We start from the raw sequence: 72,089 nt of genomic DNA on the forward strand, positions 1-72,089 counted from the left end.
AGAACATATTTCTCCTCTGCTCAAACTCCTTTAATAGCTCTCCATTCTGCCCAGAGGAAAAGATAAAGTCTTTACTGTGACCCATATTATCTGCATCCTCTCTGCCTCTCTGATCTCATTTCCTCCTAGTCCCCACTCCATCTTTCCATTCTTGTCATTCTGACCTCCTTTCTGTGCCTCAAAGATTCCATGTCTGCCCCTCACTCAGGCCTTTACTCTGTTTCCTCTGCTCAAAGTATTCTTTTTTTTTTTTTTTTTTTTGAGGAAGATTAACCCTGAGCTAACATCCACCACCAACTCTGCTCTTTTTTCTGAGGAAGACTGGCCCTGAGCCAACATCTGTGCCCATCTTCCCCTAATTTATATGTGGGACCCCTGCTACAGGATGGCTAGACAAGCAGTGCATAGGTCCACACCTGGGATCTGAACCGGCGAACCCTGGGCCACCAAAGCATAATGTGTGAACTTAACTGCTGCACCACCGGGCCAGCCCTCAAAGTATTCTTTTTTGTTTTGTTTTGGTGAGGAAGATTGGCCCTGAGTTAACATCTGTGCCAATCCTCCTCTATTTTGTATGTGGGATGTCCCCACAGAATAGCTTGATGAGCAGTGTGTAGGTCCATACCCAGGATCCAAACCAGTGAACCCTGGGCCACTGAAGAAGAGTGCAACTTAACCACTATGCCAACAGGCTGGCCTCTGCTCAAAGTATTCTAGCCCCTGCTATCCATATGATTGGTTCCCTTACTTCTTTCAGATCTTTACTCAAAAGTCACTTCTCAGGGAGACTTTCCTGGCCACCTCATCTAAAATATGGATCCCTCTCCCAATATTTCATCTCTCTCACACCTACTTCATTCTTTCTCTTTACTACTTATCATATGTAACTTACTCTATATTTTAATTATTTGTCTTATTTAGTTTCCATCCCCCCAACCAGAATGTGAACTCCATGAGCATGAAATCTTGTCTGTTCATTCACTGATATGTCCAAGCAACTGGAAAAGCACTTGGCACATAGTAGGTGCCCAATAAATATTTGTTGACTGAATCCCTTTGCCACATCGTCCCTCCCTAGAATGTTCTTCCTCCTCTTCTCTACCTGGAAAACATACTTACCCATTCAGACAGAAAGCAGATATTACCTTCTCTCTGTACCTGCCCCGATTTTGCTGACTTCTCTTCCCTGTCAGAGTCAGTTACTCCCTCTTCTGTGCTCGAGAGCGTATCATATTTAACCTCTGCCATTGTACTTAAAATATTGTTTTGTGACTTTCAGTATCTAATTTTCCCACAAGATAATGAGTTCCTGCAACACAGAATCATCACCTTATTATTTTTTTTCATCAGCCCGGGTGCCTGGTCTATAGTAAAATTCAGTAAAAGTGTTGAATAAAGCACCAAACATGCTCTCTCTTCTTTCCATTTGCTCCCTCCTCCTTTGATCCCTTACCACTGTTCAAAATGCCAGATAACTCCTCTGTGTCAGAATTACCCATGAGCCCCACTCCGTTGAGACCTTACAGGCAGTGCCTGTTCCCTGTTCCCAGATTCTCCCCTATGCCCTCCTACCCCTGGTCAGACGGCTATTCCTTCAGGGCCTTATTAAGTAAGGTAACATGACAAACTAGTGCCAAGATTCCAGTAACATTTAATGAATCAACTATTGAATATTATGTTTTAAAGTTAACGCATATTTTTTAATCCAGGAGATGAAGCAACGTTGTACTGTAGGAAGGAAATTTGGGGTAGGAGACCAAAGATGGTTATTTGGTGGCCGCCTGACTGCTGTGATTTGGAAGGTTTTGAAGGAAGATGTATTTTGAGTACTGTTAGTCATTCATCTGTGAGTGAATTAACAGATCAGATTATTTCCTGAGAACAGAAAGGTTATTCTAGAGAGGAGAACAGAGGAGACAAGGAGGGACATACTGGGCATCTGAGAAGAAGAAAAAGTGGTTCCCCCAAAGGGATGAAATGGAGATCTGGGGGATGCCATCACCAAAGATAGACTTGGGGAGATCTTTGGCTCCCTTGTACTCTACTTTGCCCTTTGGTAGGATCAATCCCAGGAGAAATCATGGTCCAAAAAGTCCAATACAGATATGGCCCAGTGAAAAGAAGAGGCCACACAATATGAATCATGCGAAAATGGTTTGGAAACCAGAAAGAATATTAATTCTTGAACACACAGTCGCTGAGCCCAGAAAGGTAAAAGCGTCTCCAAATATATATTAAGTATTGAGTTTTAGCTCTGTGCAAGAAGTAGGCACCAGGGCTACAAAGATGAGTAAAACAAATCCTTGGTCTGAAAGGAACTTAAAATCTAAGAGGGGAAAAAAATCATTGCAAAGTGGTAGGATAATTACTGGACAATAGATGTATAAACACATTATAGTAGAGAGGCAGCATTCAGCTCCAGTTGGGCAGCTTTGGTTATGAAAAACTGCCGCATAGTAGCTAACACTTGAGGTAAGTCTTCAAGGACAAGTAGGAACTTTCTGGGCAAATAGGGAAAGTGGTAGAAGGAACAGCACATAAAAGGCATAGAGTTATGAAACAGCCTGGCTTGGGGGAAAATATTAGAAATATGATATGGCTGGATCATAGGCTTTGAGAAGTTGTGTAGCAGTAGATGAAATTCAGAGATAGTAAGAGATCAGGCTATGAAGGATCTGGAATGCCATACTAAAAATTTTGGACTTTATCTTTTTAAATAATGATAAGAATATTTATCAAGGGACTAACATGTTCAGAATTTCATTTTTGGAAGATGACTCAGATTGCAGTGTGAAGAATCGATTGGAAAGTAAAGAAGATGGACTCAGAAAGACCAATCTGTTGACTACTGCATTTATCCCAATGGAGGTGGAGGAAAGTCTCAGTTAGGCGATAATAGCAGAGGTGGACACAATGGACAGATATATACATAGGAGACAGTCAAAAAGCATGACCACTTGGCTGTGATGGAGAAGAGTCACAAATGGCATGGTCGCTTGTTTTGACAGATTTCATGGATTTGCTGATATGGATAATACAGAATGCAGAGAAGGTTTTCCAAGGGAAAGTTATACATACATACATATATATATATATATATATATATATATATATGTGCTGGGGCATATTGAGTTTGATGTTGCTGTGAGACATCAAGGTGGAGGTTTAGAAGGCAAATGGGATATGGACAGTCAATCAGGAGATAGATCTAATTGAAGATATAAACTTCAGAATCACATCAACATACAGTGTTAGGTGGAATCTGTGGATATAGGTAAATTGTCCTAAGGGAGTTTGTTAAGAGAGAACCTAATACAGTATGCCAAAATGTGAAGACTGGTTAAAAACGGGAGCCATGTAAGAGACTAAGATTATCTGGAGACAGAAGAGGACAATATAGAGTATCCAGAAAAAAAAGGGAAGAGAGTTTCAATGAAGGAGTGTCAAACACATAGAGAGGCCAAGAAAGAGATCTTAAAAGCCTGGAAATGTTCATGGGATTTAACAATACAAAGGTCGTCTGTGACCTTGGTGGGAATACATTTGGCGAAGGGATGGGGACTAGATGACGCAAATGAGACACCTAGGAAACAAAATTTAAGGTGGCACACACTTTCAAAGTTGTGCAAGAGCAGGATCAGCATCTAAGAGCGAACACCACCTTAAATTTTGCCCCCTAGTGCCTCCCTTGTCTCATTTGTGTCACTCTAGTCCTGTCCATGCTGAAGAGTAAATAAGAGGGAAGGAAGCAAAGTCAGCAAATGTAATTTTGCTGCACTGACTCAGGCTCTCCACCTCCTTCTCCCAGAAATCACTCTGAAAGGGGAGGCTTAAATTGCCGTGTTTTGTCTCTATGAACCCCAACACAGGCCACATTTAACTGGCCCAGGCTTGGACATCTGATCCAAGGGCAGCTGATCCTAAACTCTCAGCAGAGAGTTTCCTCTCTCTCTCATATTTCCTTGCCTGAGACTTTGAGCAAGGAAATACCATGAGAATTTATTAGTTGGCAATAGAAGAAAAGCTGAAGAAAGTTTATCTTTTGGAGGCCAGAATAGCCATAACGGGCCACATATAGGTGAAAGTTAGGGGAAAACTGAGTTCTAAGTAAGCTAAGGAATCCATTGGTGAAGAGAAAAATGGAATCCAGGAGTAGAGAGAAGTGGGGCCACCGCAAGAGGCGGAAGGAATCACCGGTCTCTACAACCCCTTCAGTTCCAGAGAGCTTTTTGTTTCCTGTACAAACACTTTTACATTAAGCTCCTTTTCTCTTCTGGTTATTTTGAGTTGAGTGTCTCTCTTCTTTGCAACCAGTAAAGCCTAACTAAAATTTTTAAAGGAGTCTTGTCTGTGAAAGAAAGCAAAAAGCAAAGGCAGTAACAGAAGAAGGGTTGTGTAAAACAAGGGCATTTTGAGCTCTATATAATGGAACAGACTGAAAAGATGTTAATAAGCTACTTTGACTAACTTGACCAGCTTGTCTGTCTTACTGATTTGTTCCTAAAGCAGCGCTCTGAATTGGGAGACAAAGGGTCTAAAGCTTGGCCAACTCATTCAATTATTCAATAAGTCACTTCACTTGGGTGTTAGTTTCCTTACCTATAAACTGGAGATGTAAATATCTACCTACTTATCTCATAGGATGGATGATTATATTGAAAGATTAGATACCTTATTGAAAAGTAAAACTGTGAAGTGTTAATAATAATTGTGAGTTGTATCAATTATAGGAGCAAATGTTTACCTTATCTGTTTAGTAAGATCAGCCTAAGATTGACTGAACAGCGCTATATCCACCCCATCACTCCTACCAGTCACTTGCTTCTCTCTCATAAAGCATGTGAAGCTCTTTACTTGCTCTGCCATTGCTGTCTTTTATTTCTGGTTGAGCTTTACTAAAATCCAGTAACTGGATCAACAAACCTCACCTGGAAAAGTTCAAACATGTTTGTTAACCTGAAAAAAGTTCTTCCAGCTACAACAGGCAAGAAAGTCCTTTAAAAATGATAACTGTTAGGCAGCAGTGACCATAGTAGCTATAGTAGTAAGTACTGGTGATACCAGTGGTAGTCGATGTCATCATGTGTACACTATAGAAAATTATATTTGGTAATCCGAAATTGAGCTGAACTCTTACATGTTTACTCTGTACAAAGAACTCTATGCTGACCTTTTTACCTTACTTTTTAAACCAGAATTTTTTCATGACATAGTACCGATTTTCAATATAATTTGGGAGCATCATAAACCTACTTTATTAGCATATAGATGAGAATAAGCTTGGTATAACACAGTCTCATGTACTGCACAGCTCCCTACTCCCTGCCCATGGAGGCCAAAAACTGAGTCAGAAGGATGCTCAGGGTACTGTGAAACCTCTGCAGCAGTAGCAGCATTTTTGGATTCTATTAGAATGATGGATACATTTTGCCACTTAGTATGGAGATGCACTGCATTATTCAAAGATTGAGGGCATTTTTTGAACCCTTCTGTTGGTCAACACTGAAAGTCAATCCGCTGGTTCATACAACTTGATGATACAGTCTGTGAAGCTGGTCCCATGAAACCACGGAACAGTCACATGGGTAATAGAGGAATGGCTGAGAGGCCAGCCACCTTTGGCCTCTGATTGGCTGGCTATGTGGGTGCTCTGTGCATTCCCAGGTCTTCTGACTGGCTGACGGAAGGGAGAGGAAAGCACCAACATTCAGCACCTAATACAACGCTGTAAAAGTGCCTGGGCAGTGCCCAACACTGGATCTTCTGTGTCGCTCTTAAAGAAATCCTTACCCTGGCTTGTTGAGCAACCCTCTGTGGCTGAGGTAGAGGTGGAGGATAGAGGGCAACAAGGGACCCTTCCTGTCCATGTTTATCTGTTGAGCAAGATGCACGTCTCTGAAGAAGACAACTGGGGTGATGGGTACATGGGGGCTCATTTACTATTATCCCTACTTTCGTCAATGTTTGAAATCTTCCACAATAAAAAGTGAAACCAGAAAGAAAAGGCAGCTTCTTTCCCTATGTAACTTTTAGAGTTTGAGGAAAAGGGATTTTTCTTCCGCATATATTTTCCACCACCTCCTGGTCAATGCTTTTCATTTCACAGTTGGAAATAAGATTGGAAATAGAAACACAAATAGAAGTGGATAGTGACTAGAATTCACATTCAGATGGAAACTACTGAAAGCAGATCCATTCCCAAGAGGGAGCAGCAGGGTACCAGGCATCTGAAGGGAGAGTGAGCCACAGAGAGAAAGGGACATGGGAGATGAGAAACTGGGCATCTCAGAGACATTTTATGGACTTCACAGTTTGGCCATCTCACTGCCTCAAAGGGTTCTTTGAGAGGGGGGCAATCTGGTACTTACTGAGATGCCCTCTTCTCACATGAGCTTGCAATCCTGCCCCATCCCTGACACAGTTATCCTGGGCTTCAGAGACAAAGTCCCTCACTGGCTTTTGACCCCTGCCCCCTTAATAATATTAGACCATAAAGTTGCTTAGCACAGAAGAGTTGCCATGACGACGACATCCATATCTCTGTAGTAGTGCCAGCACTGAGACCCGGGGGCTCGGGCACATGGCAAAAGGACAGCTTGTGAGGAACAATGGAGGGAGCCGACTGCAGATTCTTTTCATGCCTAATTACCCATGAGCACATGGCACAATGGCTTATTTAACTCTGCCTTGGCTCGGAAGGGAGACAGGTTCTTGTTCCAGTTGGGAAGGATTCCAGCCCTGGCCCTCGCCTCCATTTCAGGGAGGGGTAGGAGGAGAAGGAAAGGGAATTATTGAAATGCATAGACCTTGTCTTCTTAATTGTTTTGCATTTGCCCATCTTTCCTTGTCCCAGAAGCTAATTATTCCAAGTCATGAAAATTGTTTCACCAAAAGTTTAGCTGCAAGCTAAACGCTGACAAGCAGTGCTGGGAGCAACTGTTTCCCATGCCCTGCTGGACAGTAGGATATCATTCTTTCTCAGAACTGACCCAGACAGCCAGAGGGTAGAATGACTTATTAAATCCTAAGGATGTGTAAGGTAACCCTCCTGACTTCTTTCTCACTGTTCCAGGAACCCTAGAATAGCTTCAAGCTCCACTCCATGGAATTTTGCAGACTGTAGAGGAGCAGTCTTGCCAGGACCAGGCTGTAAGATGAGCCCAGGCAGAAGAGACAGAAGGGAGATGGAGGCAAAGGAGATTGTCCACTTCGTGCAGCTAGCAGGCTCAGGACTGTGCCACTTCCTCCACACAGTGAGTTCACCACTTACCAAAAGTGGCTTCTTAGTCATGAAAGATGGTGGGAGAATAAACGAGGCTATTGCCTTATAGGAATTGGGAGGGTGAGTGGTTTTTGGAGATTTATACCACTGATTATCTGCTGAGTTCTCTACCATGGCAGCCAGTACATGGAGTAATTGGTTACCAAGACTGTACCCAAGTCAACCCAGATAACATTGCTTTAACCATCTGTTTGGATCCCTGCTCCAGCTCCCACCCTTATCACTTTTCTTCGAATCTGATTTGTTATTTATTATCTGATTCAAATAATAACAGGGAGAGGGTCAGTTCTTTCCAACTCTCTTTCCTGGCTTAGCAAAACCCAGTGGGTCCAGCTGTACTCCCTCTGTATATTTCCACTCAGCACTGAATGCACTAGAATAAAGATTTTGGAACCCATCATTCTGGGAGGACCCAGAGCACACTCTCCTCATTAAGCTAATAAGAAATACACTGGTGAGGGCTCACTGGCATCTTTGAGAGACTCAGTGGTGGGTGTCCTCTGTAGAACAGGATTGATAAGCCGTGTAGCCACGAAATTAAACTTCTTGATATTACATAGAGTTTCAAAAGGTCCAGAGAAAGAGGGCTCTGCTGCAGGTCCAGCCTCTGGTTCAAACTGTCTTGACACTCAGACCTCGATCCAATGGAACTAGAGGTATTGGAGATGGATAAAGATGCTGTATAGAATTGCAAGCCCCACAGGAACACTTAGAACACAGAGCTATATGAATCTGGAGGAAAACCATGTCTTCTGCAGCAGGAAATTACTGCCTTTGAAGAATTTGAAAAGAAGCTCATGGGTAAATAAATGACAACAGGATACCAAGTGACTATGTGATAAGGGCTGTTCATCATAAGCTGGGTATTATTCACTCAACTGAATCAAAAGATAAAGTGGGCAAGGAGCAATTCCTGTGAAATAGAAATCGTGCGTAAGGCCTGTAGAGATCCAGAAGGCACAAGTAAATAATATGAGCAAGTGGCCAGCCGTCCATGCCCATGCCCCTGTTCCTCTTCCAACTTACACCTATGAGGAAGGAAAAATGGCTCAAACCTAGTTTAAACATGGGGCTACACCACATTTAGTGCTAGCAAAAATAGACTACTGGCACATTACAGACTCACTTGGGAGTGACACTAAGGACATTGGTGAAGAAAAATTCTCCCAGAGGTCAGAACTTTAGGCAGAAAACTAGGCCACTCACTTGACATGGAGGAAACTCTGAGGTCCAGAAACACACAGGAACTCCCGAGAAGTGGCGAATTACTTGGCTGAAAGGAACAAGACTGGAATACAGTATTTGCGTATTAGCTTCCCGCAGCTGCTGTAACAAATTACCACCAATACAGTACCTTAAAACAGCAGGTATTTATTCTTTCACAGTTCTGGAGGCCAGAAGTCTGAAATCAGTATCTCTGGATTGAAAACAAGGTGTTGGAGGCTTGAGGGGAGAATCCATTCCTTGCCTCTTCCAGCTTCTGATGGCTGCTGGCATTCCTTGGCTTGTGGCCACATCACTCCAATCTCTGTCTCCATCTTCACATTGTCTTCTCCTCAGTTTTTGTCAAATCTCCCTCTGCCTCTCAATTATAAAGATACCATGGTTTTACTTAGAACCCACGCAGATAATTCTGTATAATCTCCCAATCTCAAGATCCTTAATTTAATCACATCTGCAAAGGCCACTTTTCTAAATAAGGTAATATTTATAGATTCCAGAAGTAAGACCTAATATCTTTGGGGACCACTATCAGTCTATCACAATTTGGGACTAGCAGATGTCAGAAAGAGATTTGTGGGTAGAACTATGGAAATTGGCACAAAAAATGTGAGAATTTTTGTGTCTCATGTTACTATCCACTAAAGTATATTCATTCACCTTAGAAAAGATTCTGAGTCCCCAGGGAGACAGCATGACCACCTGTAGATGTCAGCTAGCTTCTTATTTTGGCTTAGTACTGACTCACATCTGCCGCCAATCCTCCTCTTTTTGCAGAGGAAGATTGACCCTGAGCTAATATCCATGCCCATCTTCCTGTACTTTATATGTGGGACACTTGTCACAGCATGGCTTGATAAGCAGTGCATAAGTCCGCACCCGGGATCCAAACCAGCGAACCCTGGACCGCCAAAGCAGAGCATGCAAACTTAACCACAGGGCTGGCCCCTGGTCCACATTTTTAGTAGTGTTGCCCTATAAAATTATCCAGCACTTGTTGGCAATTACATCATAAATTACATCAGATCAATTACATCAGGTCCTTTTCATCCTGAGAGGAGTAGTGGTTCTTCTCTATTCAAGGTTATACCTATTCAGAAAATGGGTTTTCTTTCCCTGCTCCTGAGCATGTTGCTTTCACCAGCACCACAATCCAAATGCCTAATCTGTTGACACGGTATGACACTCAACATTGCCTCAGACCAAGGGAAATATTTTACAGCCAAGGATGTATGACCATAGGATCCACTATGTTACCATGTACCCCATCACATAGAAAGCCAGACACATAGCATGATGGAATGGCCTGTGTCTCGAAAAGCTGGAATACATAAATCTGGGGACCGAAGGATAGCAGTAAGATTGAGCTCTCTCAAAATCACTCCCAGTGATCCTACTTGCAGAATTTATGCTTCCCCTTCCTGTGTTATTAGTCTCTGCCACGTTAAAAGTCTTAGCTCTTTGGAGGGAAACACTTCCACCAGGCATTTCACTGAATTCAAAGTAGGAATAGCCAGCTAGCCACTTTTCACTCTTCAGCCTAGTGGACCAGAAGTCAAAGAAAAGAATGACTGTACTGCTGGTGATAACTGGACTGGATTACTATGAAAAGTTAAAGTTGCAGCTGTACAATGAGGGGTTTCCTAGGAGCCAGGGATGCACTGAGGCTTCTCTCTGTGCTCCTATGCCTAATGATCAGAGAAAATGAGCAATTATAGCAACCATAACTCAAAAGGTCAAGATAACTTAGAGTGCAAACCCCTCAGGAGTAGAAATCTAGATTACTCCACCAGGTGGGGAACTCAGACCATCCACAGTGCTGGCTGATGGGAAGGAAAATCTGAAATGAATGGAGGAGAGGCGAGATGATGATCATCAAAGGTGGCCTTGGGGACAGCTGCTGCTTGTTTCCATAATCTTCTTGATATAAGTCTTATCCAAGATCACTACTGGCTACTATTCTGAAGGGGTCTTTGCGATTAGTTGGACATGTACCTCCCTTATCAGAAAATAAGCAACAAAATTTTGTTCTCGCAAATACAGACGCATCATATTGAAATAGTGAGCCAGATACAACAGAAGGGCCCAAATGGACTTTAATAATGCAAGTGTTACACTATTAAATACTTATTTTGTGCCACCTCAAATCCTCTCAGCCTCATCAGTTTGGGGGACCCTTGTTCCACCCCAGTTGCCAATACAACAACAAACTCTCTGTGGATATAAGTTCACTTCATTGCAAGCAGCGGACACATTGGTAACATACCCTCATATAGGCACATCCTCTTTATTTGCCTCACTCCTCTTTTCCCTTGCTCCTGCTTCCCTGAGATGAGATTGTTTCCTTGATAAAGGGAGAGCTCATAACATTTTGTCTCAGCCTTTGTTTTCTGGAAAGACCTGGGCCAAGATATTAGCCAAAGGTACTTTGCCAGTGACTTGCAGTTCGTGCTATCACTGCTGTTCTGCCTAGGGTGGGTCATCAATTATTTAGACTATAAATAATAGTGCATATTCTTCCTGTTAACGCTGAACATCTTTCTTTAGCTTATTAAACAGTTAAAGAATTTCTAGACAAGTTGAAATGTGAAGGTCAGATAGAAAGAGTTTAAGGAGACAGAGAGCAGTTATAAATGTCAAGAGTTTGACATAGGAGAAAGTGAAGGGGAAAAGCTCTCTATTGTTGGAGGAATGCAAGGAATATGAAGGTTTTTGCACTGACACTGAATTGAGATCTTCTGAAGATGATGGAACATTGCATCAAAAATGCAACATTCCATCTTCCACAGAAATGTAAAGAGGATTTAGGGGAATTAGTGATGCTGAGGAAGTTTGTCACCATCTTTAGCTAGAATAGATCTGTTAGAATCCTTTCCAAGATGTATAAAGAAACCTCATTTAAATCTTCTATGATAAAGGTTAAATAAACTATTTTCCCAGAGTGCATGTTTCATATATATATATATATATATATATATATATATATATATATATATATATATATTAGGGGTAGATCTAAATTTTAGTTTACTATAAGGCATGCATAATCACACACATTTGGAAATGGATGCCCTAGACAATGAGAAGCAACAGAAGATTTTTTGAGCAGGAAAGTAATATATGATTAGAGGAAAGTTTTGAGAAGATTAGACAAATTCTTAAAATGTAGAAAACCATTTGGAGGTATTGTAATAATTAAAGTGGCTAATCTCTTTTCTCATAGTTTTATTTCTTATTTCTATTTTCATATCTTATTGCATTGGCTAGAACCATTTGAAAAAAATGTGAATTTTCAATAGCGTAGGCAGACATCCTTGTTTTATTCCTGACTTTAATGAGAATGCTGCTGGTGTGTCACCTAGAAGTATAAAATTATTAGTAAATTTAGAATAAGTGTACTTTATTAGATTGTGAAAGTACACTCTCTTACTGTTTTTCAAGAGAAAAAATAAAGAAAAATGAAAATCAAAGAAATAATCCAAGAAAGTCTTGAGGGATTTTTTAAAATGTATTGTGTACTAATTGAAAGGACAGGCTGCATGCCAGATGAACGTTACTTTAAAAAAATTTTAACTTACGATTTCCTAGCAATTCTTTAAATTACAAAGAAAAAGGAACTATTTCTATAGTCTCCATGTGGGAGAAATAAAATAGAAAGGATTAAAACGTCAGTGAAGTCTCTGACATCTCAGTAATTCTAAACAATAATACAACATCTATAAGAATTGGAGAGAGAAAGGGGCTGGCCCCGTGGCCGAGTGGTTAAGTTCGCGCGCTCCGCTGCAGGCGGCCCAGTGTTTCGTTAGTTCGAATCCTGGGCGCGGGCATGGCACTGCTCATCAAACCACGCTGAGGCAGCGTCCCACATGCCACAACTAGAAGGACCCACAACGAAGAATACACAACTATGTACCGGAGGGCTTTGGGGAGAAAAAAGGAAAAAATAAAATCTTTAAAAAAAAAAAAAAAAAAAGAATTGGAGAGAAAAAATATTTTGACATAAAAATGTTATTTCATCCAAAACACCTTTCATGTGTAAAGCAGGGCAGACAGAAGCTAAGATCTCAGTCCAACTCACATATTCCCACCCTTGACTAAAAGCCAAGTCCCTAACCCAAGCAGGCTAAGCAAAACATAATACCCCATACCTCTGACTATAGCAATTGGATATATGATCTAAAAACTCTGTCAGTCAGAATCCTCCCCTGGAATGTTATTCACCAAAATCAGAAGAAAGAAAAAAGCTCTTACCCCTCCGGTCATGGAATAGAGTAGTACAAACTTGGAGTTGCTGGCTCCAGTGTTCCAACCAAAGGGAAAAAAGTCCACATATATACACATATATATTGGGAGAAGGATGGAGGGAGGCAGAGAGGGAAGAAGGGAGACAGAGACAGACAATAAAACCAAGTAGAGAGAAACGGAGGTGAGAAAAAAGAAAAAGACAACATCTTGACAATGGCTGAACCTCTGGTTTTAATCCCTGTTTTACTAGGAGCTGCCTGCCCTGAAATCTCTTCCTCCTATTCTAGAGTTCTGCCAATGATTTTTCAACAAACTTCTTATTTTCACTTTTCCTTATGTTTGTTTTTTTCTAAGTTGAACTGAGTTGAGTTCTTTCAATGGCAAGCTTTCTCACAGAGAATTACTACCAGGATAGGGGTATTACAAGTGACAGACCCTGAAATATGAAATTGCTTGAGTCAAAATCAGGTGGTGGGCAGCTTTTAATATAAGATGAATGATTTATTTTATTTCTATTTTCCCACTTCTCAAGTCTGCTTCCAAATAATATGAAGATAATCTAGGTTGAAAAGCCACAACTTGCTATAAAATTGTTCTTGTTATATGTTCCATTTCCAATTTTTAACATTTATTTAATATTTTTATGTTAAATATGTTTTTATATTTATAAAATTTTCATATTATTTTATGTTTATATTTCGTTTTATAATAGCAATTCTGTTATGCAGAGAAGTTGTAGACTTCATGCGTCCCCTATGGTGTCTTGAGGATTAAATGATGCTGCCTCCAAGGCTGCTGTTTTAGGAGGCCTGACTCTGTTCACTGTGGAGCTAGATTAGACAGGCAAGCCTGAGTCCAAGCTGGATTTGAAGTCAGAAAGGAGCAGCAAGGCAGAGATACAGCTTTATTAAGAGAATCTCTTTCTGCCTGTGGTCGCTGACCCGACATCACGGTAGGCAGAGCATCATGCACCCTGAAGACCTGCAAAAGACGTCTCCTCCACACTTAAGTTAGTGCAAAGAAGGGAGGGATATATGAAGCCCCTGAGAGGTAAACTGGAGCCAGAGAAATGGGGGAAACTTGATTTCTCAGATATCTTTCAAGAACTTCCTGCCTTAGGCTCTTAGGCTCTGTAAATAAAGTAATAATCCTCACCCCACCCGCTTTGTAAAATGCAGCCAGCTAGGGAGCAGTGTGAGAGCAGGGGTCAGAGTTACGCTGTCCATCACAGAAGTTTATTATTTCACACTGCAGTGAAGCAGAGGCTGGGCGGGCGGTGGGAGACCTTGGACAATGGGCACACCCCTTAGGTCTATAGCTAAGAAAGAGAAACCACAGAGGAGGTGTCCAGATTCAAAGGACATGATTTAAAAAAAAATTATAGTGTTTGTTACTAGCCAATATAGAACTTAAGAATAAAGAAGCTGTTTTTAAGTGTTGTGGGGGGTTTTTTCTTTTCTTTTCTTTTCTTTTTTTTTGAGGAAGATTATCCCTGAGCTAACTACTGCCAATCCTCTTTTTGCTGAGGAAGACTGGCTCTGCGCTAACATCCTTGCCCACCTGTCTCTACATTATATGTGGGACACCTGCCACAGCGTAGCTTGACAAGCCGTGTATAGGTCCGCACCCGGGATCCCAACCCTGGATCCGAACCTCAGGCCGCTGAAGCAGAACATGCAAACTTCACCTCTGCACCACCAAGCTGGCCCCAAGTTTTCTGTGTTTGAACAGAGAAAACCAAAGTCAAGCAGCTAGAAGTTTCTTAGTTTTTTCTAACTTTCTGTTCCCCATATTTTCTATACTTAAAATCAGTTTAAAAAATCAATAGTACTTTTTTCTCTTTTTATATAAGATGATTGATTTATTTTGCTTTTAGTTACCCACCTCTCACCTCTACTTCCAAATAATGTCAATATAATGTAGGTTAAAAAGTCATTTTCTTGCAATAACATTGTTCTTACAATATACTTCATCTCTAATTTTTTTATGTTTGATTTTGTTTTATAACGGTATTTATCACAATTATTTAGTAAATCTATGTTTAACTGGTTTTGGTGCTCACTATATGTTGATTTTTCTTTTATCTTTTATTCTTTTTTATTGAGATATAACTTACACAAAGTATACTGTGTTCAGCGCCCAACTTTTGTACTTATGTAAATATCTGTGTTACCACCACCTAGATAAAGATTCAAAATAGTTTCAGCAAACCACTGGGCTCCCTCATGTCCCCTCCCCGGTAATTCTCCCCACCTTCTTTGTGGCAACTACTACTCTGACCTCTACTGGGAGAGATTAGTTTGTGTACTCTTGAAATTCACAAAAATGTAATCATATAGTACCATCAATACTCTTTTTTCCTCTGGATTCTTTCACTTATTATTATGTCTAAAAGATTCATCCATGTTGTGTGCTGTTTTAATTTGTTCTTTTCATTGCTGTGCAACATTTTGTTGCATGAGTATACTACACTGTATTCATCCATTCAACTATTGAGAGAGATTTGAGTTGTTTCCAGGTTTTGGCTATTGCGAACATTCTTGTAAATGTCTATAGATAGAAAAGCTCATTTCTTTTGGGTATGTATTCACTAGCGAGTCATAGAATATGTGTGTTTAGCCTTACTAGTTACAATTTTTTCAAAGCAGTTGTATCAATTTACTTACCAGCAATGAATTGCAGTTCCATGTGCTTCACATTCTCACCAGCACTTATGATTGTTAGTTTTGTTAGTTTTAGCTATTTTATATGGGTGTAATGGTATCCCCTTGGGTTTTAATTTGCATTTCGGTAAATAATGATGCAGAATACCTTTTCATATGCTTACCAGCCTTTTGGAGATCTTTTCTGGCGAAGTGCCTGCTGGAGGCTTTTGCCTTAAAGGGAAAAGATCGTCCAAGCTCAAGGGACAGAAATGTGTCAAATCACTGAGGTGAAAAATGTGGTTTTCTCTTTCCTTATTTTGTTTGGGGTTCATTGACCTTCCTGTCACTTTAGTTTACATGTTTTAAGTTAAATTTGGATATTTTTTGGTCATTATTACTTCAAATATTTTTTCCACCCCAATCTCTCTCTACTTTCAGGTTCAATTACAGGTGTACGTTAAAGATATACACATGAGAAAAATTCAAGAAATGGCAAATTGTCCGTTGTAGCTAAAGGATCAGCTATATGATAGTCTGGGGTGAGAAATAAAAGTGGACATACAACTTTGAGGCATGTCACTAAAGACCCAATGCCTAGGGGCTAGTCCCATGGCAGAGTGGTTAAGATCGCACACTCTACTGCAGGCGGCCCAGTGTTTCGTTGGTTTGAATCCTGGGCGTGGACATGGCACTGCTCATCAGACCACGCTGAGGCGGCGTCCCATATGCCACAACTAGACGGACCCACAATGAAGAATATACATCTATGTACCAGGGGGCTTTGGGGAGAAAAAGGAAAAAAATAAAATCTTTAAAAAAAAAAAGACCCAATGTCTACACTTCTCACCCCCGTTTCCCTGTTCTATTCAGTTGATTTTTTTCAATACTATTAAATATTTTCCATATGTAAGGAAATACGCTAGGATATTTAGAGAATGCAAAGAATAAGGCCAGGACCTGGCTCTCTAGAAAGTTATAACACAGATGGGCTGGTTTAGGATATGACAGAGAGCAAATCAATGAACCCACAGACAAAGCTCTACTATGGGACTAGTCTTCTGCAAAAAGAACCCAATTCCTCATCAGTCCCATGAGGACAAATCAGGGACAAAGGAGGTAAACATATACAAGAATGAGAAAATGAGAAGTGATATTAGGATTCTAAAAACCAAAGTCTCTATATATCTCACACTCTGCTCATTTCTTCATTTCCTCTGAATAAAACAAAACTGCTAGCAGAAACTAGTAGAATTCTTAATCTGGCACAACATCCTGACCTAGCAAACGATGGTGGTGCTTTTACCTCAATCTCCAATCTGATGGAGAAAATTGTTTACTTAAATCGTAGAAACACATCGTCTGCTAAAACACAGTGAAAATGAAATAGTAACAAAAAAATCTAAACTCCAGGCTCCATGCTCTGAAAAGTTTACACAGATCTTTCCCTCATGACGTTTTTGAGTTTAAGGCTGCGTAATTAGAGAGTCCCAAGGCATAAGCCATTCAAATGTGACATCTGTATTTTAGTGGAGAGGAGCAGGAGAAAGACTTCCAGCAAAATTTACCAATTACTGCTTCAGAAAAGTAAACTTGGCAAACCCAGCCCTTCTTGGCATTAAACAGATGTCGCCTTTACAATGGTAAATGGCCTCCATGACTCACCCTCCAGTTCCAAGGCAGATAAGAACTCACTAAAGCTGTTAGAGAGCTCATGATGTCATGTGCGTCAACTCCCTGCCTTAGTCAGCACTCTACCTATTCACACGATGGATGGCTGGTCCATTCCACTTTACTATCTCCCCCTGTAGACTTCTCCAATCCTTTCTTTTTCCAGGACTATACTTTCTGAAACAGGACGATATTCTTATTTGTTCTGTTCCCTACACATGGCAAATACTTACTTAATATCTACTTTATACTAATAGAGGCCACAGTATCTAACAGTCTAATCCTGCGCTAAGAAAGTGTTTACATTCTCTCAGTATCTAAGAAAGTCTCAAAGTAGCTTCTCATATCCATTCATCTTTTATTCAGTCAAGCAAGAAGATCTGCCCCCACATCTTCTACAGAACTCTTGTTCCTATTCTCCTCTTTTCACCCTTGTTCTCCCAGTCTGGGATGATTTTATACTTGATATCTAGGTGGATGCTCCTGGCCAGGCTTCCTGTTTCCAACTTCTCCCCACAGTCCATCCTGCATGTACACGCCACCTTGATCTTCTTAAAATCCTATTTTTTTTCCTCAATATGCTTTTAGAAGAGAAGGAAAGAAATATAAGAAGAAACCATAAGAGAATACCTTCGTGACTTCGGTATAGGCAAAGATTTTAAAAACAGGAACCAAAAAGGAAATGATAAATTTAAACTACCTTAAAATCGAGAAGTTCTGTTCATGAAAAGAAGCATGAAGAGAATGAAAAGGCAAGCCACAGAGTGGCTTATATACATAACACACATATCCGACAGAGAAATCATACTCAGAATATATAAAAAATTCCTCAACATTATGCTAAGTGAAACAAGCCAGACACAAGAAGAAAAAAGCTGCATGATCTCACTTACACGTAGAATTAAAGAAAGTCAGCTACATAGAAGCAAAGAGAACAGTGGTTACCAGGGGCAGGGAGGTGGGAGAAATGGGGAGATGTTGGTCAAGAGATACAAAGTTGCGATTATGTAGGATGAATAAGTCTAGAGATCTATCATACAGTATGATGACTATAGTTAATAACACTGTGTTGGATGCTGGAAATTTGCTGAGAGTAGATTTCAAATGTTGTCATCACACACACCAAAAATAGTAACTATGTGAGAAAATACGTTAATTAGATTGACTATAGTAATCATTTCACTATATATTGTATATCAAATCATGTTGTATACTTTAAATATGTATAATTTTTAGTAAATAAATAAAGTTCCCCAGATGATTACAATGTGTAGCCAAAGTCGAGAATCATTGCATTAATGGGTCACAACGTGAAGTCTGAAAATCACTACTCTAACTGCTGAAATTCTAATAAAGTCTGAAATTTTAATAAAGTCTGTTATTAGTACTGCTTTCATGTTAATTTTTGGTTTTGATTATGGTACTATGGTTACGTGATATTAATATTAGAGGAAGCTATGTGAACATTATATGAGAACTCTATACAATTTTTGAAACCCTTCTGTAAGTGCAAAATTATTTCAATATAAAAATGTCAGAAAGAAAACATATTCCTCAAATCAATAAAGAAAGAATTTAGGTCTTCAATAGAAAATGGACAAAAAATTTAAAGTGGCATTTCATGAAGGAGGATATCCAAATGGCCAGTAAACCTACGACAAAATACTGCATTAGTTATCAGGAAAATAAACATTAAAACCACAGTAAATTACTATTGTACACTACATCAGAAAGACTAAATAAAAAAGACAGATAAGACAGATTGGGGGCCGGCCCATGGCGAAGTGGTTAAAGTTCCATGCACTCTGCTTCGGCAGCCTGTGTTCGCAGGTTCAGATCCTGGCTGCAGACCTGCTCCACTTGTGGGCCATGCTGTGGCAGCATCCCACATACAAAATAGAGGAAGACTGGCACAGCTGTTAGCTCAGGGCTAATCTTCCTCAAGCAAAAAGAGGAAGATTGGCAACAGGTGTTAGCTCAAGGAAAATCTCCCTCATCAAATTTTAACTAATTAACTAATTAATTAAAATAAAAAAGAGAGATAATATCAAGCAATGGTGCAGATGTGGATCAAATGGAATTCTAAAACCTACTGATGGAGATGCAAATTCGTGCAACCTTTTGGGGAAAACTGTTTGCCAGTATCGGCTAAAGTTGCACATACACATACCGTATGGCCCAGTAGTTCTACCTCTAGCTATATACCTAACAGAAATGTCCACATATTCAATAAAAGACATATTCAAGAATGCTCATTAATTTGGCACTGTTTATAATACAGTAGTCCCCCATTATCTGCAGTTTCACTTTCCATAATTTCAGTTACAATGGTCAACCACATTTGAAAAATATTAATGGAAAATTTCAGAAAAAACAATTCATAAGTTAAATTGTGCACCATTCTGAGTAGTATGATGAAATCTCACGCTGTCCCACTCCATTCCACCCTGGACGTGAATCATCCCTTTGTTCAGCGTATCCATACTGTATATGTTACCCACCCACTAGCCCGTAGGTTAGGCAAAACCATAGTAGATATAGGGTTCGGTATTAACCGGGGTTTCAGGCATCTACTGGGGGTCTTGGAGCATATCCCCTCAGGATAAGGGGGGATACTGTAGTCAAGGCCTGAAAATGACTCAAATATCTACCAAGAATACAATGAATGAATACATTGTACTGTAATTATACTATGAAATACTCACCAGCAACACATACGAATGAAGTACAACTACTTGCAAGAATGTGGATGAATCCCAGAAAAATGATCTTGAGTGAAAGTAGCCAGGCACAAAAAGAATCCATTATGCAAGATTCCATTTATAGGAAGGACAAAAAATGGACAGAATTAATCTATAATGTTTGGATTCAGGATACCTGGCTTCCCTTACAGGGGATACTGACCGTTCAGGGTCAGGAGAGGAACTTCTGGGGTACTGATAATGCTCTGTTTCTTACTCGAAGTGTTGGTTGCATGGATATTTTCACTTGGTGAAAATTCATCAGGCTCTGCACTTATGATTTCTGCCTTTATCTGTATAGCTTATACTGCAGTAAAAAGTTTAAACAAAACAAAGTATATGTTTTTCTCCTATTATCCAATAATTTGCATTGACTTTCCATGACCCACCAAACCAAGGTTCATTTTCTCACATGCACACGCACACACACACACACACAGCATATGCCCTCCTTTGCATCCTTACTCATGCAGTTTCCGCTTATTGAAATATCCTTCATTCTGCATATGCCGGGTCTGGTAAATCATGTATCTCTTTTACATAGAGTGACACTATACCCCAATTTGCACAGGACTGTCCTGGCTTAAGGCTTTTTCCCTGGAGTAATTATTAAAAGTACCTAGAATCATTCTAGGTATTTAGGATATTTCTCCTACCTTTTACAGTTGACTTTACCATACTTAATTCAAGAGCAAGTTTGCAGTGACTCTATTTTCCCAAGCCTTTTCAAAGCATTCAATTTAGTTTTCATAGAAACAACATTTCATGTAATATATAATTAAATTATATTTATATAATAACAAATAAAACTGGCTGAAACAGGCTTGGCAACAAACACTGCTGGCTCCTGGGTACTCAACTGATGGAGAAGTGAGCTGGCTGCCCTGTGTTAGGTTTGTGTCGATGTTACCCAGTATGTTTTACAGAGAGAATGGGGAGCCTTAGTTAATCTGTCTAGTCAATTAATTGGAGGTTGGAAAAGAGAGTTTGCACTAATTATCCATTTGTTAAGAAAACCACCAAACATATCACGTATAAAAGTAAAGATATCAAATCAACAATGAGGGGGAAAGGCAATTTTTGCTGGTTTGGCCTATAGGGAGACACTTGGCCTCCTTCAAACTGAGTACTGATTTAGTCAAGGGATTGGAAAGGCTTTAGGTTAAACTACATTACTCTCTATGGAACCTCAAAGCCAGCATTTATCGTCAGAGGCATTTTTCTTCCTTATACAGCCAAATTCTTGGTCTAAAACCCACAGGGAAAGTGCATCACTAGGACACAGCTCATCCTGGTGGCATCCAGAGTTTCCCTCTTGCCTGCCACCCTCAGTGAGTTCACTGTTGGCACAACCACAGAAATCTGCTACCTGATCATTAGCCAGTCCTTTGATGGAGTGTAGGGGAAAAGGAAGGAAACCTAATGGAATTAGAAAAGCGATAAAGTAGACTGGAGCCAAAGATGACATCAGGCTTCTGGGAGGCCAGGAGGTAGCGGGGATGCACTGCAAAAACTGGACATTCTTAATTCATGTCAGCTGGAGGAGATCCACGCAGCTTGATGCTGAATTCCTTGGCAAGGGCTAAACGTGAAATTTAGAGAATCCCTTTACATTAAATTGACTCTTCACATTACACATTTAGAGGGAAAAAGAAATCCCAGAGATGGAACTTTTACCATCTAACTATCCAATTATCCAGCAGAAGAGACAGAGATGCCCCATTTTTTTGAATTTGGCAATACCCATTGTGTCCTAGTCAAGCCCATTAGGAACAACCTGACTGAGAATGTCTGGAAGAGGGGAATTAGATCAAAGAGCTCTTCCATCCTGGATGCCTTTATCTAATGTTATGGAATTAAAAGTCTTACAAAGAATGGAATTCAACTAACTGGTCCCTCTTACTGTTTTACTGAAGTGACACTGACTGAATGGATTCCTAAGCCCTAGGACAGAGGCACCTCACTTAAGCTGGCTGGAAGGAGAATTCTTTTATATGATTACTTGACTCAGGTAAAATCCTTCATAATTTATTTTTTTTTTCCTTTTTCTCCCAAAGCCCCCGGTACATAGTTGTGTATTTTTAGTTGTGGGTCCTTCCAGTTGTGGCATGCGGGACGCCACCTCAGCATGGCTTGATGAGCAGTGCCATGTCCATGCCCAGGATTCGAACCAGTGAAACCCAGGACTGCCGAAGCAAAGCGTGCAAACTTAACCACTCGGCCACGGGGCCAGCCCCCATAATCTCATTTATATCTGTTCCAGAAAGTCTCCGAACCTGGTCAACACACTTGCCCATTGTGAATAGAGGGGATGTAGAAACCACGGAGGCAGACGTGTGGTTGGAAGAAGATGGAAGGGGCGAAAGTAATGTGATAGGGAGGAAATCCCTTGCCTCATAACATGTTTCTATCAGAGTGTGCAAAACTCTACCAGCCCCACCCCAACCCCCAGCACACAGAACCTGGGTGAGCATTAGCTCAGCTGCCCCTCTGCAGAGACCTGCCCAATCTGAGGATTCTTGTGATATCCTTGGTAAATGCTCACCATTGTCCCTTCACTTTGACTGATGAGACATTCCTGTTCTGCGTTTCATGGCCTTGGGGGTAGGGACTGCAAATTCCAAACATTTCATATTCCAATAGTTTTCAAACTTTAAAAAAAAAAAACAGCCGGGGCTGGCCCCACGGCCAAGTGTTTAAGTTCACGTCCTTCACTTCGGCGGCCTGGGGTTCACCTGTTTGGATCCTGGGTGAGGAGCTACACACCACTCATCAGGCCATGCTGTGGCAGCATCCCACGTAGAAGAACTAGAATGACTTACTAGTGTATACAACTGTGTACTGAGGCTTTGGGGAGGGGAAAACAAAATAGAGAAAGATCGGCAACAGATGTTAGATCAGGGCCAATCTTCCTCGCCAAAATAAAAGCACACCTGAAAAAAAAAAAAAAAAGCCAGATGAACTCCTTTCTCCTTTTCTCCAAATAAATACATAAAAAAATAAGGGACTCCTTCTCTGATTGAAGCAGAAGAGAGGCACAAAGTTCCTACCACTTCTCAGTTCCCTGTGCCTCCCTTGCCAGTAGCTTTTGGAGGCACGGTACAAGGAAATCTGGCTTCTCAGAACACAATAAGAAAACAACTGACAACAAACTGCCTTGCAGGTGGGCTAATGGGAGAGCATTACAGGTCCTCCCTCCTGGCTCCCAGAGCACAAGCATTGCCTTAAATGGCCTTCTGGAGACAATTAGGGTCAACAGCTCAACAACTATTTGAAAATGTACAAAAATCCTATATGTCTTCCCTCCAGGAGCAATACTTACTTTCAAGGCACTGCTCTGGGTGTCAGAGGAGGGGAGAATCAAATTCTAGAACCCTCTGGATTACAGAAGAACACGACACAGGGAAAAGATGTGCTGTCCTCAGAGCCAAAACAAATACACCTACAATAATCTGGATGGAGCTTCCTTTTGGATATTCTGGGTTTGCTGAAAAGCAGAGACCATAGCTCTCAGAGTGCAGAGTAGAATCTCTCTAGCCTTTTTCAAAGGTAGGTGAAAAATCACACAGCTTCAGTGGGTGAAGGCAGGTGAAATCCTCAGCAAAACTCAACGGTCTAGAGGCCAGTTCCTGCTCTAACCCTTCCTCCTAACTCATTCTCACCAAAGGGTTGGGAATTAACGTGTCAGCCTTGTCAGGAGGATTTGAAGTTTAAAGGGGGAGCAGGAAGAACAGCCAAGGGTTTGCACAAAGAAATTAAGGAGACTACCCTCTGCCCAGCCAAACTCAAACGTGCTGGAAAAGGAGGTGTGTGAAAGTTGTGAATGAAACTGTGCAAACCCAAATTGTGCCTAATTCCTCTCCTCCAGATTCATCGGAATATATCCTTTTTAGAAACATAAGGTTGAAAATAATAAAAATGTGTTTTCTATAATCATTCTAATTTTCAGTGAGAACTGTTATCTGATTGCATAGCACGCTTCTTTGATACTTTTCCAGGTGGGAGTGTTGGCAGAATGTATGCCTCTGTGTATGGAGGGGCACGGTAGGTTATAGGGGAAAGCAGAAAAAGAGCTTTCCTTAGAAAAAGGCTGGAGAACCTCTGACGCTCAACCTGTGGGGTCAGTTTTGCTGAGAACGGTGCTTGCCTCCAGCCATGCGGTTCTCTGCTACCTGGGACGGCCCATAGCTAGGACAGTGGATTCCCACAAAGTCTGCAGTCTTCCTGAGATTTTAGTGTGCCCTAACCTTGTAGCAGAGGAGAGCCTTAGGTTGGAGCTAAAGGGAAACATTAACTCGGTTTTCAAAAGGAAAAACTTTCAAATACCAATTCTCTAGAGACTTTGAAGTCTTACAAGTTCTAATGGTTATATAGATTTTCCTAAAGGGTAAGAAAATTCAGTTTGGCTACCAGAAGACATAAGAACCAAGGTGAATGTTTTCTCCATACAATAATTTTACTTTTTCCTCCTTTACCATTTTCTTCCTGCTCCCTTGCCCTCTCTGCCCTTGGCATAGGTCCCTCCTAAAGCAGGTAATTGATCTTAGACTATGCTCTAGGAGTTGCATAAATATGGGGTTGGACCTGTGAAAAGCATGATGACAATCTTCTCTTTATGGGCTTGCCTATTTTTTATGTCCTTAGCCTGCAGTTAGAGTAAGCAACTACAGGTCTCCAACAATGTGTTAACTTTGGTTTTATTGTTCAGATTTCATGGTTTTCCATTATGATTAAAGGCAAGCAGGTTATTTTCCTCCTCATTTATCTTTTTTAAAAATGAGTATTTTGTTGAAAAAGTGGGGCAAAAAACTAACCAGTATCATTAATTATTACAAAAAACTAGATTAACAACACAGGTAGATAGGAAGAAATATACATGCTGAAACACACACATACACAGACCCATACACCCATGTGCCACAAACCCTTTGATACATTTAGGCATCTTACACACTAATTCTTAATTATTGCAAACACTGATTAATCTATTAAAAATTTATGTAGTAACTACAAATGGATATCTTGAGATTGGTCCGTATTTCTGGAGTTTTCAACAGCTTCAGCAGGTATAAAAAGCCTGGCAATGTCTCTTCTGTTATAAATTTTTTTCCTAAAAGGAAGTCATTTGATAGCCAGAGTCTGGTTCTCTCTTGCTCTCTCTTTTCCCTCTTTCTCTCTCTGCCTGCAGTGTCCATACATACTATCTAGGCTTCTACCTTCTTTCTTTGAAAGCAGAAATTGCTTACCTTAGCCATTAAATTGCAAAAAGACAGGGACTACAGACCCACAGTGTGTATCCATATCAACAGTACGACACAAGTCCATCTTTCACAATCAAAAAAGCTTAATTCTGCAGCCGGCCTGGTGGCATGGTGCTTAAGTTCAGTGCACTCTGCTTCGGCGGTCCGAGGTCCGCAGGTTTGGATCCTGGGTGTGGACCTACACATTGCTTGTCAAGCCATGCTGGGGTGGCATCCTACATACAAAAAATAGAGGAAGATTGGCACAGAAGATTGGCACAGCAACAATCTTCCTCAAGCAAAAAAAAAAGAGGAAGACTGGCAACTGATGTTAGCTCAGGGCCAGTCTTCCTTGCCAAAAAAAAAAAAAAAAGCTTCATTCACTTTTACAGCAAGCACAGACTCCTTCCCTATGCCCCCCCCCCCCATGGTTAATGCTGATGAATCTAAACAAAATGGCATCCCTAGCAACTTTCTATGAGGCAAGACAGGAGAAAACTTCCTCTTTTAAAGACATATTATCCATTTTGAGTTTCAAATCCTAGTTAACACAATCATTTAAAATACATTTAAACAGAACCTAACAGAATTTTAGACTGCAGTGTGAAATAATTTCACCCCAAGTACTTCAACTTGAGGTCAAAGTCTTTTGGGTGTCTGTTCCTAGCATTCCTATAGTTTCCTGGAATTGGCAGTATTGGAGAGCACAATGACACCGGGGTCTCTTGACCATCTACAGCATTACCTCATCTAAAAACACCAACCTGATGTTGCCCAGCCTTGAAAGATCTGCCTCGTTAATTCTTTCAAAGACCCTCCCTCTCTCGGAGCTCTGCCTAAGTGGCCTAGAGTCATGGAGTTTGTTTAATTTGCGGGGCATAGGTTATCCTAATCCTGCTCATAAAATGTGCCATACAAAACAGGCTTTCCTTTCCTTTCTTTGGGCTCAGTTGTTTTTTGTTTGTTTTTCCTATTTGTAAATTAAAGAAATTGAACAAAAGACCTAGAAGGTCTCTTTTAGCAAGACCAGAATCCAAAGTTTGAATCCTGACTCTGCAATTTACCACCTGAGTGTCTTGGGCAAGTTACTTGAGCCATCATAGCTCAGTTTTCTCATCTGTAACATTCTTATCCCAGGGTGGTTGTTAACCTTGAGGGAAATATACATAGCATGCTGGATGCTGTGCCAATTCTTTGTTACTCCCATTGAGAGCTGAAGACTAATTTCCCTTCCCTTGAACATGGTCTGGCCTTAGCGACTTGCTTGAACAATAGACCTCTGAGGCCTCATGAAGCTTTTTAACTTCAACGCAGGCTTCATGGAACAGTAGCTCTCGGAGTCCTGAGCTACACATAGGAAGTTCAACTACCTTGAGACCACCACGCTAGAGAGGCCACGTAGAAAGACCCTGAGATGAAGAGAAGGAGATTCCTATCCAGCCTGAGCTATTTCAACCCCTAGCTACTCATGTCGTCCCAGTGGAGGCCCCCAAACATGGTGTGGAGCAGAGAAAAGGGTCAGGTGATCCCACTAAACTGCCCAAATTGCAAACATAAATGATGCCCACTGTTTTAAGTCACCAAGTTTTGGGGTGGTTTGTGATGCAGCAAGAGATAACAAGAGCACCCATATAAGATCCTTGAAGGAGAGACAGTGCCTAACTCATCTTTTTCACCACGATTGTTGAATACAGAGTTTCAAAGATGCCTTTTTGCTCTTTGTTGCCAAACAAATATTGTGCCTGTCAGGAGACAGTTGCTGAAAACTGAGGCCAGCACTTACCTAAGATAGCACGAAGCCAAATGAAGCCTTCCTAATGCTCCATTGACTTGCATCCCATTTGGAATAGTAAGTACCCTTATGGTCTTTAGCTAGAATTGTGAAAACTCCCTCTAGAGCTGTGGGGATACAAACAAACCCACTAGAGAAAACCTCAAGGAGAATCTGGTGAAGTTAAGACATCGGGAGAATGCATAAGGAGAGCGCTCACCTTAATGGGATTTGTCTACATAAGGATGAAGCATTTGGGCAGAAAAGTACATCACTATTTTAATTTCCATGAAATATAGTCAGTGACTTTTGCACCATACATGATATTTCTTGCCAAATCACTAGTAGCCTGACGCACACAAATTCCATTTAGTTGCCTTAATAAAACACAAAATATGCTAACAGCACCATTGATCTTGGGGCTGTGGGCGGAAAAGAGCTGCCTCGAGTCACTGGGGCTGGCTATGAGTGTTTATACCTCCCAAAGGCTCAGATGGGACATTAGGTACTTTGAATGGATGTACTCTTTGTGATTTTCTTTCACTTTCTTCTTTTATTTTTTCCAAGGAGCTCAAGAAATTCACTCTGAGGAATGAAGGAGGGAAAACTTTCAGAGGAAATGACGCTGTCTTTCTTTAAAATGATATTTACCAAAGGAATTCATAAGTGTGAGGCTATTTTCTTTGTGTGAACAGAATGTCTTCCACACATTTACATTTCCCAGGCTAAGCTCAGGATTCGCAAACGCGAATTCACATGCAATTCCAGCCTTCCAAATATGCGCAATGGCATGTCAACAAATCAGTCTTAAAAGGCTAAAAGAAAAAAAAACGAAACCCAAACTCTTCTCCCCTCCCATTCAGAATCCTGGTAAATGATGTTTTCATTTTTGATAATTGATAAAACAAGTAATAATTAGGTTAACTAGATTTTACAGAATGTTTGAGCTGGAAGGAATCTTAAAGATCTCTTTTTTATTTTTAAGAACTAGAACCTTTCTTTAAAGAAACTCTAAAGAAGAAGCTCTCTATGTCAAAATAGGTGATATACAGAAATGCTTCTGTTGGATGAGATTTTGGGGGGAGAGAGGGGAATGGCTAGGGCATGTGATCACTCTTGAAATAACTCAGCAGAACTATAGCAAAATATGAAGTGGTTTTCACAGATCTAGGTCCACTTGTCTTTATATATATTAGGAAACTAAGGCCTAAAGAAGTTTCACATTGGCCCAAGGTCACACAGCTAAGCCAATGGCATTGCCAAGACTAGAACCCAGGATTTCTTAATCCCAGATTAGGCTCCACAGGCTCACTCTTGATAAATTCTGAACTGTCCACTTAACCTGCTGACACTGAGCAGGTAGTATAACGTGACAGCAGTATATCCCATATACAGCAGAGGCAGCTGGCCACCATAATCTTGAGGCAGGCACCCCCATACATGCAGCAAAGCACCTTCATCCAGACTAGACTGACCTAAGGGACGAGCCCAGGCATCATCAACCGATCAGCATCACCCAAAGACATTGCTCTCCAAATATGAGACAAAGACAATTGAAAACTTTGTGTTTAAAACACCTACCTCATCCTCCTTTCCAAAATCTCATCTCCTGGGATCTAGACTGTATTAGGTTGGGTCCTCTGTTTGATAATAACACTTTTCCTGCTATGCGCTCAATCCTTTGCCTTTTAGTATTTTATTTCTCTTTAATACTACCCTATACAATGCCACCCACAGTCATATGGACAGAAACCCACAGGCTGGCTGAACTGAAGCAAACAGTGATAAGACACTCAGTGGATTCCACCAGAGTAAACGATTATGCTCAAAATACATACCTTTCCATATCCTCACCAGCATTTCATCTTTCTTAAAGAAAAAACACTAAATTATCTAGAAAATTGCCTCTAATGTCACTTCAAATTTTCCATACAGATATGCAACTAATATATTCTTAGTCATAATAGGTGTTCAGAAATGAAGACTCAGAATTCTTGAGTTAGAATCTAAGGAGATTAAAGCAAAAATTAAACAGATAGATCCACACTATCTGAACCTCATCTTCCTCATTCTCTGTGAGTTTGATTAATGTTTTTCTGCTGCCAGTTGGCCAGAACATTAAGCCTCACCAGTCCAAACATTTGACTAATTCTGGAGTTTTCAGCTAAATTTCTCAGAGCAAGCCAAACATCCACCCACCATACCCCAGACATGACTTCAGAAAATATTTCTCCATTCCCAATCTTTGAAAGAGCACTAATGCTGATTCTAGTAACTTCTACCCACTATTTGAATGACTGGGTAGTATTATAGAAGACTTAGCAAATCAACACCTTATTTAGCAATTTAAGACTTGCTTGGGTCTATACAGTAGAAAGAAATGAAAGGTTCATGTATTTGAGTGCAAATAATTTTTATGAATAGGAAATAAAAAAGAAGCTGGTAGCCACAAAACAGCTTGAACTCAGGTTTAACTGAACAGAATGGGCCCATGGTCTTGACTTTACAACATTAGTATTCAGTATAACAATGTGATTAAGCAGGTAGGCTCTGAAATTGGAACATCTGAGTTCAAGTTCTGGCTCCACCCCCTACTATTATGTGACCTTGGACAAATTAAACCTTTCTATACCTCATAGGATGGAGATGAAGATTAAAATGAGTTAATAACAGTGTCTGGCTCAGAGTAGATCAAAATAACCATTAGCTGTTAGCTATTTTCCTCATAGGTTTGTTGTATCATAGGGTGGTTATAAGCATTAAATGGCATTATTGTGTAAATCACAGTACATGACACAAAGAGTACTCAACAAATGCTACTTATTATTATTATTAAATCATGGAAATTTAGAACTGAAAGGAATTTTAAAGATTAACCAGACCAAAACTCTCATTTTAAATATGAGGAAACTAAACAGGGAAGGGAAATAAATTGTCCATACTCACTCAGCCAGTGCATCATGGAACTAGGATTTCATTCTCTCATTCATTTCTCTGTCCAACAATTTTTTTTTGAGGGAAGACTAGCCCTGAGCTATCATCCATGCCCATCTTCCTCCACTTTATATGTGGAACGTCTGCCACAGCATGGCTTGATAAGCGGTGCATATGTCCGTGTCCGGGATCCACGCAGGCGAACTCCAGGCTGCCGTAGCGGAGCGTGGGAACTTAACTCCTCTGCCACTGGGCTGGCCCCTCAACAACTATTCTTGACATCTACTTTGAGGTATAGGTTTCCAGTTTCAGATATAGGATACAGAGGAGAACAAAATGGACAAATTTTGTGGGATTTGAATCTTGGTCTTAGTCCAGTGCACTTTCCACTACAGTGTTTCTAGTGTGGAATTGAACTAGATCAAGAATAGACTCAATATCAATCTGAAAACATTCCTTCAACTGGCTTTATCTTCTTGGATAAACAACTTCAGGTCTCTGTGCCTCGATTTCTTCAAAGGTAAAGTGGGAGGGTTGTTGTAAAGGCCATCCTTGATATTTTATATAATTGTTCTTTCTATGCCTTGATGTCTTAATCACTTATCTAGCTCTTGATCCATCAGAATAAACATTGTACTGGGCAAAGATCTCCATCTCCAAGAAATAATGAACTAACACCTGATGATAATCCACTGGATATGGTCAAACCAAGTTTCTGTTTCTATAGTTAGACAAGTTCAGATGGTAAGAAAATACAATAATCCCTCCTGTTTCTGAAGCAAATGCCACAATTTCCCATGTTCTGAGATGCTTCACTAATTGTAAAACACTTGACTCAGTGAAGCTGCTCCAGAGAGGTCTGCAAACACAGTTAATTAATTGGAATGAGGCTGATGACAACACAAGCCTTGAGGTTTCAAGGAAAACAGCAAATACTTACAAAGTACCCTAACTTGTCAGACATTTTCTGTTTCAAAACTATCTGACACTTAGTCTGAGAAAAAGGTAATAATACTTTCAAACAGGTCTGGAATCTTAAAGACCAATGTGTGTATTAAATATTTAGCCTCTTATAGAACTTCCAAATAAAACTTGTGCGTGCTCCTTTACTTGTGATATTTCAGATTTAACTTAAAACCAAAGCAAAACAACTTTCCTCTAATTTTCAAGCTTCTGCGACTAAAGGGATGCAATGTTTAATTTATGTATTATTATCAACTACGGTAGGCAGTTTTCAAAGATGTCACTGAAATGATGCCCACGAGCATTCATATTCTTATGTAATCCCCTTCCTTTGAGTGTAGGGTAGACCTAGTGACTTTATTCTAATGAATAGAGTACAGCAAATGTGATAAAATGTTGCTTTCATGATCAGGTTACAAAAAAACTATGATTTCCATCTTGTTAGATTCTATTGACTTCTCAGTCGGCATCCTTTGATGAAGCAAGCTGCCGTATTGGAGAGATTCATGTGGCAAAAAACTGAGGGTGGCCTCTAGACAACATCCAGTGCGTAATGATGCCCTCAGTTCAACAGCCCGTGAGGAACTGAATCCTGTCATGAGCCACATGAGCTTGAAAGTGGAACTTCCCAAGTTGAGACTTGAGAAGACTGCAGCCCAGCCAACACCTTCATGGCAGCCTGAGAGATCCTGAAGTGGAGGACCAGCTAAGATGTGCCTGGACTTGCAACCCACAAAAACTGTAAGATAACAAAGGTGTGTTGTTTTAAGCCACTAGGTTTTGAGGTAATGTTTTACAGCAATAGATACCTAATACATCATTGCAGACAACACACACACACACACACAATTTTTTAAGAATCAATTCTAGTCATCTACCGATACTGAGACTCTTCATATAAAGGTTTGGCATTGACTATTTCTTGAGCCAAACCAAATCAAGGCAATAAGTACATTGATAGTTTTAGATCCTTTTCCAGCAGAGTTAGTCTAAAATTGATTTCTCTAAAGCCTGGACTCTCATCCAGAGTGAGCCTCAGACATTAGCTTTTCTGGACTTTTCCTTATCCCCTGACATGTTTGTGTAATTCCTGACAATGAAGAATTCTTTATTCCTTATCTGGCCACCAAAATAGCTAGAGACTTGTATTAAACACTGGTGACATCACTATGCCTAATCTTCACCTGTCCCCTCTCTCAGGGAGCTGGAACTGACCTCTCTACCTCTGGCCACTATGAAGAGACCTGCTCCAATCATGTATCTACCTGTAATCAGAAAGATTCTACCTATCTAATATTGAGGATAGAAAAAGAGAATCAAAAAATTGTGATTTTTTTTTAATCCCTGGAAGAGATTTTACTGATCATGTTGACCTTCCAAGTAATTATTGGAACTACTGCAGCAAGAGAGACAAAAGGTGTCTCAAATGGAGCAATTAGAGAGAAATATTTATAAAGTTTAAGGGCTTGGATTGTATTATTCTAAGGCAGGTCTTAGAAGGCATGAAACTGGTTGAGACTGGGCGAAGTTTATGACGTAGCAGCTTTGGAGTGGTAGGCACACCAAGTTAAGGGTCTTAAAGTGAACCTTGATGAGCAAAGTGTTAGTTTTGTTTTTTGTGTTTTTTTAGGTGAAATTCACATAACATAAAATTAACCATTTTAAATTAAACAATTCAGTGGCAACTAGTACAGTCATAATGTTGTGCAATCACCACTACCTCTATCTCACTCCAAAATGAAGAGGAAAACCCACACTCACAGCAATTGCTTCCCTTCCCATACCCTTCAGGGGTTTCTCACTCTATAGATTTACCTATTCTAGATATTTCATCTAAATAGAATCATACAATATGTGACCTTTTGTGTCTGGTGCAATCTGTTAGTTTTGATAAATAAACTATTTTAGTTGGTCAACAGTCTTATCTTCTAGGGGCAAGTATTACCTGGAGTAAGTTATTTTTCTCCTGATCCCACTATTATTTAGCACAAGAATGTGAAAGTATGCTTGATCACAGAATTATTTAGAACAAGGACAGGAAAGTAGGTTAGTTTTATTTTAAGTCCCCCATTTTAGTCGTTGTTCATGCAGACATGATCAATCTAGAGCTGCATAAGTGTTTGATGGTGTTTCCAATGGTAGTTATTCTACCCTCTCAGGTTTTCTTTTTCCTTTTGTTCTAGAATATCACTTTTTGGATCATTTGATGGTGCACAGTAGCACTTAAAACTCTAGAGACCATACATTTGAGCACTGCAAATAGGACAAATGCTAAGAGAAGGAATATGATTAGAGTTTACGATCCACTTTCAAGCTAGAATCCAAGAGTGCCCAAATTAAATCAAGAAGAAAGACCAAAGACCCAGATAGGGAGGTATTAACCAATTTACCTAATTTCATGATTTCTTTGATCCCTAGAACTTTTTAATAACATTAAGGATACTAGAGAGGTCCATAGAGACATAAGTACAAAAATCTTCTCATAGAACACACTTCACCTTGAGGGGGCCAGTATTATATTTCATCTGTCAAACTTCTCGAGCAAGAAGCTTTATGGTGTTACTGATTTTTGTCTAACTATCTTGTTCTTCTAAACCACAATGTGTTAGATTCTCCTACTTTGAAGGATTCTTATAAAACATTAAATGAAGGGGCTTAAAGACAGAAGAAGGCAGTCCAGAGTCCACCCTCAGTTGTTAAAGTCTTTGAACCCTAAATGAGACCTAGTTTTTCTCCTTCTTGAATTAAATTATTTAAAGATCTCTTTTACTGAGAAGAAAAATTCATTACCCACGATAAATCCTGGATGATATCAGAGACTATCCTGAATGCAAGCATCAGGTTAGCAAGATAACAGATTTATGCCCAATTTCTGGGTCTTCATCAGTAGACTTTTACACTGTAAATTCAATAGCAGATATTAGGGGCCATCCGATGATCTGTTTTCAGGAAAAAATACTCCAGTGGGGTTATCAAATAGTACCAGAGAGTGTTGGACCACTCATCAAGGGTGGTACAGCACCAGAAGATAAAATTTGCAATGCAGAGATCATCAGCTATGGCTAAATCAAAAGAATGGGGGTCTAGCTTAAGTAATGAGCTTTTTTCATAAGATCTGAAAAAAATGGAAGTCTCCAAAAACACACTATTGTTCCCTAAATTATTCCCAAGCTCTATTTCTAAAAATGTTTGATTACAAAGGCAAGCTCATATGAAAAATCCTAATTTTTTCTATTACTCTTCCTTTTATAGGGTGAAAGAGTAGACCTTTATGCTACCCAGTGGCCAGACCAGGAAACTCAAAGGCAGATTTTGCTTAAATGGTATCCTAACAGTTTGATCTTTCTGATTTGGGGTTTTACTTTGGAAAGCTAAAATCAAGAGGGATGTCAAAATAAACAAGAATGAGAATATAAATCATCATATCCAAAGGCAAAAAATAGTTATAAGCAGTATTTTTAAACTCACAAGAAAAACTAACGATTATTAGAAATTTAAATTTTGCCAACAAAAGGGGAAATTTTTTGCAAAGTGATTCAATAAATTTAGGAATTTAACAGAATATTTTGGCAATGAAAAGAAATCTCTGTTGTCTGGACACACAATAATTTGGTCATTTTTACAAAAGAAAGCCCAAATCCTAATTTTACTTTTTGTGTACATATCATCCATATAAAAATTTGCAATAAAGGATTCACAAACCTTTTCTTTTTTTTTTGAATAAATCCATTAACATTGAGCCAACTTTGTAAATAATATTTTTTTTTTACACAAGTCAGTGTTTTCTTCAAACTCGTGCCAGCATTACAAACCCAGGCAAAGAAACTTTACCTTCCAGAGACCTTTAACACCTACAGTTTTCATCAACATTAGTCTTTCATTACATTTTTTATCTTTAAACTTTTTGAATTAATTTTAATGTGCTTTTACATGTATATGTATTTAGACATATACAAATATATAGCTGTGAAAATAGATTATTTTAATTAAATCTTTTAACTTTATCAGCATATAAAGTAAAAGAGTGTGTGTATATACGTATATGTGTGTATATAACTGAATTTACTATCCTAATAAGCTGTAACAATTTCCCTAAAAGGCAAACAAACCATATTTATTATTTGGTATACATATTTATATTTCTCCAAAATTATTGTACCTAGTACTATCTCAACAATTTATATTAATTACTCCCTTACTAAAGTAAGCATCTTTTGTTTTTCCAGACATAAGAGAAAACTAGAAGACAGGAACCAAAAACGGTCTAGCTAATTTTTTCCACACACATCTTATATCACTTTGACAAATTTTAAGGAAGAAAAATAAGCATATCTGCTACATCACTTAAAGATATTCCCATATTCTGTTAAGGTACAGTCATTTATATACAAAATAAGGAGGAAGGGCAATTAAAACTATATTTAATAACTGATATTTGCATCTTTTTCTTACTTAAAAATTGCCTACATATCCAAAGTTTATGTATTAATTGATTTAATATCAGTCTAAGGTTGACTAAGGACCTGGAAATTACAATTTAAGCTAACACATTATGTCCATATGATTTATAGCATTAGAAGAAAACACACCATCAGTCCTTCTTAAAAGATATGTATTACCACAGGTTCATATAATTAAGTATGATTCTATACTCTTATAATTTTAAAGAAGTTGTAGAAAAAATGATGACACTGAGCTTATAGAACTTATGTAGGAATTTTTAAATCTTTAGAAAATCTTAAGTCAAGAGAAACTAAACCCAAATCTTGTCTCGAATAAAATATTGTGTTAAAATTACATATACGTGTGTTTAAAATCAGGAAAAAAGTTACGTTGTTAAGCTAAAGTTAAATCTCTCTAATTCGACTAAAAGGCATCTGTTAATATCAGGATTATTCATAAATTATCTTTATATCAAATTAATCTCTGTTTATATATCAAAAAGTACACCTGTAAGCTCCCTCCGGACGGAGAGGTCTGTTTGCCTCAGCTCAGAACCCTGTGCCTAGTGGGTGTGCAATCCATAAAGCGGAATGTCTGCACTGTGTTTCTGACTCCTAGGCCACTTCGCTCCTGTTTTTCTCCATCAGCAAGACTTACCCCAAGTGAGCGTAAAAGTACACTTCGTTCTTTCTCTCTCTCTCATTTTCTCTCCTGCACACATGCACATATACATACATTTCTAATCAGTGATTTAGATTCTGACTGTGCAAACAGATCCTTTCATACAGCCCTGATTCTCCTTCAAAGACCCTCTTTTCATGTGGGAACCAAGCAATGATGGTTTACTCTGTCTGAAGATGTCATTCCAGAAATGACCCTGACACCTTGATTGTTCTCTCAGAAACTAATGTTGTCTTGAGCTGAATCCTAACCTGACGACAGAGCCACTGCTTCTGCCAGCTTGGATTTTAATTATGTCAAATAATCTTTTTTTTCTTTGCCAAAAATGTCCTAACTCTGTCTTCTCATCAGCCACACATCTACTCCTGAAAAGATCAGAAGACTTCTTTTTAAATACCAGAAGTACCATCATGTCCAACCTTCCTACTCTTACATTTCACAACAGCCGAGATTGACCCCTACTGCCCTCACTGATGAATGATTGAAGGAAACATGGGCTGAGCGCCAACTAACACTCTTCAAGCATTTATGGAATATCTAGTACGTTCCAGTCATCATCCTCTTAATATATATTGTCACAAAGAGCATCTACATAACTTAGTCTCATACTAACTCTTCAGAGTAGGCAATATTATTTCCACTTCTATGGTTAGGAAAATTGAAGCTCAAAGACTTTAAGTGACTTGCCCAAATCAGAACACCACTAAGGGCTTAGAGACCAAATTTGGTTGAAGCCAAGTCTGATATGACGGCAGATGTTCTTTTTATTGCCTCTTCCTAGATGTTTTGTTTTCCTGTAAATGAATACCTTGAACTGGCCAACCTGGGTCCCTCTGTGCCAGCCATCCTTCCCAAAGAGAACCAAGGGAGTAATCTGTCATTATGTGTGTACCCCATGCATGGCACTGTCCCTTAAAGTCGTATTTTCTGTACATTCTTCTAGAACTTGAAAAAATTAAAAACAAAATATTCCTGAGAGTATCACAGCAATTGAAATTCACGTTAAAATGTAAACTGGGAGTCAGCAAACTAAGGACCCGCTGCCTGTTTTTATATAGCCCGGGAGCTAAGGGTGTTTTACATTTCTAAATGGCTGAAAAAAACTAAAAGAAGGAGAATATTTTGGGACATGTGCACATTATGTGAAAGCCGAATCTCAACGTTCATAAATAAAGTTTTATCGGAACACTCATTCGTTCAGGTATTGTCTATGGGTGCTTTTGCACTAAAGAGCAGAGTTGAACAGTTATAATAGAGATTACTCAGCCTGCAGAGTCTAAAATACTATCTGGTTCTTTACAGGAAAAAAACCTTGCTGATCTCTGGTGTAAATGATTTATAACAGAGCCATTTTTGGAGCAAGAGTTTTTGTTTTGTTTCAGAGGGCCACAGAAGGAAGAAGGGAGGAGTGCAAGGATAAATGGATGTTTATAATCAAGAGAAGTGGTGTCATGGTGAGGGGAAAACAAAGAGTTCAGAAAGAAAAAGATTTATCAGCCTCAAAATGTGGCGTTAAATCCACTGTAGGCATGGGAAATAAAATGCTAACTATCCACTTTAATCAATCAATTCTAATACAAATAAAAGTGATCATAATAATTAACATAATAATAGCTAGTATAATAAATGGCACTTTGTATGGGCTTGGGACTCTGCTGAGTGCTGTGCATGCTTAATCTCAGGGTAACCCTTACCATGATCCTATGTGATAAATACTACTATTGCTCCACTTTTCAGACGAAATTAAGGAACAGAGAGGTTGACTAATTTGCCGAAGGTTGCAGGACCTGAACTTAGAACCTACTGTACAAAGGAGGAAGTTCATAGAAAAACTCTTACAAATTATTATCACCCCTTTAAAAGCACTCACTTTTGCCAAACATGCCAGAGTTGATCACAAGAGTTATCTGGTTCTTCTCTTGGAAGCTAGAGCTAGAGGCTCAGTCTTTGATTTCCATGACAAAAGACTCTGGCCTTTCAGGGCATATTTGATTTTACAAGTCATGTGAGGTCAAGTATGGTGAGAGATCAGGCTGCGTAGTAACGATGTGAGTTAAAAACAAGATGTTCCTGTCACTTTGAGTGGTGTCTTTCTTGGCAAGACTCTTTGCCTAACTCCAAAGATACTTCCAAGAGAGATACTATTAGAGAAAAGAATGACTCAATTCTTGTCTTTGTAGGGCTTCCAATCAAAGTAACTCTGTAAGTTAGTTGTGACCTTAAATAAGTCACCGAAAATTTTAACGCTAACATTCCACTCTTTTTTCTTTTTAATAGTCAAGTTTAGAATTGTAGCTAATTTTTAATAGTGCAAAAGTTTGTGAATTTTGGAGTCATAAAGGAAAGGTTCTCATCCCTAGTTCCATCACTGTTGGCCATGTGATCTTGAACAACTTCCTTGACCCTCAGTTTTAGGATACCCTACAACTTCCTCAGGAGTGGATCTGGGAGAGAATGAAGCCTAATGCCTTAACGCATCCATTGCCTATAATGAATCAATTTCTCTCCTATGCACCTAGAACAATACTAGTTAGTTGCCACTCTTGGGATAATTGAGAAAATAGTCAACTCAAATCATTTTCTATATTCTATGATTCAGATAAAACCAGGTCCAGGTGGAAAGACTGCATAAGGACTCAATACAATAGAGATGTAATAAATAAATAATCAACATAATGTATGGCACATGGAAGATCCTCAGTAATATTAGTTCCTTTTCCTCTCTAAGAAACTTGGCTGAGTTCTTATCAAAGATGACAGCAGTGCCCTTCCACACTGTGATTCTCAAGGCAAGCTTCCTGGCACTCATCTGTTCCAGAACAGCAACGCTTTTCCTATAAGAAGGCACTTTTGAAGAAGGACAGGAGAGAGATATTGACTGGTGGAGAGCACAGGGGAATGCATTCTATCAGGCATTTCACAGGAGTTACCTCCTTTAATTAAGGAACTAAAAAGGATCACTTGTCAGTGGTGGTGATGGAACTGGCAGGACCAGTTACTCGTCTCCCCTCAGTTTAATTATCTGTTTACTTGTGTCTTTCCACTTGCTGACTGTAAGCTTCTGGAGGGCAGGGGCTAAGACTAATCTTTTTTTGTAACCTTATATCTATAGCACTTAGCACAGAGCTAATAGTCAAGATGTCTGTGATGACTTAATGAATTAATGGCCTCCAAGGAAAGCCAGAAGGTGTGAAACTAGAGGACTGTGGAGACAACCCCTTCCTTTCCGGGAACTTCCAGCATATGAGGCAGTTTAGGAAGAGAAAGTCTTCCCAGACCCAGGAGGAGGAGTTCCTCACCTCTCTGAGCTCAGAGCACCTCATGTCCCTTTTCTTTAGCAAGAGAGAGGAGAGGGTGACAGGATGGCTGCATAATCACCCCAGTCAGCTTACACGCAAGCTGTCTACAACCTACAGAAGGGACAGGACACCTTTATAATATGTTCTAGCATTTCATAAACCTTCGGACAAGAAGTTCTCTAATCTCAGGTCCCCATGTGACTTCATAAGTCCATTTTTCTCTTCTCACATCTCAGCTAGTCAATCTTGGCTAAAAATATCCTGCGAACCACCCAAGTAAACCCTTGTCTTTGTCTCTTCAAATGGTGTCGATGATATGTCAATGCCCACACCCGCTCCCACACCCCCACGCCGCCCCAAACTGATAGAGTATCTCTTTAAAGAGGAGGTCTCGGAAGGCAGGACACTCTACAATAAGAGCCTTTTGCTGTGCAAGGTTCAGAGCTGTTGCTGTGGCAACTCCTGCAACCGCCGCTGAGTATCCAAATAAATAGTTTGTTCATTTTTCCTCCCTAAGTAAGAGAGAGAATCGATGAGACTTGCCACGGGCATCTATTTGGGGTTCTGGAGTTACAGAAAAATTAGTCTCCGCAAACAACAAAGAAATAAAGCCTCCGGAAAAAGCCCACGCCCCTGCAAGGCAGCGGATGTAAAATGGAAGGGAACTGCGTGCTGGAACCCGAGCAGGAGCCGTTGCTTTGGAGAGAAGCTGCCAGCAGCAAACACTCGGCCTAAAGAAAGAAAGCAGCGGGGCAGCCGACCCGGCATTCCAGCGGAAGGCTGGCCTCCCTGCTGGGGGCGCAGCCTCTCCCCGCCACCCCCCACCCCCTCCGCGCTTCCTCCTCAGCCTCGTCTAAACAGCGGAGGCTCTCGGGTTAAACAAAGAGAGGTATGCCTTAAGGGAAAAAAAAAAAATCTTTTCCCTTCGTGTAATAGGTGATATGTGGAAAATTAATTACAGGAAATGGCACAGCAAAAAAGCGGCAGCATTTGTCTTTAAATTGATACGGTCCCCCCTTCTCAGCTCCCCTCCCTGGCTCTTCAGCCCAGCGCCGACAGCCACCGCCGTCCCCACCTCCCACCCCCCACGCTCCACCCCTCAGCTCTTTTATTATCAGTTGAATCACGTCTCGTGCCAAGCAAAAGGTCATTTCAGGTCATCTTGGAGATGAAAGGACGGGGTAATGTATGTGAAGGTGCTGGAATTGGCAAGCCAAAAAAAAAAAAAAAAACGAGAGAAATGGGAGAGGGAGCAGGAATATGAGACGCTCCAGCATTCTAACAAGAACACAGTTATGCCAGAAAGACACAGGAAATGTTTCAAAGCAGAAGTGCTACCCAATCTGTAGCTGATTCCTTATAAAAATAAGAAAGTGGCTTATATTCTGAGATGTCTGGAGAGGAATTAAACTTTCTAATTATTTCTCATTTTTAACCATTCATCAGAGAGAGAAATGCTGCCCATTGCAAAGGTCCATGTTCTGGAAACAACACTAGGGGAGGTGTTCTGCCCGGGCAGAGGGGCAGGACTTAGTGCCTGCATAGATGGGACAGGGACTGGGGGGGGGGGGGGGGGGGGGCTTTCCTGAGAGAGAATTCAGAACCTCCAGGCATGTGGGCATGTGGGCAGTATATTTGCCTTGTTTCTGTAGCAAGCACAGATCTCTTTGTTTAGAGATAAGATAAAAGAAAAGAAAAGAAAAGAAACCTTGCATACATTTTTTTCTACAATGTTTACTGGGTGGTGATGGCCTGGTGGTTGATTTTTTTTTTAATTTCTTTACTAAAGAAGATTTCCTACCTCGTCTGAGTTTTTAATTCAATGCCATTTCAATAAAGACAATTGGCTGTCTCTGAATTCTTGCCAAGTTCATTTTTTCCCTTCTTTCGTTCCCACTGCTGCATTTGAATGTCCTGTATTTGCCTCACTAATTTTTTTCTAAGAAACAAGGACTCTCTTTTTTTTTTTTTTTTTTTTTGCAATAACGGATGCCAACAGCAATCTATCAAGGGAGTGGGAGGTTTGGGTAATAAATTGTTTGCTTCCAGATTCCAAAAGTCTCTTACATGGAAATTCCCATCCCCATGCCATCTCCCATGGCCTCGGCTCTGCTCTCTCTCTTCTTACTAGTCAAGCTCTCTCTATCATCCTCCATTCCTGCCACACCCACAGAAGGGGAGGCTTTTAAGGCAACCAGTTAAAGTAAGCTGAGGAGTGACAGGGTCTGTCATAGCAAAGGCAAAGATTTGGTGACAGTCATCCATTTATCAACCCATCCTGGAAAACAGCTCTTTGTAGTGGTTATCATCTCAGTGTGTGCCACCTGCTAGAAAAACCTGCCTCCACATACCCATTCCTCAGCTCATACCTTTACACAAACATACTCACTGAAGTTATATCAGTTTACTCATTACTGAGTTATATGTTTCCAGTGAAATGCAAGTAATTTTTGTTACTGTTGTTACTGTTGTTGTAGTTGTTAGTTGCAGAAAGCTCACTTTTCTGGGTATTTGAAGAGAATGGACTACCATCCCTTTATTGGAGGTGAGAGTGAAGAGGGGGGCATTGTGCAGAATGGAAGGAGGGGAACTAGAGAGTAGTCCACATGGTTGGGAAAGATACCTTGATTTAGCCAGTCAGTAACTGCCTAAATAGAAACTGAACTGCTGCTAATAAGTGGATGAGGATTGGCTGATGCTTACACCAATCAGAAAATGTAGGCTCCCTCAAGTAACCAATGAGAGCAGTCAGGGCATTAGTCATATCTCATTGGTTAAACACACCATGATGAAAGACCCCAGCCAAGGCAAATCCAATAATATAGGCTAGGGGGGTGCAGCTGTCACCTAGAGAAGATGGCGATTTTCCTCTCATAACCATTGCTGTTGAGCAACATTGAATCATACAAATGAGCAAAGCAATAATATTCCTCCATGTTCATATCTTCCTAGGCCTCCTATAGTATAACAAGAGCCTTAAGGTTGACTAGAAGTTCTGACACACTCAAAATACAGTCAGGCATTTCCCAGTGCCTTACTGGGAAGGAAGAAAGGAGGGAACCTAAGATTTCTTAAATAATCATGCACTTCATGTGAATATAATTTAGTCCTCACAACAACCCTGTGAATAAGTATTATTTCATTCACTGATGAGGAAACTGACATTCGATTAAGGTAAGTAACTTCAGAAGACCACTCAGGGAACAAAAGAAAGGAAGGAAGCTCACCTTTATTGAGACTCCCCTGTTTCAGAGACATGCTTAGCTTATTACACATAACTTTGAAATAACTCTTTGCTATGCCTAATATTGTCTCCCTTTTATAGATAAAGAAACCGAGATTCCAGGAATTTAAGTAACTTGTCCAAAGTCATAAACTAGTAAGTGAAAGAGCCAGAATTCAAACTCACATCAGTCTGATTCCCAAAGCCCCTGCTCTTTCATTACAGTTGATGCCTCTAATATTAGCCTGAGAAGGAAGAGTGAAAAGTTAGTTTTAAACCTAGTTCCTGATAGGATATTACACAAAATATTGCCAATCTCTAAAAGGCAGAAAAACTTAACCTTGGCACTTGTATGGAGACTGTCCATAAGAGGGCATCACTACAACATCCCATAGGCCTAGAGGAAAACATTTCAGACAGTTGCATGGAGGATCACAAATAATTAGCCCGTAGATCTGATCTTACACTAAGACCTCGTGAGTGACAGTGGTTTGTTTGATGTTCCAAAGACACCAAAACTGAAAGATGGGAAATTTCCTGAGCCTACTCTCATTCGTTCTTTTTACTGTTGAGTCTAAAACCACTTCTAAATGTAACCACTAAATTTATCATTTTCATTATTATTATCATGATTTGGCCATCTTAGTGAATGACATTTGTTTATCCAACAAATACTAATTGAGTGCCTACTAGGTACCAGGAAATGTGCTATATATTGGAGATACGTCAATTTTGTTCAGTTGGCTAGATAGTGCTGCCATTCACTGTTTAGGGAACATCAGAGGAGGAGGAGAGAAATGAGGTTGGGAAGGAGTGGGTGGTGAAGTTAATGAATAAATATTTGGCAAACTACACTGAGTCTGAAGTGCCTGCAGAAACACCCACTGGAGAAGCCTAGTAAGTAGTTGGAATTACAGGTTTGGCTCTCAGGAGACAGATCTGGACTAAAAATATGGACTTGATAGGGACTGACATATGGCAGATGGTAACTGAAGTCCTGGTGGTAACTGAGATCATCCAGAGACACAGGGTAAAGTGAGAAGAGAGAGACTGAGATGAACAGAGCCCTGAAGAACGCGATGTTTAAGGGATGGTCATGATCATCAGGCACTTTCCCCAATTTCATATGTAGCAAAATATACAACTTTCATTCACTCACTCATTCATTCAACAAGTCCTTACTGATTACATACTATGGGTTAGGTGCTTGTAATACAAATGAATATGATCCCTTGCCTTAAGGAAATATAATAGAAGAGTTTTATAATAGATTTATATGCAAAGATACCTACCTACACTCTTTTTGGAGGAGAAGGAAAGAAATTGGTGAGACAGGGGTTTATAGAGGAAATGAGGTTTAAACTGGACTTGCATAATGAATAGGTGGAAAATATCAGAAGACATCTGACTTCTGTACATTTTATGCAATATAGATACTTAATAAATGCTAATATTGGCATAGAACAAAAGTGTGCTGAGAAGAAACAGAATATGGAATATGGGAACAGAATAATGGAAGGGTAACTTGGGAACAATACAAATGAGGTGGGTGTGAAGAACATCAAGGAAATGTGTAAAAGAAAGAAGAAGAGAAAGAAAGCTAAAGGGAGAAAGGAACCTCTGCATTATGAGAGGAGAGGATTTCCTTACCCACCCACAGAACTGGAAAGAGCAGTTTGGAGAAGTTTCCTTAGTGTAGCAGGGGGGGAAAGCATCTGATTTGGGAAACTGGAGAGAGTGTGTTAGCCAAGGTTCTCCAATTGCAGCTAATGGAAACAAATTGAGATACCCTAAGGAAAAAGTAGGGTCAGGAGTATTTATTATACGAATGATGTGGCATTAATAGAATTCAAAAAAGGGATAGAGCTGGGTCTAAAAAAGGGATTGAAAGCATGAACTGGAAAGCTGTTAGTAACACAGGCCTGACTCCACTTCTCTATCTCTCATCTCTGCCAGTTTGCTTCAAACTTCTTCCTTTGCTAACCAACTTGCTCTGTTTCTCAGGTGACCTGCTAGAATTGGGGGTGCATAACAGTTTTCATGCTGCAGTTCCTGCCCCCTACAGCATTTAATAGGTTGTTTTTGAAACCAGATTCCAAATTAGAAGTCAAGAAAATGCAGCAGGCTCACTTTGAATCGGCTCTCCGCCTGTGACACAGTCACATGGCTGGGAGAAGGGCACATGGATGGTAGAAATTGGGCAAGGGAGTGGCTCATTAATGAGACATATACCCTCAAGATGTCCAGAATACTCTCTGCAATTGACACTTTGGCCTGAAACCGGGTTTGTTCGAGGAACCTATCACAACAGACATCATTTTTTAAAGAACAGAAGACCAAGAAACAATTGAACTACAGGATTAAATCAGGTGAAAATAGGAAAAGAAAACAAATGTTTTAAGCTCAGCCAAGTTGGCCCCTGAAGCCAGAGTAGGTCCCTATAAATGTTCACATTGGGGAAGACTAGTTTACTGTGATCTAAACACAGGCCAGGTTTAGGGTGAGGGGAGTGAGGCAGGGTCACGCAAGTGCAGGGTAGGACCCTATCTTTATTTAGAATTTTCATATTTTGTTCATTTTTATTTTTAAAATATCACGTCAAGATATTGTTTATCTTAATTACTGAGGTTTTTGGTGCCTCCTTAAATTTTGCACCTGAGGCAAGTGCCACACTCACCGCCCCCCTGATCCCCCATTCTACTAAATAGTTTGGAAAGCATGTGATGATTTGAAAAACACTATGTATGAAGAGAATCTGGAATAAACTTAGAAAGGCCAGTTGAAGTTTATTAGTCAAGAGTGCAGTTAACAGAAATGAATTTAAAGGGGAAAAAAACCCCTTAATCCTGTGGCAGTTGCACCGGAGCAGTGGTTAACATAAGGGATCTTTTTCCTTTTGCTCCCCAAAGCCACAGTGCATGGTTGTATATCCTAGTTGTAAATTGTTCTAGTTTTTCTATGTGAGCTGCCACCACAGCATGGCTACTGACAGATGGGTGGTGTGGTTCTGCAGCTGGGAAGTGAACCTGAGCTGCTGAAGTGGTGAGCACCAAACTTTAGCCACCACGCCATCAGAGGTGGCTCAGGGGATTTTTGTTTGGATGTGACTCTGGTGTTTTGTCAAAAGTAAACTGCCTTAGCATCCATACAAAAGAATCCCAAAAAATCTACCAAAAAAAGATCCTGGAACTAGTAATTAAATTTAGCAAGGTTGCAGGACACCAAGTGTTGTGGATTGGATTGTGTCCCCTAAAAATATGTGTTCCGGGGGCCAGCCCCGTGGCCAAGTGGTTAAGTTCATACACTCTGCTTCGGCAGCCCAGGGTTTTGCTGGTTCTAATCCTGGGCATGGACATGGCACTGCTCATCAAGCCATGCTGAGGGGGCATCCCACATGCCACAACTGGAAGGACCCATAACTAAATATACACAACTATGTACTGGGGGGCTTTGGGGAGAAAAAGAAAAAATAAAATCTTAAAAAATATATATGTATATATACATATATTCCGTACCTATGAATGTGGCCTTATTTGGAAATAGGGTCATTGCAGATGTAATCAAGTTCAGATGAGGCCATATGAGATTAAATCCAAGAACTGGTATCCCTGCAAGAAGAGGGAAATTTGGACAGAGACTCACGTACAGGGAGAGATCAGTGTGACACCATCAGCAGAAATTAGAATGATGCAGCTACAAGCCAAGGAATGCTAAGGGTTGTAGGCAATCACCAGAAGCTAGGAGAGAGGTATGGAACACATTCTCCCTCAGAGTCTCTAGAAGGAACCAACCTTGCTGGCACTTTCATTTGGGACTTTGAGCCTTCAGAAAAGTGAGAGAATAAATTTTCACTGTTTTAAGCAGGAAGTTTGTGGTAGTCTGTTACAACAGCCCTAGAAAACTAATATACAAGGATCAACATATAAAATTTTTTGTGTTTCTAAATAGTAACAATGATCAACTGGAAATAGAAATCTTTGTAATACCATTTAAAATAACCTCAAAAATATGAAATACTTAGGAATAAATCTAACAAAATATGTGAAAAATTGGTACACTGAAAACTACGAAGCATTGCTAGGAGGTCTTAGAGAGGATTGAAGTCAATGGAGAGACATGCTGTGTACGTGGATCAGAAGGCCCAATAGTGTTAAGACGGCAGTTCTCACCAAATGGATATCTAGATTTAATGCAATCCCATGCAAAACCCCAGCAAGCTTTTAGAAATTTACAAGCTGACTCTAAAATTTATATACAAATACAAAGGACCTAAGATAGACTAAACAATTTTGAAAAAGAAAAATAATTTGGAGGAATTACACAACCTGATTTCAAAAACTATTACAAAGTTATAGTAATCGGTCAGTACGGTATTGGCATAAGGATAGACATATAGATCAATGGAAGAGAAGTAGACCTACACATGTATAATCAATTGACTTTGGCTAAAGGCACTAAGATATTTCAATGGGGATAAGAGGGCCTTTTAAAGCCAAAGAGCGCTAAAACAATTGGACGTCCATATGCAAAAAGAAATTAGCTTACACTATACACAAAAATTAACTTGAAATATATTAGAGATATAAATCCAACAGCTAAAACTATAAAATGTCTAAAATAAAACAAGACAAAAGATTTGTGATCTTGAGTTAGGCAAAAATTTTGTATATAGGACAAAAAAGCATGAATCATAAAAAAGAAAAATTGATAACTTGAAATTCATCAAAATTTAAAACTTCTGCCTTTCAAAAGACACTAAGAAAATTAGCAGACAAGCTACATACTGGGTTAAAATATTTGCAAAACATATCTGATAAAGGACTTACATTCAGAATATATAAAGAAGTCTCAAAATTCAATAGTAAGAAAACAAATAATCCATTAGAAAAAGGACAAAATATTTGAACACATATTTCACCAAAGAATATATGTGTCAAATAAGCACATGAAAAGAGACTCAATATTTTTAGTCATTAGGGAAATGCAAATTGAAGCCATAATGAGATACCATTATATACCCACTAAATGGCTAAAATTTAAAAGACCAACAATATCGAGCAGTGGCAAGGATGCAGAGCAATTGGAATTCTTACACTTTGCTGGTGGAATGCAAAATGGTACAACCACTTTGGAAAACCGTTTGGCAATTTCTTATAAAGTTAAACATACACTGACCACATGGTCCAGCGATCCCACTTCTGGGTATTTACCTTAGAGAATGAAAATATATATCTGTGCAGAGACCTGCATGAAAATGCTTATAGCAGCTTTATTCTTAATTAGCAAAAATTGGAAGCGACTCATATCTCCATCAACTAGTGAACTGATGTTATTGTACATCCGTACAACGGAATACCACACAGCAATAAAAAGGAACAAATTACTGATATATGAAACAACATCAATAAATTTCAAAAGTGTTAGGTTAAGTAAAAGAAGCCAGATTTGATTTATATAACCTGGGAAAGGCAAAACTAGAGTGGTAGAAATCACTGGAAGTAAGAATGGAAGCAGGAGATTTACTGCAAAGGAGAATAAGGGGAATTTTAGAGGTTATGGAAATGTTCTACCTTGACTGTGACAGTATTTGCGACTATAAACATTTGTCAAAACTCATTGAACTATATTCTTAAAAAGAATGAATTTTATTTTATATAAATTATACTTCAATACTACTGACTGAAAAATAAAGAAAACTGACCAAACAATGAACTGAATATGTATTTGAGCCAAATACAAACTTAAATGCTGGCAAAGACCTATTTATTTTTACTTTAGAGTCACAAAATAAGAGCAAGTATAACAATAGCATCGCACATTTTTTATAAGTTAATTTGTTGCAAAATTTTTCCATTTTACAATAGACCTGCACACTGGGCATATCTGTTCATTAATTAAAATCCTTCCATTCCCTCTTATAACCACTCTGACCTCCTTTTGCTCCCTAGGCTGTGGGATCCAAAAACACAGATGCTTACAGCAAACCCATTCAGAGCTTTATTCATTGTCCACTCCCCAGACTTGGGCATCATCCCAGGAAAAGTACACAAAGAGGAAAATATAATGAAGAAGGGTTGATTTCATTTCCATCAGATCCACTGTCTGATTTCTTAGGAAGAGTTGCTGCTCTGACCCCTATTGGTGCAGTTTCTCAACACTATCTACAAAACTTTGGCATATCTCTCAGCTGTCAGCCCTGTAGTTCAGAATGGCAAATTATTTTTCTTTAATGGATCATTGACCCTGATTAAAAATCAAGTATAGACCAGATACCAAATAGGTTTTCCGGTGGAGATGAACCTTGAGCCAGGTTCTGGAGGAAGACTGGAACGTAAGTTGGCAGAGAGAAAAGGGAAGGAAATAGCCTAAAGCAGGTGACCAGGAAGACAGCAGTGAGCAGGTCTGCCTGATTGGTTTAATAGAATCTTCTCTTGGAAAATGCAACAATGTCCCACAGAGTCCACTCATCCATGAAAAGCACAGATTTTCTGTGCCTCTTACCTCCTCTCCTTTCAAATTTTTCAACCATGGCTAAGCTCCTTTTCCCTGAAACACTTGTATATTTTCCTTCCCTGCAAAAATTCACTCCCCTCAAGGATAAAGTTGAGCCATTCATGCTGACATGTCATAATGTTTAAATCTGCTTCTAAGTGCCTCTTCACCCAAATTTTTCAATAACTACTACTTTTCATAAACCCATCCCTCTAGCCATACTTCACAACACATCATTTTAGGAAGGTGCTGAATAATTTTCCATTTCCATGCTTTTGCTTATGCACATGCTCTTTAGGGAGAATGCTTCCTTTATCATCTATAGTCTTTGTGTCCTAACCTTATTTAAAGAACTTAGCAAGTTCCTCAAGAAAAGTCTGGGCGTTTGGCATCTGCTACCTCATCCAATCTTCACAGCTGTACGATGTGTAAGAATATTACTATTCTCTAGTTAAGAAAACTAAGGCATGTAGTTGAATAACTTGCTTCAGGACAAGCAGCAAGAAAGATACAGAATAAGGATTCAAAAGGAAATCTTAATTATATTAAGGTCACGCTATTCCATATAGTATTCTGTGTCTCTGCATGGATTCTCAGCGTGTGTGCATTACTTGTGGTGACGTGTGTGTGATTGTGTAATTTTGCAAATAACGTGGCCAGAGAACTTAACTTTAGTTACATTACCTTTGAGCTTTAAGGATGGCATTATAGAAGTATTCAGTCCTCTTGGTACATTGTACAGAAATATACTTGATGAACAGCCTCCCTTCATTCCCACCAATCATTTAAAAGTATGAGTTATTGCTGCATGAGATTCATTATTGGCAAAAACACATATGGATTAAGAACTGATACAATACAGTCTTCCAAAGGATTTCAGAAATTACTTTTCAAAAACAGATCCTGTGTTTATATCCACCAAAGACATGTATAAGAACGTTCATAATAGATTTGTTTGTAATAGTCAAAACATGGAAACCAAATTTCCATCAGCAATGGAAGAAATAAAAAAATTAAAATTGTGGGATATTTACACAATGGAATACCACACAGTAATAAGAAAAGAATTATTTATATGTGCAGTAATAAAAATAAATCACACCGATGTAACATTGAGTGAAAGTAATAAGGCCTGAAAAGGATATCCTAAAGGCCATAATGGAGTAACAGAGACTCAATTTACCCTGCCACGTTAAACAAATAGAGAAATGATCAGTAATCACTGAGAGAAGAGAAACAAACAAAGTGAGCCCTATAACTCCCTCTGCTAACCTCCTGGGGAGACCATTCCCAGGCTGCAGCCCACTGAATGGAGGAGACAGAGTTCAGAATTTGGGGAAACAAAGACAGCTAGAATTTGTGAGACAAAATAGTTGAGAGGAAGAAGCATCAGAGAGAGAGGACTTTAAAGATCTTCAAAGTGGTACACTCAAGTCTGTGAGTACTGGTCTGCAAATGTGAGGGAGGCAATTGCTTGAGGCCAATAAAAGAAAACTGGAAATTAGTAGGCAGAACAATTCTGGACACTCACACAGAACTGGGAATAATTTTTCTTCTAATTAGTCTGAGTAAAAAAAATTCTTCTAATACATAGAGTATCAAGTAGAGTTCTCAAAAGGGTGTTGCCTCAGTACTGGGGTCAAATTAGCCCTAAGCATAAGACTGCTTAGAACTCGTCCCAACAAAACTTAAAATCAACCCTAAAATATGATCAAATTTATTCCAAGTAATTTGTATGCATCTTACACCAAAGCTTTAATCTTTAAAGGAATATAACAAAATCCAGTATGCAGCAAGGTAAAATTTGTAATGTCTGACATTCAATCAAAAATGAGCAGGCAGGCATTGTCCACTTATTTTATAACAGCGTTATTGACAATAGCTAAAAGGTGCAAACAATGCAAGTGTCCATCAATGAATGAATTGGTAAACAAAATGTAGTATATACAAATAATGGAATATTATTTAGCCTTACAAAGGAAAGAAATTCTGACACATGCTGCTACATGGGTGAACTTTAAGGACATTATACTAAGTGAAATAAGTCAGTCACAAAAAGACAAATTCCACTTATATGAGGTATCTAGAGTAGTCAAATTCATAAAAACAGAAAATAGAATGGTGATTGCCAGGAGCTGGGGTGAGGGGTAGAAGTTTTTTAGTGAACATAGAGTTTTGATTTTGAAAGATGAAAAGAGTTCTGGAGATTGTTTGCACAACAATGTGAATATACTGAAATGTCCACTTAAAATGGTTAAAATGATAAATTTAATGTTACATGTATTCTATCACAATTAAAAATAATTTTTCTTAAAAAAAATGACCAAGCATGCAAAGAATCAGGAAAGACATACATAACCTGGAGAAAAGTCAATCAATTAAAACAGACTTGATTGATACAGACGATAGGATTAGCAAACAATTACATTAAAGCAGCTATTATAAATATTACCAATATACTTCATATGTTCAAGAGGATATGTGGAGGAAAACATGATCGTGATGAGTGGAGAAATAGAAAATATAAAAAAGACCTAAGTTGTGCTTCCAGAGTTGAAAAGAAAATATCTGAAATGAAAAATACACTGAATGAGATTAGCAACAGATTAGACACTGCAGAAGAAAAGATTAGTGAACATAAAGAAATAGCAGTGGAAACTGCTACGAAACCCAGAAAGAAAAAAAGACTGGGGGAAAAAAAAGAACAGTTCCTCAGTACAATGTGGGACAATATCAAGCAGTCTAACATGTGTTTCATTGGAGGCCAAGGAAAAAAAGGGTGCAGGAGTTAAATAAAGGACATGAAAATTATTTGAAGAACTAATCATGGAAAATTTTTCAGATCTGATGAAAACTATAAACTCTTAGATAAAGAAGCTTAAAATTTTTTAAGTAGATGAAAAAGAAGAAAACAACACTAAGACATATCATAATTAAATTGTTGAAAAACAACAATAAAGAGAAAATCTTACAGGCAGCCAGAGTAAAAAGACAGATTACACACAAAGGAACAAAGATAAAGTTGACACCAGACTTCTTATCAGAAACATGCAGGTGAGAAGACAATGAAGAGACATCTCTAAAATAATGAATGAAAAGAACCTAGGAATCTAAAATTCTATACCTAGTAAAAATATCTTTCATAAATGAAGACAAAATGAAAGCTTTTTTGGACAAACAAAACTGAGTTAATTCATCAGCAGCAGACCTGCACTACGAGAAATATTGAAGGAATCTCTTCAGGCAGAAGGAAAATAGTACCAGACAGAAATTGAGCTCTACACAAAGGAATGGAGGACACTGAAAATGGTTAAATATGTGTGTAAATATAAAAGACACTTTTAAAAATGATTTTCTAAATTTCTTTAAAAGATAACTGACTCTTTAAAGTGAAAATAATAACAAAATATTATGAAGCTTGTAACATTTGCCGAAGTAAGATGTATAATATTGATAACAAAAAGGACAGGAGGAAAAATAAAAATATCCTGTTCTAGCGGTCTTACATTACATATGAAGTAGTTTAATGTTATTTAAAAGTAGACAATAAATTAAAGGTTAAATTCAAATAAACCCTAGAAAAACTCCTGGGAAAGTAGGTATAAGTAAAAAGCCAACAATGGAGATAAAAGGTAAATTGGAGTTATAAAAGAAACAATCAAAAAAGAAGACAATGTAAGAGGGAAAAGTATCAAAGAAGAGATGAATGAATAGAGAACAAATATTAAGATGATAAATTTAAACCTCAAAGAGTATAAACTCTTAATGGTAGAATTTGGGTGTAAACATATTGATGTATACTGTAAAATTATTTCCATTTGGTGTATGTTTACATTATTCGATTCACATGAAGTTCAAAACAGGAAAAAATAACGTGTGTGGATGGTGGTCAGAATGGTGGCTATCCTTGGGGGTGTGTTCTGGGAGAGAGCTTTCCAGAATGGTTTTTGGGGTGGTAGAAATGTTCTGTGTCTTGATCTGGGTGGTATTTGTGTGTGTGTGTAAGTGTAAAAGTTCATCATTAGATTTTTACACTTTACTTTCCTCACGTTTAAAAATTCTACCAGTAAGTTCAGAGGTCATTAATGATTTTTTAAAACATTATTTTTTTCTTATTTATAAAAATACACAGGACAGGAGATTCTTTACCCAGTTTATTACGAGAATAAAATCAAATCTGAATAATTTAATGACAAGTTGGATTTTATGTTTTAGAGTGTTTGGAGTCTAAATGATTCAGAATCTCTTAGTTTCACAGTTTCAAGCTGGCCCACAAGAGTTTCAACACCATCAGAATTCAGATTTCTGTACTTTCCACCTTTATGTTTATTTTACTCCTGGACATCTCTATTTGTATATTTCACCATCACATCAACTATCTTAAGTCTAGAAGCAAGTTCATTATCTCAAAATACCCTCCCCCTTCCCTCCCCAAATTCCTTCTCCTTACTGTTCTATTTTTGTCATGTTACCACCAATCTTATTGTTACCCACTTGAAAAGTCATCTTTATGTTCTCTTGTCTCTAACTAATCAAGGTTTTTTATCCTCCCTCTTTAACATCTCTGATGTGTGTCCTTTTGGCCATCAGCCTATCAGCTTATTGGAATAAACTTCTAACTAGTGTTCTGGCTCCAGTCTCTCTCCTCGCTGTCACAGCACCACCAGATAACCCTTCCCTTTGTGTTCATGGCACTCTCCTGCTGCCAGGGTTTCAGTTGGTCACCATCCTCTGTAGGATAAAATCCAAACTCCTTAATGTAACATCCAAGGCCTTCTGTGCTGTCCCAATCTACCTTTTCAACCTAATCTCCTAATAGTTCCCAACATGTCCCCAGCACTCTGCTAGTGCTAATTACTAATTAAATGCACTCTGCATGTTCCTTTTTCTGGGCCTTTGCTCACATTTTGATCCCTACCTAGAATATCCCTCTTTTTTGTGGTATCAAATTTTATACATCCTTCCAGACCAAGATAGACATTCACCGTCTCCCTGAGATATTTCTGAAAAGAATAACTTTCTCTTTGAAATGCTTTTGTAGTTCTATGTATCATTCACCTTGTAGTCATTCTAAGCTACATTTCTATGTTCTTCAACTTTTTTATGTGCCCATGTTTTGTGCCCACAAATCTGCAGGAAGCTCTCTGAGGACAAGAGCCACACTGAGATTTTGAGTGCTTATGAAATCAGTGCGAGCATATTTTGCAAGGGGAATGGTCCACACAAGGCACTTCAACTGTGAAATGGAAGGATGGTTGTGAAGTCATCTGTGCAGACTCAGAAAAGCTTGATTCGCACTTGCATCTCCCAACTACATTTCTAAAACTTGTGTCTATCCCTCTAATGCTAGGACATGAAGACCGCAGGTTGTCGTTATTCAGAGGCATCCAGGAGCCAGGGTATTTTGAGTCCATTGAAAGTTAGGAGTTTAGTTAGAAGAGCTGAGTTCCAGTCCTACTTCTGTCACTAGGGGGCCTTGTGTCTTCCATCAGTCCCTCTCAACCTCGTCTTCTACATTGGCAAAAAGAGAAATTTGGATTCGATGAATTCTAACCATCTTCTAATTCTAAAATCATCTTGATATTTGTCTTCTACTTATCTTGTAAACTTCATATTACTGTAACCTCAGCAAGAGTTAGGGTTAGGCAAAGAAGCTTACATTTATTGAGCACCTATATCATCTTAATTAATTCTTGCCACAGTCCTCTGCAATAGCTGTTGTTATACAGGCTCTGAGGGTTTGTATATGTCGACATATGCATTGCATTTAAATAATATTCTTGCTTTGTGATGTTCTTTTTAGGATTCATGCCAAGATTAGAATCATAATACTTACATTTTTACAAACTTTCATAGTCCACCTACATTATGTCATGACTCACACACCGTACAAGTGGGAACAACAGGTGTTACTCTCACCATTACGTTAGAGAGGAAATCAAGACATAAAGAGGTTTAAGGGAAAGTTGTTTTCCTCAAATACAAGGTAGCTGGAGTAGAGAGAGCATAATAGGTGGTTAAAGCTCTGGGTTTTGATGTTCTACTGACCTGAGCTCCAATGCCAACTCACTCACTTACCTGTGTAACATCAGGTGAGTTATTTAACCTCTTATGTAGGAGATGGAGTTCAGAAGTACCTACCTCAGAGGATTTTTATGAAGATTAAATGAGAAAATGTAAAGCAGTTAGTACCATGTCTAGCATACAGTAGCAAATATTAACTCTCATCAATGGCAGAACCCCTACATTTCAATCAAGGCTGTGTGCTCTTTCTTCTACACCTCATGATTCTTCCAACAATCTCCTTTGGATAAGATTTGAGACATCACTTTATATACTCAACTCACTGCTTTAGTAGGGTGTATTATAGCAAACCAAAAGGGATATTAATGACCTACCCTCAATAAAATGTGTACTTTTTTTAGTTATTTTCTTGGGGCGAGGGGTTGATTTGCCTTGAACCATTCATAAACTCTTGCCCAGTCCCCAGATGATGAATTATTGCACCTGCAAAAAGAGTCTACCAATTGCAACACCCTCCTCATTGTGGATCAGAGTTTTTCTCCAGGTAGAGATAACCATCCTGTGAGGGAACAGAACCCAAGAGTTTGGCCTCATTAGCACCAATACTAAGCAATTGATTTAACCATTCCAGGTTCACATCAGTATTTATTCACATATACCAAGTTTACTTTTTGGTTGTTAAGGAAAGATCCTCAGTCTCAGTAAAAAATTAGTCAGGCTCTATTTTTGTTATGTTCCATAGCAGAAGCTGGAAAGAAACTTTAGAACAAGGGTACCATTTTTTCTTTTTTCTTTTTTTTTCACATCCATTCATTATCAAAATACCTGGAGTTTCAAAATGAGAGTGTTTATATAGTAATTCTCATTGGTTGTGGGCATGCTGGCAGTGGATCAAAACCCCAGCCAAGTTTTGAAGTCGTAATTTTATTTTGATTTTAATTAGTATCAATTAGGACCAAAAAATAGACAGTCTAGCTAAACAATGTGAGGTTGGCTTTAACAAGTAAATTAGATATTTTGCAGGGAAGGAAAGGGGGAAAAATCCAGGGAGACTGCCTTTCTTTCTTCCAGCCTCCTTCTTCTCCCCTGGGGCTGGTGTAGGCAACTCAGGCTTTCAGAGTGATACCTATGTTAATGTCTCAGAGAGACCTCCTTTCTGGTTAAGGGTATCAAAGATGAGAAATTTATACATCTCAGATTGCCTCCCTGCATACTAATAGGGTCTCATATTGTCCAGCATTGAGTCCCTGCCTCACATATGAAGATCTTTTCCTCGGAGTTCTTCAAGGGTTGTAATCAGGAAGCCACAGAGAAATTCCCTCTTCCCCTTCTTTTCCTGCGCCTCTACCTCCAGGCTCAGGTTGTCTTGTTCACAAGAAGTTCTATAATGGAAGGCATCCAGTGGTATAGCAGTAAGTGTTTAACAGCTCTCCTAAAAAAAAAGTATGGGTACATGTGTGTTTATTAAAATTTTATTGATACAAAGATGTGTAGTATACAATTTACAAATAATGATAGAATATATAATACTCTTTATCATAAATCCCATGTAACCAATGGATTTTCAGTGTGTTTTCGTTCATTGACTTTTGCTGAATTCTTGTATCCATATCTGTTAGGAGAGGCAGTCCATTCTGGGCTACAGACATCCTTGCATGTCCTTGCTGAGTATGTCAAACTGCATGACCTAACCATCTTCTGACACGAGCCATTTTTTAGCTAGTCACGTAGGCAATTAAGTAGGTGAAGGTGACCACAGTATGATTATGGGACGACTGGCTTGCGTAGCCTCATGTGGGCCTGTCATGTTGCCTTGTGGCCCAGAGTGGCCAATTGCAAGCTGCCAATGTAATGTCACTGAATGTGGAGTTAGAAAGAAATGAGCATCATGCCATTATAAAACATTTTCATCATGCAGATACAATAGACGTAAATAAGCTCATGAGCATAGATAATTGCAAAATGTAGTAAAATAACAAGGAAGTGATGAGTGATAAGTATTTATTTTTTAATATAATTCAATGTAATTTAATTAATGTGATTAATTATAAGTTTACATGATTTAATTTTTAAGAATGACCATGTTTAACAACCAACAAGCAAAATTCCTGAAAATGTAACAGTCATCTCCTGTGAGCCAGTATGAGCCAGCGTGGCACTTCACTGAATACTTCTCAGCTTAATGGCCACAGTGCTCACCCACTTCTTAATATACTGCAGATCTTTAATGGCTGAAAATAAGATAGTGAGGAGATGTCCCAGAAACTGAAGGGGCCAGCTTGTCTCTTTCATATAGACCATTTTCCCCCACTAAAAACCTCCTATCGCTCAAATTTTTGTGTAGCGGACCTTACATAGATAGATATGACCTTCCAGTCTCAATGTTTCATGCACTGTTGAGATCATCAAATCAGAAACTGAAAAGAGTCCAGATCGAAGCAGATAAATAATAGGCAAAATTTCCAAACTTAGAATGGGGAAAGGAGTATGCCATTGGTTTCTCAGCCTAAACTGTTCTCTAGCTTTGAGCAAACTTAGAACCAAACCCGTGATTTCCAGGGTTTCTAGGACAAGACCAATGACTTCTTGGCTCACTTATCTCAATTTGTCAGTTAACTTGTCTTTGTGAAACACAATTCGAGTTTGTCTCTTTAGAATCCTATGTCTACTTTGAGTCATTTGATTTTAAGGAAAGGAAACCACAGGGAACCTGGAATCCTAATTAGGGATGATCAGATAACATTCACCCACATCCTCCTCACCAAAGCTCCATAAAACCAGCTTGTTAATCAGATGTCAACACTCAGGTCTCCTCCCTCTGGTGTCAGATACCAAGACTGCACCAAGGAAGACTTCTACTGGTGTTGACTTCTTATCAAAAAAAGAAAAGAAACAAAATACTTGCAATCTAAACTTACTTGTTTCCAAAATAATCACATAATCTCTTCACAGACTCCTATAATCAAATATCAAATATATATGCATATATATGTATGTGTGTATATAACTATGAAATGCATATAGATTATATAGAGTTTATACATATAATTATTATCCATTCACTTTTATAGATCACCTATAGTATATTTTTAAGCCAAGCTGCCTTTTCTCTGCTCATTTGACTAAGCAAGTTAGAGTGCATTTTTAGCTGTGGAAGTCTTGACTGAGTTCTAGGTATACATGTCTTTATGTATAGAAACACACTTTTGAATCACTTCAGCCGGGTTAATCCTCTAGATCAATGGTTCTCAACACATTAGACTCATAAGAAGAACTTTTTAAGATTCTGATTCCCAGGCCACACCCCAGTCTAATTAAATCTCTTTTTTTTAAAGGTCTCTAGTTGATCTCAAGGTGAAATCATGATTGAAAACAACAGCCCTAGATAATCAATGAATTAGTGTTACTAGCTCAGTATATGTCCTCAACCACCCTTTTTTCTATGCTCATACAGTCATGCACACATATATTCCAATATAAAGAGTTTTGATTAATTAAAAAAATAGCCTATTACTATGCACAGTACTCTGCAACTTGCTATTTTAACCTAATAAGGTTAAATCCCTTCAGGTCAGTATATGTAGTTGTAACTCATAGAAAAATTCTATCGGAAGAGTGGCATACTAAAAATAGTATTTTTGAGACTAATAATCTGGTGGTATTATACAGGAAAAACTGGAGAGAAAAAAGATGAGAGATCTCTTAATAGAAGTCTAACAAAATAGTCCAAGAACGAGAGCTAAGGGCTCCAGCTAGAGAGGTGACAGTAGGGATGGAAAGGGATGGACCAATGTAAGAATTATCAGGAAGAACCATTGACCTTAATAACTGACTGGTATAGAAGACAGGGAAGTGGGAAGAATCAAGAGCAGCTCCCAAGTTTAAGCTTGGAAGCCTAAAAGAATAATTGAGAGGAAAAGGTATTAAGAAGGCAAATTAAATGAGAAAAGAATGATTAGTTCAATTTCAAGCCATCCTCTCAGCCTTCCCTTTGGATTTCAGACCTGCCTAGCTAGTCTCCACAATCATGGAAACCAATTCCTCACAATAAATTTTTTAATATATATCTCTTTCTTGTCCTGCTTCTCTGGTTGAACCCTGACTAATCCAACGGGCTCCATTTATACAGTAAAATAGGAAGAGAGAAAGGAGAGATGGAAGGAAAAAGGAAGTGAAGGAGGATCTGAGGATCCAAGAGGAATGGGATAATTTGGAACAGCCACTGAGAGAGCCCTCAATAAATAAAAAATAACCTGTGTGTTGATCTTTTCTCCCCAATTATATGATTTTGTCACTAGAGGTTAAGCTTGAATGTTTTATGTTTCTTATGAAATCTCCCATTACACCTGGTACATTGTCCCTGGATTGGTATATATTTGTTGCTTTAACTGATTCTCCCCTTATAAACCTACGGATATAGTATTTCCTTGCTTATGCTCTCTTGATCCATCTTTTAAGTAAGGTAGTAGATGTAAGACTGAATGAGACCAGTTACGTGTCTTTATTGTAACAGATGCGGGTAATCCTAAGGTTTTCTCCGATTGTTTCAGAACTCTGGTAAAAAAATAAATGGAGAGGGGCTATTATTTATTGAGTGTCCTAGCTGCCCAACGATGGGATTCATAGGAACCCTGTAAAAATGCCATCTAGACTCTTGGCTGTCTGGTGTCTGCACATAGGACAATATAATCAAGGAACTGCTCATAACAGACTTATCAGTGTGCAATCTCCATCTATCATTTTTTTTTTTAAAGATTTTTTATTTTTTCCTTTTTCTCCCCAAAGCCCCCCGGTACATAGTTGTGTATTCTTCGTTGTGGGTTCTTCTAGTTGTGGCATGTGGGACGCTGCCTCAGCGTGGTCTGATGAGCAGTGCCATGTCCGCACCCAGGCTTCGAACTAACGAAACACTGGGCCACCTGCAGCGGAGCGCGCGAACTTAACCACTCGGCCACGGGGCCAGCCCCTCCATCTATCATTTTTTTACATGGATAATAAAGGAATTCTTGTCTATAATTAAATAAACAAATAAATATTATAGTATACAACTATTGATCTCATTCCCCAATACCTTCATTCATTTTTTCTAGTCACACCAACTCACAGGGGTGGACGTAAGACTTCAGCTAAGCCATAACATAATTCATCCCCTGGTCCAAAGAGAAGGCCCAGGACCAAAGCCAGCCAATCAGAGTTCTCTGGAATTGTTCACTCTGGAGCTAAGAGGGAGAAAACTCTTCTTTCAACACTGTGGTGAGGCTGGGAGCCCAGTGCTACTGGCTGCCATGTGCCATCCACATGAGGAAGCCTCCCTACAAGAGGAAAGAATTAGCCAAATTGTTGAGAAAACCAGACCAGGGATGGAGGAGGAATGCTAGCAGTGCTGCATCCTTATTTTAATTGTCCCCAGCTGCACGTTATCCTTCCTGGTTGTGTCATCCAAGATAGCCCCAAAGAAAAATGCTTAAGTTAGTTCAAGTTGACCTTCTGTGACTTGCACCCAAAGAGTCTTAACCAATGCAATTCCTAATCAAGGAGAGAATCCCAAAGATTAGAGCTGCATAAATGGGACAAAATACTAAGTTCTAGCATGGCGGCTAGCTTGTAAACAGGAAACGAATCTGAGAGTCAGAAGCCAAGGAGATCAGGAAAAGGTCAGGGATCAGTGTATAAAGCATGTTGTGCTGGCTTTTTAAGCTATTGTCTCTTATCTCCAAACCTACCCTTCTGGACTCTGCTTCATGACACTGGGGCAGGGCCTTGGAAAACCTCATTTCTCCTTTGCCAGCCGGATCCCTGTTGGGCTCTGTCAATAGACTATAAGGCTAGAGAAGGGAGAAGGGGCTTTTTCTTCCTGTTTACTTGCTATTTCTGTAAGTGTTGCCCAGCAAAAGTTTTTCATCTCAGCAGTGGCAGTTAGTTCCAGTAGCAATTGGTCCAGTGTCCAGGTTTTTCACACTCCCTTATCATGGGGGCCCCCCTCAGAGATGCCAGTACCAGCTGAGCAGTACCCCTTCTTCAGATGTCTGAGTCCCAGCTCCTCAGGGTCCCACCCCTCACCGAGCTCCTGAGGCCCCAGCAAGATCAGAACTCCCTCCTCTAAGGTCTCAGTGCTAGCTTCATGGGGTAGTTCCTCTAAACTTCGGCTTTTAATTCTCCAAATTTGTCTCTTTGCTCTCCTCTGGGGGTACGGTCCTAGGAATGGTGGTTGCTTCCTGCAATTACTATCTCTGCTTTACTTTGGTGTTCCTTTTTTGGCCTTTTCATTTTTTTCTAATACCTGTTTAACAAATCCCTGATATTAAGTTCTCTGTGTTTAAAAATGCATGTGGTTTCTGTTTTCCAGATTGAACTCCGTTTAGGATTGTGTTTATGAATTGAGGTGGTTATCAGAGCTCTTAGCTCCCCAGGAATCTGGGAGGAAATAGAGTGGAATGGATATTTGAAAGGAAAAGTTAGATTTTGTGAATAGGCTCTTGGTTTTTTTTGGAGGAGGGCAGAAATGTTATTATTCTTCTCAACTCTTACTATGTTTGATGTGTGCTACATACATTATCTTATTTAATCTTACAAGTACTTATTTTCGTCATTTCACAGATTACAAGACAGAGGCTGATTGCCCCTTGTTACCCAGCTAGTAAGTGTCAGAGCTGGGATCAGAATCCAAATCAATCTCTTACCAAAACTCATGCTCTCTGCATCTGGAAGTTGTCAGACCCATCTGCTGGCTTCAGCCACAGAACAAGTGAAGTCCATCTTGACGCCTTCTTTGGCACATGTGTCTTAGACTTCTACCCCTCAACATGCTGATGGTATGTTTACTCAGATGCCCTTTTCAAGGTCTTACTACCCATGTAGGCATACAGAAGCCCCTTGCACTAAAACAGTATTTCACCCAGGGAGCTGGGAATGGTAGGTAGCTGGAAAGGGTGGAGTAGGCTTCATTGAAGCACCCTGGTAGTGTGGGCAGAGGGATAGAGTGGGAAGGAGGAACAATTAAAAACATATTGGTTGAACCAATTAGTAGAAGACTGCAGTGTAACCTAATGCTCAGTTGTTCTAAATGTTAGCATATGCCTCACCATTAAACAGTGCCTGCCCCAACAAGCCACAAACTTATGTCCCAGTCTGAGCTACACTCAGACTTAATCGTGATTCAGAACCTTTCATTTTGTATAACACGTTCTGCACAAATGTGGTTCTTTCCTGGACCCTTTGACTCTCTGGTCTCTGTGGTTCAACCGTTTCTATGTGGGCTAGCCATAGTCAGTGCTGACATAAAACAGTGGACTTAGAGTTTGAGTTCCTGGAAGGGAGTCCAATCTTACTGCTTACTGTATGACATTGAACAAGTGACTTAATCCCTGTAGGCACCCCCAAAAATGAGATGCTAATAATAACCATCATGTGAGTATTTTCTATTATTTTCTATTACTCTTTTCTAGACACTTTGCTAATATTTGACACATGTTGCCTCAATCTAATCTTCACAAAAAGTCTTATTATTATCCCTGTTATACAGATGAGGAAACTGATGCTTATAGAAGTTAATGACTAGCCTACAGCCCACAGCTGTAATTATAGAGTCAGAACTAAATAGCAAGTTTGTCCAAGTCAAATGCTCATGCTCTTAGCTTCCACTCATTACAGAGTGACTGGTACAGGACTTGCCCTCCCAATGTAGACAACTAGAAACTGAACAAAATACATGGCACAACTACTTTCAGAGATCGGACTACATGTAGCACAAGACTGCAACCAATGGGAGAAGGGAAAAAAAGGTGCACCCTTTGATGCCCCATCTTTCCCTCTGGAGGCAATGTCCAGGCTACTGTACAAGGGTTTGGGAGCCCACGCACAGCCCCAGGGTTTTACTGAGCTTAAGAGTCAGAAATAGGAGTTCAGGCACAATAAGGAAGATGGAACTTGTGGGGAAGAGCATGGGAAAGGATCTCTTTCTTCTATTCAAAGAAAGAGATCCAGAAGCCTACATAACAGTCCCTTCAAGTCTAAACAAAAATCTGTGCAAGTTAAGGTAAAACTCCACAAGTCAGGACGAAAATTGACTCACTCCCAGGGAGCTATAAGCTGAGCAATTCCCAGAGCTTACACATACCTAGAAGATATTCTAGTAACTGTTAACCAGAATGGAGAGAACTTGTTGAATATGCAGGACATTGAGGAAAGACACTAGAAAAGTCACACCTTGGCAGTATGGCTAAACTATCCTCCTAAAAAGCCTCAAAGGCATCAAGCAGATCTATAAGTAAGTTAACAGTCTCCCAAAACAAACCTCAACATTTTTAAAGAAAAATAACAAAACGCAAATATCCATCAACTTAACATTCATAATGTCTAACATCCAATAAAAAATTACTAAACTTGCAAAGAAGCAACACACAAGGAGGAAAGTATGAGTCAATAGAAACAAACTCAAAAATGATAGAGATAACAGAATTAGCAGACAAGGATCTTAAAACAGCTATTACATGATTTAAAGCAGGGATCAGCGAACTTTTTCTGTGAAGGGCCAGATAGTAAATATTTTAAGCTTTAGGACCACATATGGTATTTATTGCATATTTTTCTTTATTTTTTAAAATAATCCTTTATAATGTAAAACCCATTCTCAGCTCATACATCACACAAAAACAAGTCATCAGTTAGATTTTGCCCACAGGCTGTAGTTTACCAAACCTCGATTTAAAAGAAAACATAACATTTTGAAAGAAATGAAATTTGTAAAAAAATAAAATAAAATAAAACACACAAATACATCTTCTACAAATGAAAACTACAATATCCAGAGTAAAAAATTAACTGGATTACAGCATATTAGAAGAAATATCAGTAAACTTGAAAATATAGCAATAAAAACTATCCAAACTAAAGTATAACAAAGAAAAAGAAACTGCAAATTAAATGAACAGAGTCTTGGTGACCTTTAAACAATTTCAAGCTGTCTAATATATGTGTGGTTAGAGTCCCAGAAGGAGAGAAGCGGGACAGAAAAATATTTAAAGAAGTAGTGGCTGAAATTTTCCCAAACTTGATTTTTAAACAACATCATTTCATATCATAATCAAATTGAAAAAAAACAGTGATAAAGAGAAAAATTTAAAAACATACAGAGAAAAAAATGCACATTACATTACCTAAAGAGGGAAAAAGCACATAATTCCATAGACTTCTTACCAGGAATAATGTAAGTCAGAAGACAATGGAACTATACTTTCAAAGTGCTGAAAAAAAGGCTTCTTTACCTCTTCACTAATCTGCCTCTCAATGAATATAGTAATAGTTCCTATCACATGTGATTTCTATAAAGATTTAATGAAATAATGTATGTTATTAAAAAACTCTGAATATAAAGTTATATACTATAACTTTAATTTTAATAATATGCTATTATCAGTAGTATAACTGTTATTACTATTTAAACATGAAGCAATTGCACTTTCATATCTGTACTACAAAAGTCCAAACTTCTAGTAGGGTAATCTGCCCTAAAAGATCTTTCAATTTCATCTCCCACTTTCCCCATAAGATATTTGCTATTGGAATCTCTATAGAGGATCTCTATATTCTAGAGATTCTCTAGAATCTAATCCAGAAATTAGATGGAAGTCTTCAGTTAACTAGACTTTAATGTCTAGATTCTCATCCTAGAGAGTAGTTCTCTAATCCACTATTTTCTCAGTTCCAAGTCTTTGGGCATACTTCTAGCTACCCATTTTTCAAGGCACATCTCAGTGCCAACTTCTCTTGAAGTCTTCCAGTGTCATCCTGCCAGAAGTAATTTCTTTGTCTTTATGCTCTCATAATATATTATTTATACCAATGTTTCTCAGATTTCAACGTGCATATGAGTCACCTGGCGTGGACTCTAGTTTCACAAGGTCCCAAGTGCTGTTGATGCTGCTAGCCTGAGAGGACTCCACTGTTGAGTAGCAAGGTCTGATATTTTTACCGTCTCATCAACTAGAAAAATAGCTATTTAAGAAGAAAACTGAGTTACTTTCACCTTGGTGATTACCATGGCACCTAATACAGGGCTGTGCAGCTAGCTGATACTTACTAGCTGTATAGATGATGAGAGAGGTTGAGAGAGACTTAAATAGATATCATCTCGGTCAATCTTCCGCTTCCTAGTCAAACCCTGACTTCTCACTCCCTGACTCATATGCATATGTATTTAATTTTTAAGTGCTCAGGGAAAGTAAAACCAGAGTGTCCTTCAAGCCCTTGTACCCACATATAGCCCACTACTCTGTGATAGCTACATTAGAAACATAATATTATGAGAAATTTATCCAGAATGATACTGCTGATAAAATTGTCACTTATTTTGCTGAATTTTAAAACATACACTTACTGAAACTTTTTCTTCACACAAAGACTGTAAGTACCTACTGTCTCTGGGGTGAAAAAGAAGTACATGTATGATATATTGTATTCCGAGGAGGAAGATCATTCTAACTGAACACAGAAAAGCGTTTCTTCCAGACTCCCATGAACTTAATGGAGTCTCCACATTGAAAAACTTTCAGAGACTTTTCCTTTCCTTCCCCTCCCCCACATCGCCTGCTCCAAAGGCTCCTGGGTAGCACGGCCTAACCCATACGGTATCCTGTCATGTGACTGACAGCAGGGCTATCAGCACCTCAGTATTGTTTTGTACTGCAGGACACAACATGTGTTTCCCCTTTGCAAAAATTACATCATGTCTCAGGAAGTCTCTTTTCTTCAACAGAACCAGCGGATATTCTCCGTCAAGGCTTTGCAAGTAAGAAAAGAAGATAAATTAATCCTGGTGAAATTGTTTAAAGTGCACATGCTTGCTGCAGAGTCTTCGCTTCATAGTCTGGCCCCAGCCAATTCACCTACGCACCATGTCCCAAATGTCTTGCTCCCCAGTGAAAAGCACATGACCAGGATGAGTATAGTTTGTACTTGTCTGCTGTGCATTTCTTTACATGAAGTCCAATTGTTTTCTATATTGGCCTTTGCCTCTGGGCAAAATGAGCCAGATGATAGTTTGGCTAATGCTTTAATCTGTTGTTAAAAGAATGGCAAAATTCTGAGAATTCCATTTCTTTCATGATGCCTTCTCCAGTTTCTCAGAGGAGGGCTAACAAAATCCTTTGCTTTGCCTAGTTTGAAAATAAAATTACTACTTTCTTTACTTTTCACCCAAAATATATTTGTCTTTGTTCCTCAGTCTAAAATGCATTTCCCATATGTGTACACTATGTAAAAATCTTCCTTTCTTATCCCTTTTTAAAGAATTAAGTTTATGTCCAACTCTTACTAAGCACTATGTATTCCAATCATTGTTATTTGTCAGAAGTTGTGAACAACCAGATGCCAGAGAGAGATAACATGGCTCCTTTTTGTCAACACTCAGCAGAACACTACAGATAATTTAGAGCTTATTTGGTTATGACGATAATCCTAATGATCCCTTAAATTTTTATAACACTTAGAAGTTTAAAAATTAGTTTCCTGCCTGTGATATCATCATCTTCATTCTTCATTTAACAAATATTTATTGAGTATCTGTTCATGACAGGCACCATGCAAGACGTTTGTAGGGATTACAACGGTAGATAAGAGAAATGCAGTCTCTGCTTTCATTTAATTTACATTCACTGAATGTTTATTTAGTTCCCATAATGTTCTGGACACTCTGTGCTGGTGATATATTTAAAGAAGGTTATAATTTTCTTCATTTTATAGATCAGAACCTGGGGCCCAGAAAGGTTAAGGGACTTTCCCCAGTCCACATAGTTAGCTGTGGATGCAAGGGACATAGTAAGCTCCTGGTATTGTGTCAGAGATTGACCAGAGCCCAGATAGCCAGAGATAGCCCATATCAATGACAATTAGTTTCCAAACCAGTAAGTTGTGATGCCTTGCATACTGGAAATAACACCAGACTAGCAATCAGGGTTTAGGTTTGGGTTCCCTTTTATCATATCCTAATGCATTGAATAAGGTTAGTAGATTTTAAACAGTGTTACTCAGAGTCCTAGGGTTCTAGGGAAAGGCCTGGGAGTGTTGGACGGGAGTCATAGGAGGATGGATTGGCTCCAAGCTCTCTGTTTCAGCTTTAATCAAAGCACTAAAAGTTTGAGCTATTTTACATATTGAGGTTCTGCATATAATTTTGCTTTTAAAAAGGAATTCAAAAAAAGAAAATAATAAAAACAAAAAAACGTGAAACCAATTAACTGGATTATTGTTAAGATCTTTTACAACTCTGATCATCTATAATGTGGTAATCTTTTCATCATTATGACCTAAGAGTACGCTTCTTCTCTATTTGGGGTGGTTAACACGGGGCTCAAATCCCAAGAGACTGATCAGTATGGTAGACTCTAGAGTCTTGCTGCTCAAAATGTGGATCAGGTATAAGCAGCATCGGCATTGCCTGGAAGCTTGTTAGAAATACAGAATCTCAGACCCCACCCTGGAACTCTTGAATCAGGATTTTAATTTTACCAAGTTCTCAAGGTGATTTGATGAACATTAAAGGTTGAGAAGCACTGATCCAGAAGATATTGGAATCTTTCTTGGGTGGCTTACATCATCAATCCCCATCACATACTTCTCTCTATGGTTTATAGCAGGAAGGTCAGAATGGCTGGTCACTCCTACCCTGTCCCACCTCTCCATGGCTCCAAGAGAAAAAGTAGAGTCAGCATTTGCCATTTTTGCCCATATCCTAACTTACAACTTAACAGTCACCATCTGCCAACTTATTCTTATAATTGCTCCTCCAATACCCATGACCATTTAGAATGTCAGGGATACTGAAAGCAGTTCTTCTCCAGTAGAGAGCTGGGGCCCCTTTGATGAGATCATCTTTCCAACCCAGTCCAACCCTGAGACTCACTAATTCTATAATACAGACATTCACAACAAAAAACTCTCAGATCCTTTACAAATTGCCCCAGGCTTGTCCATGTGTTATTAAAGTTGGACTGAGTAATAAATGCTATAAATGTCCTAGGAGACAGCACTCATGCCCAGTGAGCATGACATCCCATAATAGACCTATTTGGCCTGTTACCCTGGCGCCTCTCTCCACCCTGATCTCTGGAAACCAGAGAAAGGCAAACATCAGAATGTCAATCCAAAGGCATAGACATGAGTATAAGATGCTTTGCTTGGAGAGTTTTCATAAGATCATATTTCTGGCCAGATTCCTATTACTTCTGAGTCGTAGTCGGGAGGCGATTTTTTCATTAGCATTTCTCTTCCCAGAAGGAAAACATTATCCCCCAAATAAAATTCAAGTGAACTAAATCACTTCCAACCTCAGCATCATTTCAGGCTTGGTGTCATTTGTGGATTCAAGATTGAGTCCTATTTAATCTGCTCAAGTTCCATTCCTAATAGGAAAAATGCCAAGAAACAAAGGAAAGATGCATCCCATTTTCAGAGGCAATCACCTTCTATGTTTTAGACTGATCATAAAGCAGTTCAATTTGTCAACTTCTTACAGAGTCAGCTCTTTCTGGCGAAGTTGAATCTGACTGCATTCATTCTTTCGACAAACATTTATTGAGTGTCTACCATGTGCCAGGCACAGGGCATGGCCACTGGGGGAACAAAGATAGGGTTTTTAATCAAGAAACTCGTAGCTTACCTGTGAAGACAGAAATATAAATAGCTGTTAAATCATATAATCAATACCTTACTGGTGGTTTGAACAAGATAATATGGGAATACAGACTAATAAGCAATGAAGATCCAAAAATGGGTAAGACTCTGTCCTTGCTTTCAAGGAGATTTTAATCTAGGTGGAGAAACAAGAAAAACACGCCCTAGCCCTGGTAGGCAGTTCCTGCTAAGTGCCAAATGTATAATTATCTAAAACACAGCTAGGACTAAATGTTGATGGTGAATTAGTTGCAGTATCTACATAGTAATTGAGAGCTATCATGGTGGGCTGTGGGGATCAGGGATGGATAAAGGAATGGATTTGAAAGGACTGTAAAAAATGGGAAGAATTTCTATTGCAGAAAAGAATAAGAATGGGGATGTCTGAGCAGGGAAACTAGTGTGAACAACAGCATGCAGGTAGGAAAGCACCTCATCTCCCCACCCTGGAGCAACAATGAAGCTTTCAGTCTGCTTAGAACAGAGGTTTTATGCATAGAGCATGTTCAGTGATAAATTTGGAAAGACACATTGGGGCCATAGTGTGAAGTCTTGAGTTGCATGTATAGGAATATAGATTTTATTCCATAACCAATGAAGAGCTCACACGCGTTTTTGAGCAGGTGAATGAAAGGAAATCAGTAGGAAAATTAAATTTTCAGTAGTTTGCACAATAAATTGCAGTCGGAAGGTACTGGTGAAAGAGGGGGAAATTTGGATGTAATTGCTGTGAATAGAATCCCAGGCTTATATTCAACAATCACTGATAAGCAGTCCTTGTAAGGGGGTGTCTGTGAAAGAGAATCCAAGGTAAATGACATCATTATTTCTGAGGAGTGTTCTTTGTGCAAAACGTAGTTGAGGGTCATGGATTTGAACTTAAAACTCCAGCTCTAGGTCATTTTCTTCACTTAAATTGGTCCAATGCAATGAGCTAGCACTGTAGTAGGCACTAGGGAGGTACCGTCTAGAATCTCAGAACACAGAGAATATCGGAGTAGTAGGGAGCTGAGAGGCTATTTTGCCTAACGAGCTCTATTTGTGGGTGTGGGCAGAGCTCCCCAACAACAATAGCCAGGCCTGGAGTTAAAACCCAAGGACCTGATTGCAAATCCAATGTTTTCCTACTATACCCAACTCTTTCTTAAACAATAGGCAATATGCCTCCCCTCAAAGAACTTACACGTGAAAAAAAACCCAAACATTGTTTTTCATGCAAGCAAGGTATAAAAGTGTATGCTCATCCTACTGTGAGAAAAATGGAGTAATCTTTCTTAAAGACTGACAGAAAAATGAGCCTCTTGTGCATTATGAGAATAAAATTTCCTGGCAGGCTTAAAGGCCAGATAATGAAAAGCCACATTCTCCTTGAGTTTCAGCATCTGAAGGCAAAATTTGCCCCAGAAGATAAAGGAGAAGAAGTCTGTTTCCTGTGAAAAGAAATCTTTCAATTTATTTTCCTAATGCTGTCTCCTTTCTAAATGTTGTCCCTGGAAAAACTAGACCAAAAGATTTGCAATTTGGGGTTAAAAGATGGGGTCAATTATTTTAAATAAGTGCAAGATTCAACACAATAATTCAGAGCCCTCAAAGGAACATATTCATGAAATCCCAAACAATCATTTTCTCTGTTAAATCCTTTATGATAAACTAAAGATGTAGATACTTCAGGAGCAGAAGTAACAAAACAGAATGGTAATTCCTCATTAAAGCATCTCAACCATGGATCTTAACCAATTTTGTTGGCCTAGCTATTATAATATGCATGGACATGTTATATGAAAATAATATGTCCAGAAAAGAGAGGTGGAGGGGCTTGACTTAAAAAGATTTCTATTTTTCCAAACCTCACTGGAATATATATTATTTTATTTAGACCAAATTTTCTACCTACAGATCATTACGTTTGTGTCCCTTTTAAAATATCTTCCAAGACCATTGATTATATCCCATAACACTCTTTAGGTGATTAAAATACATTTTTACAAATGCATCAAATGTGAGTCAAAATTATGGGATGTTATGGTTTATTGGGATGTTACAAGATGTCAAGTCCAACCCTTCATTGGCAGCTTAAATCGCTACTGTGGTACCCTATCAAGTGGCTATTCCAGGTTCTACTTGAATATCACAAATGAGAGGAAACCTACTACTTTCCAAAGTCACCTATCCATTTTTACTCCACCTAAGGAGAGCCAAAATCTGTTATTGTGTAGCTTCATGATTTTGCCTTTTGAGATAAAGAGACCAAATCTGTTCCCTCCTCCACATGACAATTCAAATCAACAGTCATTTATCGAATATGTGCCAGGCATTGTGTTAGGTGCTGGATATTAAGTGAATGGATAAATGAGGCATGGTCCTTGCTTTAGAGACATTTATATTGTAATGGGGAGACAGACGTGTACTAGTATACTCAGAGTGCTAAGATGTATAGAAAGGGTCACTTAACCCAGATTTGGGGAGTTAGAGGAAGTTTTAAGTGGATTTTTAAGGACAAATAGGACTTAGCCAAAGAAGTAGTCCCTAGAGGGAAAAATTTAAGGGAAAATGCAGAAATGAGAAATAGTATGGTATATTCAAGGAACTACAAGTAGAATGATATGAAGGGGGAGTGGTAGGCAACGGAGTTAGAGACAAAGGCAAGAATCTGATAAAGAGACTTGCACATCATGCCTAACTCCTCTGAAGTGGTTTAAAAAAGAGAATAATAAAATCAGATTTACCTTTTTGTTAGACCACTCTGGTGGCAGCGTGGAGAAACAAAGGTAGAAGAGGCAAGATCGTTTAATAAGTTATTTCAGTAATCCAGGTTAAAAATGATGAGAACCTGAATTCAATCTGCACTAATGTGAATTTAAGAAATATTTGTGAAGTAAAATTGACAGATCTGGATGACTAATTTGATGTAGAGGATAGAGGACCAAAGATGGGTTTTTTGGCTTCTAACTTGAGTAATTGGGTGACTATTGGTACTGCCAATTGTTGGTACACCAAGTTGGTGGTGTTAGTATGAGGGAGGCTGGATTTATTTGATACAACTTTAAACACCAGTTAACGTGAACGGTTGGTAATTGGATACAAGTCAGCAGCCCAGAGGAAAGACTGAGCTTGGAGAAAGAAACCCAGCATCTATGTGAATAATTGTGAGCTTAAGAGTAAGATCATCCAGGTACAGAACACAATCTGAGGAAGAAGCAGCATAAAAATAGATCCCTGGGAACAATAACATTTAAGATGATTTTCAATAGCTCAAGATAAACCATTGTGTTCCTCCTAGGTCTTCTCTTTTCTAGAATAAACATTCACAGATCTTTCCATTGTATGTTCTATTCAATTGCTTCCGAATATGTTTCACTTTGCTAGTTTCCCTCCTCTCAGCTGATACTAATCCACGAGCTGTGAACTGGCCAGGACTGAGAATATCATCTCCATTCTGGATATCATAAAGGACATTGACGGCAAACAATCCAGCAATATGTATCTTCCTACTTCCCCAATATGGATTTGTCACTAGAAAGCAGTTGCCCACTGAAGAACTATATTTCC

Source organism: Equus przewalskii, chromosome 6 (genome assembly GCF_037783145.1).
Source record: "Equus przewalskii isolate Varuska chromosome 6, EquPr2, whole genome shotgun sequence".
Lineage (NCBI taxonomy): Eukaryota > Metazoa > Chordata > Mammalia > Perissodactyla > Equidae > Equus > Equus przewalskii.